Source organism: Lupinus angustifolius, chromosome LG03, assembly GCF_001865875.1.
Source record: "Lupinus angustifolius cultivar Tanjil chromosome LG03, LupAngTanjil_v1.0, whole genome shotgun sequence".
Lineage (NCBI taxonomy): Eukaryota > Viridiplantae > Streptophyta > Magnoliopsida > Fabales > Fabaceae > Lupinus > Lupinus angustifolius.
The window spans coordinates 26,946,869-27,017,351 of record NC_032011.1 but is presented as its reverse complement, the minus strand read 5'-3'; the positions used below and the strand labels follow the sequence as shown (position 1 = coordinate 27,017,351).

At 31.8% G+C, this 70,483-nt stretch overlaps 10 protein-coding genes across 23 annotated transcripts in view; 3 read left to right on the top strand and 7 right to left on the bottom strand.

Annotated features, from left to right (window-relative positions):
* LOC109344266 (WD and tetratricopeptide repeats protein 1) overlaps positions 1 to 4,607 on the bottom strand; it is a 10,420-nt gene extending 5,813 nt beyond the window's left edge. Inside the window, exons 1-8 of the mRNA XM_019582972.1 lie at positions 4,419 to 4,607; positions 4,216 to 4,284; positions 3,522 to 3,599; positions 2,608 to 2,742; positions 2,416 to 2,523; positions 2,136 to 2,264; positions 986 to 1,101; positions 788 to 905 (exon numbers count right to left, since the gene is read on the bottom strand). Of these exons, the coding sequence (XP_019438517.1) occupies positions 788 to 905; positions 986 to 1,101; positions 2,136 to 2,264; positions 2,416 to 2,523; positions 2,608 to 2,742; positions 3,522 to 3,599; positions 4,216 to 4,284; positions 4,419 to 4,490 (825 nt within the window). The 5' untranslated portion in view covers positions 4,491 to 4,607. The remainder of the gene's footprint in view (positions 1 to 787; positions 906 to 985; positions 1,102 to 2,135; positions 2,265 to 2,415; positions 2,524 to 2,607; positions 2,743 to 3,521; positions 3,600 to 4,215; positions 4,285 to 4,418) is intronic.
* On the bottom strand, positions 5,445 to 7,850 carry LOC109344264 (cyclin-D4-2-like). 3 transcript variants are annotated; one of them, XM_019582969.1, is made up of 6 exons: positions 7,416 to 7,850; positions 6,972 to 7,058; positions 6,789 to 6,884; positions 6,503 to 6,704; positions 6,272 to 6,396; positions 5,445 to 5,944 (listed from the first exon to the last, which is right to left on the bottom strand). In XM_019582969.1, the coding sequence occupies exons 1-6, from the start codon at positions 7,701 to 7,703 to the stop codon at positions 5,726 to 5,728; spliced, it is 1,017 nt and encodes a 338-aa protein (XP_019438514.1). In that variant the 5' UTR covers positions 7,704 to 7,850; the 3' UTR covers positions 5,445 to 5,725. The 3 variants fall into 3 exon arrangements, with proteins under 3 accessions (XP_019438514.1, XP_019438515.1, XP_019438516.1); XM_019582970.1 differs by having other exon boundaries at positions 6,272 to 6,366; XM_019582971.1 differs by lacking the exon at positions 6,972 to 7,058.
* Positions 10,660 to 13,222, bottom strand: LOC109344263 (14-3-3-like protein B). The gene is made up of 4 exons (XM_019582968.1): positions 12,652 to 13,222; positions 12,168 to 12,290; positions 11,027 to 11,143; positions 10,660 to 10,912 (listed from the first exon to the last, which is right to left on the bottom strand). Exons 1-4 carry the CDS (start codon positions 13,141 to 13,143, stop codon positions 10,892 to 10,894), a joined length of 753 nt encoding a protein of 250 aa, XP_019438513.1. The 5' UTR covers positions 13,144 to 13,222; the 3' UTR covers positions 10,660 to 10,891.
* Positions 16,616 to 19,175, bottom strand: LOC109344262 (14-3-3-like protein B). Its single transcript, XM_019582967.1, has 4 exons — positions 18,608 to 19,175; positions 18,124 to 18,246; positions 16,983 to 17,099; positions 16,616 to 16,868 (listed from the first exon to the last, which is right to left on the bottom strand). The coding sequence occupies exons 1-4, from the start codon at positions 19,097 to 19,099 to the stop codon at positions 16,848 to 16,850; spliced, it is 753 nt and encodes a 250-aa protein (XP_019438512.1). The 5' UTR covers positions 19,100 to 19,175; the 3' UTR covers positions 16,616 to 16,847.
* LOC109342640 (protein FAR1-RELATED SEQUENCE 11-like) lies at positions 22,860 to 24,255 on the bottom strand. Its single transcript, XM_019580585.1, has 3 exons — positions 23,591 to 24,255; positions 23,062 to 23,505; positions 22,860 to 22,979 (listed from the first exon to the last, which is right to left on the bottom strand). Exons 1-2 carry the CDS (start codon positions 24,143 to 24,145, stop codon positions 23,386 to 23,388), a joined length of 675 nt encoding a protein of 224 aa, XP_019436130.1. The 5' UTR covers positions 24,146 to 24,255; the 3' UTR covers positions 22,860 to 22,979; positions 23,062 to 23,385.
* Positions 25,309 to 28,350, top strand: LOC109344261 (pentatricopeptide repeat-containing protein At5g18475). Its single transcript, XM_019582966.1, has 2 exons — positions 25,309 to 25,418; positions 25,939 to 28,350. Exon 2 carries the CDS (start codon positions 25,965 to 25,967, stop codon positions 27,498 to 27,500), a length of 1,536 nt encoding a protein of 511 aa, XP_019438511.1. The 5' UTR covers positions 25,309 to 25,418; positions 25,939 to 25,964; the 3' UTR covers positions 27,501 to 28,350.
* LOC109344260 (rho GTPase-activating protein REN1-like) lies at positions 28,058 to 43,024 on the top strand. 6 transcript variants are annotated; one of them, XR_002107305.1, is made up of 25 exons: positions 31,004 to 31,113; positions 31,244 to 31,350; positions 31,612 to 31,698; positions 32,007 to 32,043; positions 33,134 to 33,210; positions 33,609 to 33,679; positions 33,800 to 33,878; positions 34,143 to 34,287; positions 34,744 to 34,863; positions 35,379 to 35,456; positions 35,821 to 35,876; positions 35,962 to 36,031; positions 36,289 to 36,373; positions 37,165 to 37,408; positions 37,948 to 38,154; positions 38,612 to 38,941; positions 39,316 to 39,365; positions 40,619 to 40,679; positions 40,769 to 40,852; positions 40,944 to 40,988; positions 41,113 to 41,282; positions 41,512 to 41,596; positions 41,750 to 41,860; positions 42,281 to 42,718; positions 42,797 to 43,024. XR_002107305.1 is itself a non-coding variant. In XM_019582961.1 (24 exons), the coding sequence occupies exons 2-24, from the start codon at positions 31,321 to 31,323 to the stop codon at positions 42,638 to 42,640; spliced, it is 2,682 nt and encodes an 893-aa protein (XP_019438506.1). In that variant the 5' UTR covers positions 28,058 to 28,162; positions 31,244 to 31,320; the 3' UTR covers positions 42,641 to 43,024. The 6 variants fall into 6 exon arrangements, 5 of the variants coding, with proteins under 5 accessions (XP_019438506.1, XP_019438507.1, XP_019438509.1 ...); XM_019582961.1 differs by lacking the exon at positions 31,004 to 31,113 and adding an exon at positions 28,058 to 28,162 and having other exon boundaries at positions 42,281 to 43,024; XM_019582962.1 differs by having other exon boundaries at positions 34,143 to 34,236; positions 42,281 to 43,024.
* On the bottom strand, positions 43,403 to 45,053 carry LOC109344258 (aspartyl protease AED3-like). The gene has a single exon (XM_019582954.1). The coding sequence runs from the start codon at positions 44,995 to 44,997 to the stop codon at positions 43,684 to 43,686; it is 1,314 nt and encodes a 437-aa protein (XP_019438499.1). The 5' UTR covers positions 44,998 to 45,053; the 3' UTR covers positions 43,403 to 43,683.
* On the bottom strand, positions 48,875 to 52,101 carry LOC109344259 (histone-lysine N-methyltransferase TRX1-like). Of its 5 annotated transcripts, none has more exons than XM_019582957.1 (8): positions 52,004 to 52,101; positions 51,487 to 51,749; positions 51,278 to 51,369; positions 51,142 to 51,184; positions 50,976 to 51,032; positions 50,781 to 50,829; positions 49,247 to 49,308; positions 48,875 to 49,164 (listed from the first exon to the last, which is right to left on the bottom strand). In XM_019582957.1, exons 2-8 carry the CDS (start codon positions 51,631 to 51,633, stop codon positions 49,033 to 49,035), a joined length of 582 nt encoding a protein of 193 aa, XP_019438502.1. In that variant the 5' UTR covers positions 51,634 to 51,749; positions 52,004 to 52,101; the 3' UTR covers positions 48,875 to 49,032. The 5 variants fall into 5 exon arrangements, with proteins under 5 accessions (XP_019438502.1, XP_019438504.1, XP_019438500.1 ...); XM_019582959.1 differs by having other exon boundaries at positions 48,875 to 49,137; XM_019582955.1 differs by having other exon boundaries at positions 48,883 to 49,164; positions 50,775 to 50,829.
* On the top strand, positions 68,291 to 69,645 carry LOC109344257. Of its 3 annotated transcripts, none has more exons than XM_019582951.1 (2): positions 68,291 to 69,138; positions 69,178 to 69,645. In XM_019582951.1, exons 1-2 carry the CDS (start codon positions 68,396 to 68,398, stop codon positions 69,425 to 69,427), a joined length of 993 nt encoding a protein of 330 aa, XP_019438496.1. In that variant the 5' UTR covers positions 68,291 to 68,395; the 3' UTR covers positions 69,428 to 69,645. The 3 variants fall into 3 exon arrangements, with proteins under 3 accessions (XP_019438496.1, XP_019438497.1, XP_019438495.1); XM_019582952.1 differs by having other exon boundaries at positions 68,291 to 69,194; positions 69,237 to 69,645; XM_019582950.1 differs by having other exon boundaries at positions 68,291 to 69,645.

Below are 70,483 nucleotides of genomic sequence, written 5' to 3'. Positions count from 1 at the left end.
TGCACCTATTGTGCATTCCCTGCACCCCACATTCAAGTTCAACCCTGGAAAGTTGTTAGCAGGTGGTTACTGACAGTACGCACTGCCAGCTGTTATATAACTTCTTAACAGTGTTGTATAAATATAAAACAGACTAAGAACAAACTCAGATTATTCAATAAACAATTCAGTTTCAGATTTTTTCCTCCTTTTCGCACTTCATTCTCTCTCTTCTCTTACGTCCAGCATTGTGTAGTCTCTTTACTCAGCATCATATAATATTGAGACTCTATGAATGCTAGAGTTCCTTTTCAAAAACCAAAAAACAATCAAAGCCTTTTCCCAGTAGGTGGAGTCGGCTGCAGAAACCAAATCTTATAATAGGTTTAAATCCTTTACAAAAAACTACCTATAGAAATTCAACAACAAAATCACTACTCTGTCCATGGCTGCCACTTCCACAGTTACAATGGCATCATCTATAAACAAAAACAGAAAGATATGAAATTTTGCATACAAAAAAAAGAAAAAGCTTTTATCAGAGACGAGAAAGAAAGTAGTGCAAGAGGAAAGGACTATATACCCCTCCAAACAAAAAACATATAATACCGGAGCAAAGTTTATTATAGTTGCCAACATATCCAAATTCTCTTAATTGTTTCGTGTCCCTTTCCCCATCAAAGAATTACTTTTACCAAAAAAAGAGAGAAGACTTGTAATATTCCCAACATTAAACAGATGACCAAAATGTTGGAATATAAACACTGCAAAAACAGATAATGGGAAATAAGTAAAGCAGAGGACTGACACAATCAGAAAGATGCATTGGACAGAAATAATTAACACAAGGAGGTGGTGACATTCTTTTCCGACAGGAGCTTAGAGGTGGTAGCATCCTCCTATCATATAAACGTGCAAAGGCATCACTGCAAGAAATAGAGTATCTAACGTTAGTTTGAAATATAAAATGAATTAAATAACATATAGTGTCACCAAAAATAGTTACCTCCCACCAACAAGGAGCAAATGTGGTCTAGTTGTACTGATATCACAAGATTTTAGAGCAAGGACTTGTTTAGGAGGATCAGCAAGTGACCTCTTAGCTCCACTCCGTAGGTCAAGCTGATATCAAGCATTAAGCATAAAAATCAATGAATTTAAAATACCAAGGATTTCAGCTTTAGAAAACAATGTCACAGTTTGTTAGATATATAAAATCATTCATGTGCCTTCACTCAGTAGCTTAAGCTTTTATGAAGTTGATTCCTGACATAGTTCATACTTCATAGTTTTCCTGACTAACTTTCAGTCAAAAATTACAAGAACTACATTATGGAAAGATTGTTGACATCCTAACTATCTCCTGTATCAAAGGCATTTACTTTCCACAATATCAAGACAGGGCAACAGTATAGCATCATGAGATCTAAAACACAACCCATAATCTCAAGCATAAAGTTGTTTACGAAGTTCTCGGTGTTGATTTCCCTTGACATGCCTTAGTCATATATGTTTCCCATGTGCACTTACAGTTTTAGGATGAATGTGAGCAATAATAGTTAATAACGGATAATAGTTATAAAATTTAGGAGAAAATATTGGTAGAGCAAAAACACATTGGATACTGATCACCGCTAGATGAATAAGCAGATAAAAAATTGACCTTTTCATTGCCTACATCCAAGAGGAGAATAAAAATTAAGAATATGCATAATAGATAAAGGAAAATATTTTTATAAACGGTATAAGATTTTATCACATAATTGCATCCAACGATATATTAAAGCAGGTTCGAGTATATTCCTCCAGACTTTCATACTAACTTCAGAAAGGATTATATTTGACATATGACAAGAACTCACCAACCAAGGCAAGTTTCTTCTTCAATAGAATAGAGAAGGGTTAACTAATCAATTTAACATGCTTCATAATACAAGATGCCGCTACAGCTCTAATATAGAAGATAAACCAATATTCATCAAAACCAACTAAAGTTTTTTTCATCTTTATACACATGCATAGGTTAGGACTTGTCCACATGGCAGAGAAGTTTCATTTGAATTAAAGGCAGTATTGCAGAGGCTTATTGGTCTTAGCTGCTTCACCGAGGATGGGCTGATAAGTAAGAATGACTACAACTGAATTAAACCACTTACTAGAACATTTCGACACTCTTGGTGTGAAGATCCCGCTGGAGGACAAGATGTACCTTCTCGGAAATCATGCTGTCTCAGGGTCCCATCTTCACTAGCACTCCATACCACATTGGGGTTTCCATTTTCAACCTGCAAAAAAGGAACACAGAAGACAAGAAAAGTTACAGGATGCAGATTAACTATGATACTCACATAAATTATTTTCTATTATTCTCCCAATTGATGTAACATGATTGAAGTTATGCTAATTTAAGATTATCTAAGACCTCATACAACTTACAGCCAATTTCTTTACTCTTCTAGTATGGCATTGGTAAAGAGCTGATGGAACAACGGCATTATTGCCTGGTCCTCTCCCACTTAAGCAAGACAAATTAAATAACCGGACCTTCAAAAAATAAAAATGTACAACATTTTTAGAGTTAAAATCACATAAGCTGCAAAAATTATTCAATGGATCATAGCATATTACTTCAGCATCTCCAGCTCCAGAGACCACAAGCTCATCAGAAGTTTCTGGTACAAACTTAGTACAGAATATGTTTGCAGAATGTCCGGTATCAATTGAATGCAAGAGTTTTCGGTCAGAATAGCTCCAAATATTGATCTGCAGAAATTCATTCAAACAATTTGATGCCTTACGCTTCTAGAGAAGCCAGTAGAAGCTAATAAAAAACAGAAAAGCAATAATAACTTGCTGTATCGGTCTATTTGCAGCCTTCTAAGACTGAACTAATTAATTAAACTAGTCCTCAATTAATAATTTCAAAATATAAATTATAAATTTTATCAGGCAAAACAAAATCCGACCAATCGAAAAAAGTTCTCAGTTGTTTGATCCTTCTCCATTTATCTCTCAATTTCGTTAGAAAAACAGTCACAACAAAAAAAAACATGCCCAGTTAAACTTCAGGGATACATACGTCATCTTCAAAATGTCGACACAATAGTTAGACCACTTCATGATTGAAGGAAAGGGTACGAAAAAAGTTATTGTTTTCAGCTTAGGCATTACTCATGTCAAGTACAATATATTCGAGTCTCCTGCACAATATCAGTATTTGACACCAGTGCGGCGTATATTTAAAACTGCCAGTGCTTCCTTCGTTTTACATCATTCTGTTTTACATCTTAACTCCATTTAGTATATGTTATGTTATGTTAGACCCGACCGTGACCGGAGAGTTCCATTGTTAACAGGGCATGGGAAGTATGGAGAGACAAGTGAGACACCACGTCCTGAACCAAAACCTTAAAGCAATAATTCCATGGGCCTTTTCCACTTCTAAAATTTTTCACTCATCTCCTCATATCCAATGTGAGACTTCACACTTAAATAAACTCAACATGTTACAAAGTACAGATGACTAAAAAAAATGATCATACCCGTGTGTCATCTGATCCAGATATCAATAATGAACCTTTGGAATTCCAAGCCACAGCATTAACACAACCAAGATGCCCCTGTCAAAATCATGAGCAAAACAGTATTGACAAAAAGGCAAACAGATTGAGTACCCATTGGATCTTTAGACAGGGGATGCACAACAAATAAAGCAAACAGGTAGAACCACTAAAACATAATATATATTGTAAACTGAAATCTATGGGTCCGGGTCGGGAATACTGTCATTTTTTAAGAAACTGGTTACTGATGACTACTGCCTACCTCTTTCAAGAAGATAACTCTAATCTAATCTAATCTAATTAATACACATATAATACAATATTCAAAAGGTTTTCATGGAGTATAGTCACCACAGAGAACCATGACATCAAAATGTTTCTACCTTCTCTGAAAAACTGCAGGATCTATAACAAAAAAAATCCATACTTCATACAATTTCATTTCAGCATTTTGAAGAAATTTAAGCCTCGGCGCAACAATAAGGTTGTTGCACCAAGAAGTCACGAGTTCAATTCCCGGAAACAGACTCCCACTTGTGAATAAACCTGTGTATATCTACCCTCCCTAACGGTTCAGACCACACTATGTGAGAATCTCGTACAATCGGAGCGCTTTTTAACATTGTCCCATGATACTGATACACATGTAATAATTAATAGTAATCTTACCAACCTCTAACTCTCGCTCTTGAGAAAGCCTCCGAACCAACGAGGAGTGTGTCTGCAAACTATGATTAACATCCTAAACAAAAAACACAAACATTTTAAAACACATAAGCGAAATTTGGTGCACATTATTCTTATCGATCGATCATATAAATTAACATCAAAACAGATTCAAAATCGGAAAAAGAAGAAGGAGAAGATGAAAAATACATAGCGAGTGTGAAGGTAACGGGACTGAAGAAAACTATGTATGTTTCCATCGTGAAAGGGAATGAAATCCATTGAAGAAGAATCAGAGAGAGAGAGAGAGAGAGTTGTAATTGATCGTTGTTATCAATTATGCAGCTGAAGGCGGTTGCACTTATACTCCTCTCAGCAAAGCCTTACCTTATGTTTCTCCAATTTTCTAACAAAAATCATATTTCTAGTAGAAAAATATAATAATATATTTATATGAGTTATCTCTTTCGACCACTGAAACTATGACACGTGTCATATTTTATTATTTTTTATAAAAATATTTTTAAAACTAAACAAAATAGTACATATGTCGTACTATTAATAGGCAGGAGGAGATAAATTATTTTCTGATATAATAAAATATTTTCTGATATAATAAAATATTTTATTCTCAAAATATAAACAACTATGAATTTCTTGTAAATGAAAATTTTCAAATATCACTTCAAGTAAACTATTATACAACAAGACCTTCTAGGCTAAATAGACTAGACTAATTAAAGGATAAGTATTTAATTCTTATGAATAATATTGGGCAGGAATAGACAATTATGTATTATGAAAGAGAGAAATTAATTTCTTATCTATAAGATAATCCTTGATAGTAGAAAATTTATTTATACTATTCAAGTAGTGGAAGATCATCACTTCCAACAATCTTTTGTAGCATTGACACAATATTTTAGTATAAAAAATATATGTACATCTATAATATAAGAATTTTTTATATTGTCATTGTATTATCTATTATTTATTTTCAATAATTATTAACTATCAAATAAAAGTAAAAGAAATGAGTAGTAGAAAATCCATGGAAAGTGAAAAATGGATCAAAGATTGATATTACAACAAATTAAATTTAAAATTGACCAAAGATCATGAGAGAATGGCATAACATCATAAACTAAATTTAGTTTAAGTTATTAACTCTTACATATAAAATGATCTAAATGATTGATTAGAAGTGTATACAACTTTAGAATGACATTGAAGGAAAAAAAAGATTAACACTACTTAAATAACTAATGAAATAAAGATAATGACATAATAGATAATCTTATACAAAATAGTTCCCTGAAATGTACCTTATGAACAATTGAACAAAATTAAAAACTCCCATAGTAACACTTTAATCCCTACTTGCTAATAGGCCTAAAATATTTAACAGCTGCTGATCTCTATTTATTTTGATTTGACCCATCTTATAATCTTATAATTTATGTATCAAAATAATGTTTCTTCCTAACTATTTTCTTCCATGAAAAAATATACAATAGCTATGATCCATATGTGTTGTTTAGCTTCCTCCTTTTAGTATCAGAGCTATTATGTGAAGAATTTGCACATGAATCAGCATTTGTGTAATCACTTGAAGTATCTAATACCCCTATTGAACTTTGGGACATACAAGGTACAATAGCACTTGAATAATCCTTGTAGATGCCATTGTTTAGTGATAGTTCATGGACCATTTTAACACACTTCAAGACTCTCTCCTGCCAAAACACAAACAAAGAAATGACATACAATAGCACATCGACCAAAAGATAACATATAGGACAAATCGACAATTGTTATATGTGTTATATTTTCATTATATTTATATGGAAATGATAAAGAATGACTTTATAATGGAGTATTGTGGCATCCTTCGATCTATGTAGCAGACCAGACCTAGTACGTCTGATAAAGGCGTGGTTGTTGTTGTTATATTGTAAAGTTACGCCACAAGCAACTAAAGAATAGCACGGAGTATTTGTCCTTAAAAGAAATCAACTTGATATATTAACTGTTTTCTTATCGAATGAACAACAATATTTTACCTCTTCAGCCTGCGGAATCAGAACAAAGATTGCTTTCCTAGCGTCAATAGTTTTGGTTTCCCCGACAACAGATATAGCCACAGCTGCTGCGATCTCTGATGGTTTGAATTCCAAGAAGTCGATCCCTGCATTGAATTAACAATACCAACCATATTAACTAATCTAATTCAACCTATTCGTAATCATTTGAGCAATACAATTAAGATTTAAGAGATGTGAACCGAGACGTACCTCTTGCAGTGCTGAGTATAAGTTGGGTAGATTGCAAAATTGAAGATCTTAATTGACTTTGATCATCATTGATCTTGTAAAGGAAAAGATCAATGAATGAAAAGGGAGTAATTGATTGCATTCTCCAATTCAATGTGCTCAGCACAAGAAGCTCCATTCTTTGTATGGCTTTAGCTTCGAACACAAACTTGGATTCACCGAACTACGGGAAAGTCAAAAATCAGCAAATGCACAATATATTCATGTTATCGAACAAGTACCAAGAATTGAAGAGAAGTTTTTCTACCTGCAAATCAACAATCATTGGAACATCACATTCATCAATTTTAGCAGCCAGAGACAAGCATGCCACAGCCAGCAATTGCATTGCCCAATCTCTTCCCTTATGCAGGCACAAAAACTAGATCAAAACCAGTTGATGACAAAATAACACAAAATGTTCTTTTTTTCCTCTTCGTTATTGACTTACCGGTAATTGATACGCAGAAAGGAATCGATCCAAGTAATTTATTGATAGATATACACAAAGAGGTCCAAAACCAAACTGTGCTCGTACCTATACCATACATAGCGAAGGATAATCAGATAAATATGAAGCAACCCTTAATTTATTGTAAATCCAATATATGAGAGCAAAACTGAAATTTAAGTCTAATTTTGAACATCTTAAAATGCATGCAAAAAAGAACACCATTCAATTCATTCAACTTCAGACTATAAGGAAATTTCGAGCATCTCAAATTTACCAATGAAATAATCATCTAATAATGAATAAAGTTTGAAGTTTTACATTGAATTCATTAATTACTACAAACACCCATGGTTCCTATTTCATTTCACACCAACAGAAGAGGAAAAAAACAGATTTTTGATTCAGTAAGGAAGCAAAACCAAAAGAAAGTGTTGAACCCACCATTTCAATCCAATCAACAGCCTCTTTTCTTGCACCAAAATCCAAATCCCCATTGTACATTCTATTCAAGTAAACAACACCAGGCCAGTGCTGGCATTCCTTTTCAACCATTGTCGCAAAACACTCATCATCCTGCAATGGCAACATATTTGACTCACCAAAGTGATGTTTTTTATGGTTCCTAAGATGCTGACATGTGTCCTCGTACACAGAAGAGTTTTCATCGAAAACACTGTCTCTGTCTTCTGAACAGAGAAGGCTTGAAACACAGTCAAAACTGGGTGCCATAGTAAAAAACTTATAACCCAAAATGGAAAAAATGATACCCAGATAGAGAAAACAATCACTGATGCTAAAAATGGAGTCTTTTTGAGATTATAGATGATGGGGTTTTTTATGGTATGATTTAAGTGATAATATGTGGATGAATAAGAACAAGAAGCACAATAGAGGGAGTAAAATCAGTTCTTTGTTTCTATCTATGTCCTTGTTTCTTGCTCTGTTTGTTTCTCTCTTTTTTGTTAGGGTAAGAGGTGTATATATAGAATACAAAGGGGTGCATGAAGTGTTGTGTATCTTTGTTCAATAATCCAAGAGATGGGTCATTAGCCATTACTAATTTACCATTTTGTGTGAGAGATCGATTCAAAGAAAAGATATATCTACAAGTATTAATAATTCAGAAAAAATGTGTATTCAGGGATAGTTGTACATATATTATTATTATATTATCTACCGATTTATATTTAATTATCATTGATTTTTCAAAGTGTAATATATATGAATGATGAATAAGATGTGTGTTTTTTGTTCTTTTGTATGTTTGACCCGAAAAACTATTTTAGTAGTGTTAAAATATTTGACATAAAAAAGTAAAAATGAGTAAAAATAATAATAAATGTTGCATAAAAAAGTAATGTGCATTTAAAAACTAAAATGGGTTTAATACCTAAGAATTTTTAGTTTATTAATATATCATTTATCATTATCAACAAGGCGTTGATTTAGTGGTATAAGACCCCGCTAGATTCTCAAGATTGGATATGGCAAAACGGGTCGCCCGGCCAGTTTAGCTCGTACCCGCAAATGTCCGCATTAATTTAAGCGGGTCGGGCATGCCCGTATTGGCTTAATGGACAAAATTCATTGTCATGTCCGTTTTAAAACGGGCTTGCGTGTGGCCCACGGGCATTGTTGAATAATTAAAAAAAATTAAAAAAAAATCATATAATAAATAAAATAAAGTAGTTAAGATAAAAAATTAACAAAAATTTTGATATTTTATATGAATTTGTTCAAATAATATTATATTACAATTTTTTAAGGATTAAAAATCACATTACATAATAATTTATTTGAAATTTTCTTAATTTTTCCTTAAATATTGTTTGTGGGCCTCGCGGAAAAACGGGTAGGGCGAAACGGGCAAATGGACAAAATTTGCATGCCATGTCCGCAAAAAAATGCAGGCTATGTGGGCTCGCCCACAGACAATGCCCATTTTGTCATCTCTACTCAAGACGATAAAAAAGTTAATGGTTCGATTTCTGAGAACAACACTTGTTAAGAGGGGATAGCCACAAACCTCAAAATGAATTAATGATTTATACATTTGGCAGTACCAAAAGAATATCACTTGTCATTCATATATATTTTAATTCTTAATGACTTTTAAATAAAATTAATTACAAATAATATATATATTAGTAATGAATGGTGTATCAATTATGTAACAATATTTGCAAAAAGAATATTTAAATATTAAACTCTTACAAAAATATCATGAAAATCTTATATTTTATGTAAACATGTTTTTATTTTAAGTAAGAATTTAAGATGGCCACCAATTTCTCCACTTTGTACTGTGTAAAACTATAAATATTAATATGTCAGCGCATTGCTTTTTACCAAAATAAATTCCTTCAATTTCGTTAAATGTAATAAATCACAATTACCGATTTCCAATTTTTAAAACGTTTCTCAAACCCAAAAGTAACATTACAATGTAGTTTCAAATTGTACAGAGCGTTGCAACTATTTGGTCAATGAGATACATACGTTCTTCTAATATCCTTTATTAACTTTCCTAACACATCCTTAGCTAGAGAGCATGTACCCTAACTAAACGAGGAGAAATCAGCTACATTAAAATTGTCGGGAGGTCCATTTGTTATCCAAAAACTAGAGCACTCTAAAGTTTTTCAAAGAAGGGTTATCGTGATGTAGGTATGCTTTTGGCATGGAACAAATGAAGTTAAATGGATTCTTTATCGACTTACTTATATCAAATAAAAAATGAAACTTCATACTCCTTAAAGTTCATACTATAGAACGAAAAGATAATTTGTTTAGGTCCCTATAGATACTCATTAGGCTTCATTTTTATGAGTTAGGATACTCTCCATTAATGGAGAGGTAAGTGATCACTTTTATACTTACATGTAAGGGTAAAAATGTTATTTCATTATATCTTAAGGATAAAAATGTTAAGTCATATTACCTTTTTACTCATGTTTTAGGTATACTTGTCTCTCCATTAATGGAGATGATCCTAACTCCATTTTTATACCCCATATCTTTCTTCTAACCAATTGGTGAGTGAAATTAATAAGAAATATAAAGAAGGAAATGAAAAGAATTTCCAAATTATCAAACGAGTATAATTTACTAGCATTTTGGGTCTCTTTGATGCTTTGAAATTATATCAATCAGACCCATGTTCAAATGCTGGTACCAACAAAAAAACAACCAACAAAACTAAAATGAGTATAATTTTACTCATTTGGATTTGCTGACAAAAGTTGAAACATGGTGTGAAATTTGCATGTTTGAGAAACCTTCCGGCCGCACGCACGAGCACAACAGTGAACGGTAAAGTTATTGTTTAGTATATTATTGCTATCACTAGAGGAGTAAAGTGCAGCATCAGCATGTATAGGACTGCTTCTTTATTAACTCATGTAAGTATATCATATACTCACTACTTCAACACAGATCTTTTGACAGATTGAGAAGGGAAATATCTTTCAATTAGTAGAACAAAAAAATATTGGTACCTTCAACATTGGGCCAAATTGTATTGAAAAGCCAGTCCTACAAATCTAGTGTTTTTTTGGACACTTTCAGAAATTGGTGTTTGATATGTAACAAACAAATTAGATATTTATATTGGAAAAAGTTATATATATATGTCAGCATCATGCACTATCATCACAATTGATATATGAATGATGCTACTTCCATGTGAGAATAATAATGCACCAAATATAATTGATTGGATCTCACATTATACAAAATCCATTCCAAATCACATAACACAATAAAAAACTTGGTTTGGTCTTCTTCTGTTCACAAAACATTATAATCACAGATTGTCAATAATCTTATATAAACTAGGGCAATTCTTAATCAGCACAAAGAAATGACATTCAAAGCCCACCTCCTTCAGAGGAAGAATATGACCCCTCAAATCAATATCAAGGCTCATCTAGTTGGTCCTGCAGGGAATCAAATATAGCTTAACTTAGCATTAGGAAATAGAGATTGATCAAACTGTTTTTACAGAAGAATATTCTATAATGGGTGTGGGGTTCGGTTATAGTAATATTTACCTGAACATCAGAAGTCCAAAGAGTGAGGTTGTCTCTCAAAAGTTGCATTATGAGAGTGCTGTCTTTGTAGGATTCTTCTCCCAGGGTGTCCAGCTCAGCAATTGCTTCCTCAAAAGCCTTTAAAAATTGGAAAGACTAAGGTTCAGTAAATTTTTAGGATCAATAAGACTATGCTCCTACGGCAGTACTCGGTAAAATAGAAGCCAAGCATGAATGGAACACAAGAAAACATGGAATCATGTGACTTATATGAGGGTTGCAGCAAGATATGACTGGTTTTAATTTATAGACAAATTGAAGTATACTTCTTTTGTGGGGGGAATTTTTAATTTTTGAGTTAAAGTTTCGGGAGTTTGGTACAGGGAAAGCATAATAACATCATTGTAAATAAATAGTAACATTTTATTTCTAAAAAATAGTTCTGTTGAAACAAAGCGAAAGTATTTTTGTTAACTTGCTTCTGTATGCAACTTCCCCTTTTGTCAATAGTCCAATTGAAGTGAAAAAATTACCAAGCTTCATGTTAAAAATACTCGGTACTAGTACAAATTCATTCAATGTAGTACCATAATTCACACTGAACACAATCACTTTCAGAAACTATAAGTTCCCTCAGAATAACCTTAGCCTCACCTGTGAAACTGCAAACAACCCGAATGTGAAAGTCAAACTTCTATGTTATTGTAATTCATTGGCCCAACTATCATGGGTACACACACATAAGTAAGAACTACTATCCATGTTAACCTTATTTCTGTTTGTGGTCAGAGTGGAATAAAAGTTATGTTACACTGGATCCTTAAAACTTCACAATATTTGGAGAAAACAGATTCTAAAGCAAACCAAACTAGAGAAATTAACAAAATTCCTAGTTTTCAACAATCTTCTCCTTAGGTACAGGACCATATACCCAACTCAAACAGAACCAGGGCCTCTTACTTTTATAAGATTCCAATAAATCATTCTCGGCGCAAGTACAAATCATGCCATTACAATAAATCAGATTTGAAATTCATATATCAATAAATCATGCAATTCTGGACAGATTATAGCAGAACAAAACTTGACAAACTTCTACAGCTCAAATCAAATAACACAAGCCAGATTATCTCTCCAATTGAAATTCATAAACCATGCATACCTGTTTAGCCATCCCACATGCCTTATCAGACTGGTTGAGAATTTCATAGTAGAACACAGAGAAGTTCAGAGCCAAACCCAATCTAATTGGATGTGTGGGTGGAAGATTAACTTGAGCAATATCCTATGGGAAAAAAATTAAAAACAACCCAAAATCAGAACATTAAAATTTTGTCTAATTTCTTAACTAATTTAATATTTTTTACAAGACATGACTTATGTTCAGGTAACATTTTTTTGAATAAGCAGCATATCAAAATAATTAGATTTGTTGATTATTTTGAGAAGCAGGTCTTCTCAAGTAAAAATTGATTTTTTTTATATATTTAAATTTAACCAAATCCATCTAACTTCTATAAACATCAATTAAAAGTAAATCACATTTTCAAAATCAATTTTTTCCAAGGCTAAACAAACAGAACTTAAATCCCAATCTAAACAAGTAAAAAATTGAAAATTTAAAGCAATTATGAGTAAAAGAGAACCTGTGCAGCCTTATAAGAAAAAAAGGTTTCTTCAGCAGCAGATTTTTTCTCATGCCCAATCTTAAACTCAGCTAAATAACGATGATAATCACCCTTCATCTTCAAATAAAACACTTGCGACTCACTCAAAGTCGCAGAAGGAATAAGATTATCATCAAGAAGCTTAAGAATACTATCACAAACATTAGAAAGCTCATTCTCCACCTTAGATCTATAATCCTTAACAAGCACAACATGTTCATCGTTCTTGCGACCCTCTTCCTTCATTTCAATTGAAGATACGATGCGCCACGCGGCACGGAGGGAACCGATAACGTTCTTGTACGCGACGGAGAGAAGGTTGCGTTCTTCAACGGTGAGTTCGGAGGTGGAAGAGGTTACGAGCTTCTGCATGAATTGAACCATCTCTTCGTAGCGTTCGGCTTGTTCGGCGAGTTTTGCGAGGTAAACGTATTGGTCGTTGGTTAGGTTTTCTGAGATTGAAGAAACCATTTTTTGATTTTGGGGATTGGGATTGTCAAAGACGAGAAGAGAGACTGAAAGAGAGACTGCGTGTTTTTATGGTGGGTGAGGTTTATTAGTGATACCTATGTCGGGTATGATACGTATCTGATACGTCGATACGTATTTTTTTCTTTCCAAAATACAGGATACGATACGTTCAGGGGATACGCGTATAAAATAATAAAAATACATAAAATATATGATAAAATTATAAGTGCAAATCAAAATATATAAAGTAAAAAATATAATGGAAATTTAAATCGTTGCCCTCCATAATAAATCTATCTTATCATATTTTAATGAATGAAAACAAACAATCACATGGCAGCATATGTGATTGTATAAAAAAATATATTTAAGTTATAATTTAATTTTTAAGAAATTTTTTGATAAATCATAAAGTCATATTACATATAATAATACTAAATGTGTAACAGCATATATGCGCCCCTTTATTCGGTTATACTAATGTATGAGAATATAGTTTATTAGGAAATTTAAATAGTTTTTCAATTAAAAATGGTAATATATGATTATAATTCAAAGATGCATATAGAACTAATTGGTTTCATGATGTAAGATCTCATTGTACTTCATCTCAAGGTTGTTGAAGATTCGACTCTTGGAAGCAGCAGTTGTTGAAGATTCGATTCTTAGAAGCAGCAGTTGTTGGAAGAATCAATTAGTTCCTTACGTAAAAATGTGAAAAATACTATTGGCAGCACTAGAAATTATACATTGAGATTTGTTTATTTATTTAAATTTGGTCGTATATTTGTAATATGTAATTTTCACTTTCATTTTGTTTTTAACATATTAAAAAAAACTATATAATCCTAAGTATTCATTAATACATTAGTCACAACTCTCTCTTTAAATTATTAAACATTGTAATAAAAACAAGAAATAATATAAGTATTCTAAACAAAAAAAAAAAGTATTCTAATTTTTCGAAATGAAATATATGAAATTCATTTGAATTTTTAAATTTTAGAGACTTATTTGAAGTATTTTGAAGGTATATAATAATTAACCTTTTATAATGATTTTTGAGGGAACTTTATAAATAATTTCTGTATTTGTATTTACAATTATAAAAATTTCAAAAAAGAAAGATAAATCTATTTTAACTTTTAAACAGTTTAGAGATTTATTTGAATTATTTTTAAGTTGAATAATTAAACCTTTTATAATAAGTTTTTTGGGAGATTTATAAGTTGAGTGAGGTGTAGAATAATATTTTTGGAGTATATAATAATATGTGAAAATATAAATAAAGGTATGTAATGTGTAGGATTGAGCTGTATTTGTGACCATCCATGAGTTGGACAGATAGGACTTTTATGACCTTCTCATCTTCATCACAATTAGTGACAAATTGAGGATTAGTTGAAATTAGAAATGAGCCAACTATTCTAAACCACATGTTGTTGTGTAACTTGTCCCACGTGTCACCTTCATAAGTGATGCCCTTTGTCATTTCGTAACTTACATGCTATAATGTTATCGAAAAAAACTTGTACGAAGACATATTTATATAGAAATAACACATTAAAATCATCACTTAATTAAAATTTAGCATTAAATTATAATACTAAAAAACATAAATGCATTTATCTAATTGTTATGTCTCCACATAACCAGCAAAGGGAGATGACTCCTTAACGTGTTACATTTAACATTGTTACTGGTGTATCTATTCAAATATATATAGAGTAATGATATCTTTTTGTCAAAAGTATTATTAATTTTCTAATTTTTTTCTGAGAACAACACTTGTTAAGAGGGGATAGCCACAAACCTCAAAATGAATTAATGATTTATACATTTGGCAGTACCAAAAGAATATCACTTGTCATTCATATATATTTTAATTCTTAATGACTTTTAAATAAAATTAATTACAAATAATATATATATTAGTAATGAATGGTGTATCAATTATGTAACAATATTTGCAAAAAGAATATTTAAATATTAAACTCTTACAAAAATATCATGAAAATCTTATATTTTATGTAAACATGTTTTTATTTTAAGTAAGAATTTAAGATGGCCACCAATTTCTCCACTTTGTACTGTGTAAAACTATAAATATTAATATGTCAGCGCATTGCTTTTTACCAAAATAAATTCCTTCAATTTCGTTAAATGTAATAAATCACAATTACCGATTTCCAATTTTTAAAACGTTTCTCAAACCCAAAAGTAACATTACAATGTAGTTTCAAATTGTACAGAGCGTTGCAACTATTTGGTCAATGAGATACATACGTTCTTCTAATATCCTTTATTAACTTTCCTAACACATCCTTAGCTAGAGAGCATGTACCCTAACTAAACGAGGAGAAATCAGCTACATTAAAATTGTCGGGAGGTCCATTTGTTATCCAAAAACTAGAGCACTCTAAAGTTTTTCAAAGAAGGGTTATCGTGATGTAGGTATGCTTTTGGCATGGAACAAATGAAGTTAAATGGATTCTTTATCGACTTACTTATATCAAATAAAAAATGAAACTTCATACTCCTTAAAGTTCATACTATAGAACGAAAAGATAATTTGTTTAGGTCCCTATAGATACTCATTAGGCTTCATTTTTATGAGTTAGGATACTCTCCATTAATGGAGAGGTAAGTGATCACTTTTATACTTACATGTAAGGGTAAAAATGTTATTTCATTATATCTTAAGGATAAAAATGTTAAGTCATATTACCTTTTTACTCATGTTTTAGGTATACTTGTCTCTCCATTAATGGAGATGATCCTAACTCCATTTTTATACCCCATATCTTTCTTCTAACCAATTGGTGAGTGAAATTAATAAGAAATATAAAGAAGGAAATGAAAAGAATTTCCAAATTATCAAACGAGTATAATTTACTAGCATTTTGGGTCTCTTTGATGCTTTGAAATTATATCAATCAGACCCATGTTCAAATGCTGGTACCAACAAAAAAACAACCAACAAAACTAAAATGAGTATAATTTTACTCATTTGGATTTGCTGACAAAAGTTGAAACATGGTGTGAAATTTGCATGTTTGAGAAACCTTCCGGCCGCACGCACGAGCACAACAGTGAACGGTAAAGTTATTGTTTAGTATATTATTGCTATCACTAGAGGAGTAAAGTGCAGCATCAGCATGTATAGGACTGCTTCTTTATTAACTCATGTAAGTATATCATATACTCACTACTTCAACACAGATCTTTTGACAGATTGAGAAGGGAAATATCTTTCAATTAGTAGAACAAAAAAATATTGGTACCTTCAACATTGGGCCAAATTGTATTGAAAAGCCAGTCCTACAAATCTAGTGTTTTTTTGGACACTTTCAGAAATTGGTGTTTGATATGTAACAAACAAATTAGATATTTATATTGGAAAAAGTTATATATATATGTCAGCATCATGCACTATCATCACAATTGATATATGAATGATGCTACTTCCATGTGAGAATAATAATGCACCAAATATAATTGATTGGATCTCACATTATACAAAATCCATTCCAAATCACATAACACAATAAAAAACTTGGTTTGGTCTTCTTCTGTTCACAAAACATTATAATCACAGATTGTCAATAATCTTATATAAACTAGGGCAATTCTTAATCAGCACAAAGAAATGACATTCAAAGCCCACCTCCTTCAGAGGAAGAATATGACCCCTCAAATCAATATCAAGGCTCATCTAGTTGGTCCTGCAGGGAATCAAATATAGCTTAACTTAGCATTAGGAAATAGAGATTGATCAAACTGTTTTTACAGAAGAATATTCTATAATGGGTGTGGGGTTCGGTTATAGTAATATTTACCTGAACATCAGAAGTCCAAAGAGTGAGGTTGTCTCTCAAAAGTTGCATTATGAGAGTGCTGTCTTTGTAGGATTCTTCTCCCAGGGTGTCCAGCTCAGCAATTGCTTCCTCAAAAGCCTTTAAAAATTGGAAAGACTAAGGTTCAGTAAATTTTTAGGATCAATAAGACTATGCTCCTACGGCAGTACTCGGTAAAATAGAAGCCAAGCATGAATGGAACACAAGAAAACATGGAATCATGTGACTTATATGAGGGTTGCAGCAAGATATGACTGGTTTTAATTTATAGACAAATTGAAGTATACTTCTTTTGTGGGGGGAATTTTTAATTTTTGAGTTAAAGTTTCGGGAGTTTGGTACAGGGAAAGCATAATAACATCATTGTAAATAAATAGTAACATTTTATTTCTAAAAAATAGTTCTGTTGAAACAAAGCGAAAGTATTTTTGTTAACTTGCTTCTGTATGCAACTTCCCCTTTTGTCAATAGTCCAATTGAAGTGAAAAAATTACCAAGCTTCATGTTAAAAATACTCGGTACTAGTACAAATTCATTCAATGTAGTACCATAATTCACACTGAACACAATCACTTTCAGAAACTATAAGTTCCCTCAGAATAACCTTAGCCTCACCTGTGAAACTGCAAACAACCCGAATGTGAAAGTCAAACTTCTATGTTATTGTAATTCATTGGCCCAACTATCATGGGTACACACACATAAGTAAGAACTACTATCCATGTTAACCTTATTTCTGTTTGTGGTCAGAGTGGAATAAAAGTTATGTTACACTGGATCCTTAAAACTTCACAATATTTGGAGAAAACAGATTCTAAAGCAAACCAAACTAGAGAAATTAACAAAATTCCTAGTTTTCAACAATCTTCTCCTTAGGTACAGGACCATATACCCAACTCAAACAGAACCAGGGCCTCTTACTTTTATAAGATTCCAATAAATCATTCTCGGCGCAAGTACAAATCATGCCATTACAATAAATCAGATTTGAAATTCATATATCAATAAATCATGCAATTCTGGACAGATTATAGCAGAACAAAACTTGACAAACTTCTACAGCTCAAATCAAATAACACAAGCCAGATTATCTCTCCAATTGAAATTCATAAACCATGCATACCTGTTTAGCCATCCCACATGCCTTATCAGACTGGTTGAGAATTTCATAGTAGAACACAGAGAAGTTCAGAGCCAAACCCAATCTAATTGGATGTGTGGGTGGAAGATTAACTTGAGCAATATCCTATGGGAAAAAAATTAAAAACAACCCAAAATCAGAACATTAAAATTTTGTCTAATTTCTTAACTAATTTAATATTTTTTACAAGACATGACTTATGTTCAGGTAACATTTTTTTGAATAAGCAGCATATCAAAATAATTAGATTTGTTGATTATTTTGAGAAGCAGGTCTTCTCAAGTAAAAATTGATTTTTTTTATATATTTAAATTTAACCAAATCCATCTAACTTCTATAAACATCAATTAAAAGTAAATCACATTTTCAAAATCAATTTTTTCCAAGGCTAAACAAACAGAACTTAAATCCCAATCTAAACAAGTAAAAAATTGAAAATTTAAAGCAATTATGAGTAAAAGAGAACCTGTGCAGCCTTATAAGAAAAAAAGGTTTCTTCAGCAGCAGATTTTTTCTCATGCCCAATCTTAAACTCAGCTAAATAACGATGATAATCACCCTTCATCTTCAAATAAAACACTTGCGACTCACTCAAAGTCGCAGAAGGAATAAGATTATCATCAAGAAGCTTAAGAATACTATCACAAACATTAGAAAGCTCATTCTCCACCTTAGATCTATAATCCTTAACAAGCACAACATGTTCATCGTTCTTGCGACCCTCTTCCTTCATTTCAATTGAAGATACGATGCGCCACGCGGCACGGAGGGAACCGATAACGTTCTTGTACGCGACGGAGAGAAGGTTGCGTTCTTCAACGGTGAGTTCGGAGGTGGAAGAGGTTACGAGCTTCTGCATGAATTGAACCATCTCTTCGTAGCGTTCGGCTTGTTCGGCGAGTTTTGCGAGGTAAACGTATTGGTCGTTGGTTAGGTTTTCTGAGATTGAAGAAACCATTTTTTGATTTTGGGGATTGGGATTGTCAAAGACGAGAAGAGAGACTGAAAGAGAGACTGCGTGTTTTTATGGTGGGTGAGGTTTATTAGTGATACCTATGTCGGGTATGATACGTATCTGATACGTCGATACGTATTTTTTTCTTTCCAAAATACAGGATACGATACGTTCAGGGGATACGCGTATAAAATAATAAAAATACATAAAATATATGATAAAATTATAAGTGCAAATCAAAATATATAAAGTAAAAAATATAATGGAAATTTAAATCGTTGCCCTCCATAATAAATCTATCTTATCATATTTTAATGAATGAAAACAAACAATCACATGGCAGCATATGTGATTGTATAAAAAAATATATTTAAGTTATAATTTAATTTTTAAGAAATTTTTTGATAAATCATAAAGTCATATTACATATAATAATACTAAATGTGTAACAGCATATATGCGCCCCTTTATTCGGTTATACTAATGTATGAGAATATAGTTTATTAGGAAATTTAAATAGTTTTTCAATTAAAAATGGTAATATATGATTATAATTCAAAGATGCATATAGAACTAATTGGTTTCATGATGTAAGATCTCATTGTACTTCATCTCAAGGTTGTTGAAGATTCGACTCTTGGAAGCAGCAGTTGTTGAAGATTCGATTCTTAGAAGCAGCAGTTGTTGGAAGAATCAATTAGTTCCTTACGTAAAAATGTGAAAAATACTATTGGCAGCACTAGAAATTATACATTGAGATTTGTTTATTTATTTAAATTTGGTCGTATATTTGTAATATGTAATTTTCACTTTCATTTTGTTTTTAACATATTAAAAAAAACTATATAATCCTAAGTATTCATTAATACATTAGTCACAACTCTCTCTTTAAATTATTAAACATTGTAATAAAAACAAGAAATAATATAAGTATTCTAAACAAAAAAAAAAAGTATTCTAATTTTTCGAAATGAAATATATGAAATTCATTTGAATTTTTAAATTTTAGAGACTTATTTGAAGTATTTTGAAGGTATATAATAATTAACCTTTTATAATGATTTTTGAGGGAACTTTATAAATAATTTCTGTATTTGTATTTACAATTATAAAAATTTCAAAAAAGAAAGATAAATCTATTTTAACTTTTAAACAGTTTAGAGATTTATTTGAATTATTTTTAAGTTGAATAATTAAACCTTTTATAATAAGTTTTTTGGGAGATTTATAAGTTGAGTGAGGTGTAGAATAATATTTTTGGAGTATATAATAATATGTGAAAATATAAATAAAGGTATGTAATGTGTAGGATTGAGCTGTATTTGTGACCATCCATGAGTTGGACAGATAGGACTTTTATGACCTTCTCATCTTCATCACAATTAGTGACAAATTGAGGATTAGTTGAAATTAGAAATGAGCCAACTATTCTAAACCACATGTTGTTGTGTAACTTGTCCCACGTGTCACCTTCATAAGTGATGCCCTTTGTCATTTCGTAACTTACATGCTATAATGTTATCGAAAAAAACTTGTACGAAGACATATTTATATAGAAATAACACATTAAAATCATCACTTAATTAAAATTTAGCATTAAATTATAATACTAAAAAACATAAATGCATTTATCTAATTGTTATGTCTCCACATAACCAGCAAAGGGAGATGACTCCTTAACGTGTTACATTTAACATTGTTACTGGTGTATCTATTCAAATATATATAGAGTAATGATATCTTTTTGTCAAAAGTATTATTAATTTTCTAATTTTTTTATCATATATAAATGATTAATAATATATATACATATATCATTTTATATGTCAAATTATATATTCATAATAATAAACAATATTAAGAATACTTTATCTAAAATGAGCAATTATTGTATTTAATCAGGTCAAGGTTCGGGTTTAAAGGCTGACTAGGTCGATATTTAGGGTCAAATTAGCTAGCTTCGAGTGAGAGTTTAAAAAAATGACACGACCAACATCTAAGACCAGATAAAGATAGGCCTTAACATGTCCCAACCTGGCTCATGCTCATCCCTAATGGTTACTGGCTAACCATAACCAGTGAATGGATTAAAAGACGTGAAATAAATTTTAAAATATAATTTTCATATATTACAAGTTAAAATTAAGGAAAATGATATATCTTTTTACTTACAAGAAGATGACATATGTTATAAGGATATATTTTATTTATTAATGATGTGTTTATAAGTACAGGGGTTTGTTAACATGATCTCACCTCAATTTATGAAGGAACATGTTAGCAATGTATACCCTAATATTGTGACAAAAATATCTTTATTTCTCAATTAAAAAGAACACACATGTCAAGGTTATTTTAGTAAACAACAATTATTAAAATTAAAAAAATAATAAAATCATTATTTTCTCACCCTCAAACCCTCCAAACCTATCTCATTAAGCAATTTCTTCCTAATGCACTCACAAATATCTTATTGTATCTTTATCTCAATTTCTTTAATATTTTTTCTTCTTCAATCTCCTTCATCTTCATCAATTTCTTAATCTCATGTCCTCCTAGAAAAGAAACATTTCTCTCTGAACACAAACACTTCCATCCATCGCGAAATAGAGTCGTCACCGCAGTTTCTCTTTTGGCTCTGCTGTGAAACGGAATGTCGTCGCCGCTGCCCCAGAACCACCGTCGCACCAGACATGTAGATTCGTCGTTGTTTTCAACCACACATATCGTCATACTTGTGCAACAAACTTTAATTTGACATTGTTGCTCATTGTTAGTTATTATGAAGCCTTATAGATAACCAAATATACTTGTGCAACTTCATAATATAAGTTCTTATTGTAACATTGTTGTTCATTGTTATTTATTATAAAGCCAAGAAATTATTGACAATAAACTCTAATTTGACAAAAAATGCATCAACTAATTTTTCAAAAAACTAAATTTTCAAACTATTGATCTCATGTATCTCAATGTAGACACAAATTAGTAAAATATATTCATGACTACTGCACCTTTGGCTTTATTGTGGAGAAAGTAGATTGGAAATCTATAGTATGAGTCTCTTATGTAATATTGGTGAGCATATCTATTGAAAGGCTTGACCATAGTGAATGATATTGAATTTTTGACATTACACCCCTGATTGGAGATCATGATATGCCTTGTATAATTATATTTCTCACTTGTAAACCAAGAAAGTGTCACTCATAATATATGATTCAAGTGTTGGTCACCAAATTGAAGACCAAAGAACCAACAAAAACATAGCAATGGAGTAGTAATTGCTACTGCAAATTTTGCAGAAATAACATTGGAAATATTATGTAGCAAATAAATAACCCTCTCTAACTCTTTAGTAGCTACTTCAACTCGATCTTTTGTCTTCAAAGTTTCAACTTCTAGGTATTGTACTAGAGACCTAAACTCAATGGAGAAGTTATCATTGCAATTTATTATGTGACTAGATTATGAGATTAATGAACTTTCTCTTCTCCATCGAGAAGGAAGGTATTTTTGTGGATGGCAAAAAAATCATTCTTCATCAACACCCAAATAGTATGTCTACACAATATCCCAGAAAACTCAAATTCTTTACAAGAACAATTAATTGATTCTTGTTCATATATCAATCTTACCAGACGACCTCCATCAAGCTTGGTATGATGTCGCACCACATAAGACTCATTGTCAATTTTAGTTGCTGAATATATTTTGAAGACAACTCAATCTCATGTTGAAGCAACTGAAAAACATGTGGTGTGAGTATAGTTACAGCATGTTCCTCAATGGGGAAACTAGTTATAATATGAGGATTATGATACTTTTGACGCATTCTTGCTTCTTCTCCAGCTTGATTTCTAATATTGACAGCAACTCCAACCTAAAGAAAAACATTTTGATTATGAAAATTCTTTAAGTAAAAACTAATATACATAGAACATGGAACAAAAGTAAGTTCATACTTGGTTTACAAAGTCCACCAAACTCGTTTTGACATCCAATAATTTTTTAATATATGAATTTATAGATTCTGAACGTCCAGTTGTTGTCATTCCAGCAAAAAAGTTATCCTTCAAATAAGCCAAAGCCCAAAATTGACGATGAGAATACAACGAGTCAATATGTTGATCCTTATTTAGGTCAAGATTGTCAACCATTGTTTTCCATTGTCATTCAAAGTCACTTGCACATTCTAAATTGTATAGCCTATAAAACTCAGATTTGAAGTCATCATATTTTGGACTCAAAGAGAAAGAAAACCATGTTGGGAACTTTGACACAATAGGTCATATGCAAAATGCATGCTTTGTGTTTGGCAATTCCATTGAAACAACTTCTTTAAGTGCATGGTCTTGATCAGTGAGAATTGTTTGTGGATATTTTCCTTTGACAAAGTACAAAAAACACTGAAAAATGTCACAAAATATAAAAATGATTAAACTATCAAAGTTAAAACATGTCACAAAACAACTTCAAATAATAAGAATTTACCTTTAAGGCCCACGTGAACGAAGGTATCTTCTCATTTCGCAATAGAACACAACCAAAGAAAATTGAATTTCCATGATTATCAACTCCGACCCATAGTCCAAAGGGCATATCATAATGGTTAATTTGATATGTAGTATCAAAGACAACCACATCTCCAAAAGCTTCATATGCTCGAATAGAATCACCAAATACCCAAATAATGTGTTCCAATTTATTACTTTCATCTATTGTAAAATCATATTGGAATGCATCATCTTTATCTTTTAGACTTTTGCATAATTTTAGAACCTCTGAAGTATTATTATCTTTACCAACATTACTATGAGATTGAAGAAAATTTCTAATATCTTTTTCTAAAAATGGTAGATGGCCCGCCTCTATCCTCTTCTCTAATTCAAGCACCCACATTGTAATACTTATTGAACATCCAACTTTTGATAGTAGTAATATGCGACTTTGATCATTGATAGGTATGTCACGATAAGCAGGAAGAAAACGAACTTCTTTGTTGTCCAATAATGCATGGTTATGAGAATTACTAAAATAAGTGACCATTCAACGTTCCTCGAAGCCAATTGTTCTTTTAGTAATAATCAACTTTGCACTACATTTACATCTTGAACTTTTTTGTCTCCTTTGTCTTTCTACTTCAACAACTTTTTGTTGTTTAGTAGTACCAGCACGCTGTCAAATAATTTCTCTTTTGTAAATATCCTCAATATTATTCTTGATGTGTTTGTAGGTGTGACCTCGTCTAATCGAAAAACCAAAATTCTTTGCAAATAAAGAGTAAAAATTGTGAGCAATTTCATCAGAATTGAAAATTGCCCTTTAAAAGGAACTGACTCATTATTGTTTTCAACTAGTTCATTTTGTAGCTCTTGAGTTTCATCTTCTCCACTTACCGAATCAGAATCTCTGAGAAGTTCCATAGGCCAACCATCACTTTCTTCTGATGTCATTATATTATGAAAAAGTTCACAATGAAATTAGATTGAGGGTTTGAGAGAGATTGGGGGTTTGGGTGTAGTAACAAATCCTAGATTCCTCAAAAAGCAGCAGTGATTTTGGTTGTATACTGTGACGATATGTGTGGTTGAAAACAACGACGAATCTATATGTCTGGTGCGATGATGGTTCTGGGGCAGTGGTGGTGACACTCCGTTTCGTAGTAGCAGCGAAAGAGAAACAGCGGTGACGACTCTATTTCGCGGTGGATGGAAGTGCTTGTGTTCAGAGAGAAATGTTTCTTTTCTAAGAGGACATGAGATCAAGAAATGGATGAAGATGAAGGAGATTGAAGAAAAAAATATTGAATAAATTGAGATAAAGATGCAATGAGATATCTGTGAGTGCATTAGGAAGAAATTGCCTAATGAGATAGGTTTGGAGGGTTTGGGGGTGAGAAAATAATGATTTTGTTACTTTTTTAATTTTAATAATTGTTGTTTACTAAAATAACATTGACATGTGTCTTCTGTTTAATTGAGCAATAAGAATGAATATTTTTGTCACAATATTAGGTACACATTGTTAATATGTTCCTTCATAATAATAATACACTCGAGAGAAAATTTAAGGGTAGAAATATTTGTAATTGATTTGTTGGGCCAGGTTGAAAAGAGCAAGGCATGAAGCCCATTTGAAACGGTGCGTGTTTTCAACTTCTGCTTGCTCTTGGAAGTGGGTGGATAATTTGGAAGGAACTTCATATTTTCTATCACTCTTTTGAAATCTCATAATAAATATTTCTTGATCTTTGCAAATTGCAATCATAGCCACTTCTACATTCAAAACTCTTCTGCAACAACCTTAATCATAAACCCTGGTATTTTAATTCAATAAACTTGTTCCTATCCTTTTCCTTTTTGTTGTCATAATCATACCGCATATGAATAATTGTTAGGTTTTTTGGGAAGTTATGTTTGTTCTCTCTTTTACTTATTTTCTTCTACTTCATGTTTCTCATAGATGAATACATCACATTGTTAATCCATATCATATCATATAAATTCAGACAAGTTTTACGGTTGTCGACGGCGTAAGCATGTTTATCATGGAATATGTATGTATATAGATAGATGTTACATTGTAGTTCATGATTTGTTTGGATGATTCAATCATGTATGTGTCCTTATTTGCAACATTATCTCATTTTCCTATTTAATTTATACCCCCTGCTTGTATTTTTGTTTTCATTTTTATTTATTACTGTTAGCATTTGAAATTCTTACTTCATATGCTTAAGCTGATGGTACCTTGGTTAGTTTCTCATCTCTGTTTGTGACTTTGTTCCGATTAATTGCTCCGAGATAGTTACTAATTGTTATGTTACTTTGAAATGACAGGAATCTGTATACAATCACTCGATTTCATGAAAGTTTCAGCAACTTGCTTTAGCAGGCACAACTATGTGCCTTCCTCTCGGTCGTTGTCTTCATTGCCATGGATATCTCCACTTAAGTTAAAAAAAGCTGCAGAACCTAAACCAGATCCTCCCCCTGAAGCACCTATCGAAACTTGGAAGAAGCGCAATTTTCTCTCTCATGAGACTGCTATCAACTTGATCAAACGAGAGAAAGATCCACAACATGCCTTGAAAATATTTAACATGGTATCAGAACAAAAGGGTTTCAATCACAATAATGCTACATATGCAACAATTCTCGAAAAGCTTGCTCAGTCAAAGAAGTTCCAAGCCGTTGATCGAGTGCTACATCAAATGACCTATGAAGCTTGCAAGTTTCATGAGGGTATATTTGTTAACCTCATGAAGCATTTTTCGAAATCCTCTATGTATGAAAAAGTGCTTCAAACATTTTTCTCCATTAAGCCAATAGTTCGTGAAAAACCATCTCCGAAAGCCATCAGCACTTGTCTCAATCTCCTGGTTGATTCTAATCAGGTTGATTTGGTACGACAGTTGCTCTTGCATGCCAAAAGGAGTCTAACGCATAAGCCAAACGTCTGCGTATTTAATATTTTAGTGAAGTACCACTGCAAAAATGGAGACCTTGACTCTGCCTTTGAAGTTGTAGAAGAAATGAGGAACTCAAAGTTTTCCTACCCTAATTTAATTACATACTCAACCCTGATGGATGGCCTCTGTCAAAATGGAAGACTCAAAGAAGCTTTTGAAATTTTTGAGGAAATGGTCTCAAAGGATAGGATTGTTCCTGATCCAATGACTTACAATGTTTTGATCAATGGATTTTGCTGCGGAGGTAAACCTGATCGTGCTAGAAATGTGATTGAGTTTATGAAAAATAATGGATGCCGTCCTAATGTAATTAATTACTCCGCCCTTGTAAATGGTTTATGTAAAGTGGGGAAACTGCAAGATGCTAAAGAAGTTTTTGCTGAGATGAGGAGCTCTGGTTTGAAGCCTGATACAGTTTGCTACACTTCTTTGATCAATTATGTCTGTAGGAATGGGAAAATTGATGAAGCTATAGAGTTGCTTAAAGAAATGAAGGAAAATGAATGCCAGCCTGATACCGTTACATTTAATGTGATACTTGGAGGTTTGTGCAGAGAAGGTAGATTTGAGGAGGCTCTAGATATGGTTGAGAATCTTCCACATGAGGGTGTCTATTTGAACAAAGGCAGTTACAGGATAGTGCTAAATTCCTTAACCCAAAATTGTGACTTGAACAAGGCAAAGAAATTATTAGGACTAATGCTAGGTAGGGGATTTCTACCCCATTATGCTACCTCAAATGAATTATTGGTTTCTCTTTGTAAGGCTGGAATGGCTGATGATGCTGCAATGGCTCTATTTGGCTTGGTGGAGATGGGATTCCAGCCAGGACCTGATTCTTGGGAACTTCTGATTGAGTTAATTTGCAGAGAAAGGAAGTTACTGTATGTTTTTGAGCTACTTGATGAGTTAGTGATCACAAATTCTTGATATTTACCTCTCGAATGAGGTAGTGGAGTTTCAGAAGCAATTGTAGCTTAGAATCCTTCACCCAAGGGAATGTGATTGATGAAAGACAATATGGCACATCCTGTCAACAATTTTAAGCGAAAATTCCATGTATCAGTTTTAAGCTAGGACTCCCATTCCAACCTTGTGAAGCTAGTTCTGACTTCTGAACTCTCAACCCTTCAAAGGGGATATATTATTAACATCATTAGCAGCTGTCCATACTAAAAGTAAAAACAGTGGTGCCAATGCAAAGGGCTTATTAGGTATATTCAAGTCTGAAGTCTCATTGGATATGAGTGGATGACTAAAAGAGTTTATAGGTGGAAAAGACCTATGAAATCATTGCCTTAAGGATTTGGTTCAAGACTTAGTGGCTCTGCACTCTTCCGAAGACCAGTAAGTATGGGACTCCCAAACTCCCAAACGCGGACGGTTCAATGTGATTGTTTAATCTTATGTTCGGAAGAGAAAGCTAAAGCCATACAAAACATTGTTGAAATGTGATAAATTGATTCCTGTACACGCACTCCCTAAAGAAGAGAAGCACTTTGCCTCAACTTGCTGCTTATACTTTTATAGGGTCATTGTGGCATATAAGAAGCTGACTCCTTTCTGAACAGAATTGATATGTCACCCTGAAGGTAATCAGCTCTAAAGTATAGTTAATTTAGGCAACATAAATGCTGTTTGTAGAGATCTGAAGTTGTTAGTTATGACTCAAATTTATGTTCCCTGGGATTCACTGTAGGATTACTCAAAACCTGAAAACTACAAAACAGAAGTGTTCTCTCATATCTCATTTTTTACCCATGTCTTGATTTCAGCTTTCTCAATATCTACAGAATTACTAATTGATCTCAGTTATATTCCCATCTTTCAATATTAAAGTTCACTTGGTGAAAGAATAACCATTCTGGCTATAGTGGATTTTCTTTGGTGAAATATAATAGATGAGTAGGATGAAGTTTCATTAACTGAAGTTAAAACTATACAATTGGGAGACTCGCATAAATGCTTGTAGTTTAAATATCATACTTGAACTCATATTTTACCTAATAACTTGAGTTAGGATCCTCACCGAAAAGACAAATATACACAAAACAAGAGAAAAAATTTAATAGAATTTCACATTTTTATCGTTAAGATATAATGGGATGTCATTTTTATTACTATATGTAAATACAAATGTGATCATTTGTATCTCTTTTATTGGAGTGGATTCTTTCCCTGATAACTCTTTTATGCCGTTCAAAACAGTTGAATAAGGGCAGACACATGTTATAGAAGTTTATATTCCTAATTTATGGACATGTATTTGCTAGAGACAATAATTAAGAAGGGGACAATAGAATAAATAATGTTCTGAATATTTGGACGACACTAGATTCAAATAGCAATAACAGCCATACATTATGGACGATTCATAAACTACAATTGCATGACATCTAATATATTGTGCACTAAATAATTGCAAAATGTCATATTTATAGTACCACTAACCTAATACCACTTTCTAGCGTCATTATACCTTCAATTGCTATTGTGTGTTAGATTGGAGAGGAAAGCAGAGAGATATTTTTCACCTGAGATAAATCCGGGTTGTTCCGAACTCGTCCTGGACACAAATCCAAACTGAGCATCCCTCGCTCACCTGCTAAGGGTGAGTCAAACTCACTGCAAGTGTCATAAATGTCTCTGACTCATCATTAATGTATTTGACTCACCATTAATACACATATGACCCTATCATTAATGTGTCGTTGACTCGCGTTCAATGTGAGCTGACATTTCACCTACCATGCTGCTTGCAAATTCCATCTGCCCCCGACAGATTGACAATTGTAGACCTGTAGGGTGGTTAAGGACGGCCCAACATACCCCCATTGTATTCACCATGTACTACCTAATGGTCAGACGCACATCAGCCGCTTTGAACTCTATAAATAGAAGACCTTCATATAGGAAGTGCATTTAATTATCATTTTCTCATTTATTATTTGCATTCATTACTCTTGTTCTAACTTATATCTTATTTACTCTCATTCTCTCTAGAAACCACATACTAACTTAATCATCGTCGGAGAACTCTTTCACATACCTCCCCCAATAAGTCCGGACAGTATTCTGACCAAGACTCATGATCACTCGTACTCAACCGGACACTTGATATCAGCCATACCCAATCAACATAAAAGAACAATAGGCACATATAAGAGAACTTAACATTATATCTTAATCCAAACTATTCCAATACAACATCTATTATTCTATCAATAATTAATTGTGTTTAAAGATAAAAACAAGTCAAAGTTGTTTGTTTTAGTTGAAAAAAATAATGAAAAGACTTTTCCTTTACAACACGAAATTCATAACATGTAACATTGCCAACATTTAATATTTCAGATGAAAATGGATTTTCCATTGTCGGAGGATCCAGTACCACACAAGACTGTGACACGTGGATTTAAAAAAAATTGATGATTCAATTTTTAAAATATTTTTAAACAAAAACTTATTTTTACTATTGCAAAATGGACCCCGAAAACAGAGCTCCATTGCCCGCGTTTTCCTTTTCAGTAACGTGCATGAATATTTTTACTATTGCAAAATCACGTAGTGTTATTCTAATTCACCAACTTTAAGAATTAGACCCTTAATTTTTAATAGAGGAGAACAAGTTGAGATCATATGAGTGGTCAAAAGTAATTAAAAAGCTTATAAGTTTATACCATACCCTACATGATTAGCCAACAGAGTTCATATATATATATTAATCATTCAAATTAAACAACAATTACAATTAATTACTTTCACTTTATTTTTCTATTATCCTCTCACCCAAATCATTCTTTACATGAGATATGCTAAGAACATAAGGTGTCTATATATACATACTTAAACATGATATCTAATCATGACCTCGAATCCACAAAATAATATATGATAATAATGACAAAAATAAAGTCACTCCATATCATTGATTAAAAATGTTTAATTATTTTTCCCCACCCAATACAACAAAAATTTAATATCTATGTATTGTTAGTATAAAATTTTTACACTATCAACTCATCATTCAACGTTCATGTGTATTACTTTTATTTGATGATCTATAATAATTAATATATAAATAATATATAGTTTGTCGAAGTCATTTTCATTTTTTCCTCGCGGTACTTGTTCGCTATCAGTCTCTCGCTAGTATTTAGCCTTAGAAGGAATTTACATTGAGGCTGCAATATAAAAAACAAAATATGTTAGTATACATATTAAATCCTTACCATAAATGAGAAAGAATAAGACATATGCAAATATTGCAAAGCAAAACATAAGCTATGGATGATAGTATTATGAAATGAGCGTTTTTTAAGGTTGATGTGTACAACATGTGCAGATTAGGAAGACCCGTTCCTTATTCCCCCAAACATTTCTCACATTCCATTTCGAGATGAGAGAGAATCTCAATTCAGACAAACAAAAAAACAAAGTTACTGTCTTTTTCCACTTTCACGCTTTCCCATTTATCTCTTACCTTTTTTTCATCCTTCCCTCTCTATACACCTTTGTTTTGTTTCATTGATTTCTGTATCAGGTATATGGCACAATGTAGATTCAAATAAAAAGTTGTCCTTTTTCTTTCACCCTTTATTGTTTTATTTATTTTCTGATTATGGGTATAATCTTTGAAGCTGCATTGCCATTTTGGTTTAATGTTGATGCAGGGATTGGTCAATTGCATGTGGTGAACTCTGCTGGATAATCATATTAGATATAGTTCTGTGATTTTGGGATCACAGATATGACCAACACAGTTGCAGATTTGTCTCAGGTGACACACTCTTTTTGTTTAATTAATTTCAATTTCAATCATTTTTAATGTATAAATTCCTTGGATATAATAGTATGTGGCATGCATATTTTTGTCTATGATGATTTCTGAATCAATTAAGAACAAGGTGTTAAATTGCAGCATGCAACTGTAATTGTCGCCAAAATGTTGTGATTCTGATAGTGTTCGCAACCGCAATTTAGAACCTTGATTAAGAATGTGGAGTTGTTGCTAATGTAAGTTTATGTGTTTGTTTTGTAGGGAAATGGTGGTGCTTCTCTTCCCCCTCCTAACTCTCAGCCTGGGCCACCAGAACATCAGGTTTCTCATGTTGGCAGTGGCAATACGGTAATTCTCATCACCAATTCACCATGGCCAATTTTTTCACGTGTTGAGCTTTCGCGCAATCGTAAATTTATTTTTTTGGTGATCATTCTCAAGATTTTTATTTTATCACAGTTTGATCATATCTTAATTGAGCTTACACAGATGATGAAAGACATGTGAGAATTGAAAATGTTTTAGTCACTTCTAAATTTAGCTGAATTGAAGTTAACACAACTTTTCATATCTTTATTATGTTGTTTTTCCAATAGAAATTACTCCTTGCCCTTCTATTACCTCAGTTTAAATTCCTGTAATTTCATATCTCGCAGATTTTCAAGAGTGGGCCACTTTTCATATCTTCCAAAGGTGTGCTTTACTCACTCTAGTTTATGTATTTTCTTCTAAGCAACTATACGTTAGTGTAATTTGTAGTGCAATGAGTACATGCACATTTAGTGCCTTTTACTTCTTGTACAAATGGTAATCCTAAATGATTAAAAAGGCCAAGAGAGAAAATTGCTTTGATAGAATGATAGCTTTATTTCCCCTATACAGAATAAACCACTATCCTTTCCCATGTATTTTACTCCTACACAAGCCTCTTCTCTATTACGAAATCCAACAAACACATTGTCACACCCCGATTTTCGGCTATGCGACTTTTTCGGAGTCGCCACTGCGCAACTCACATCTTATAAAATTTATAAAATAAGCTACACCCTTATATCTAATAGAAACATCAACTAAGCTACACCACTTAAAATAAGCTACACCCTTAAAATAAGCTACACCACTTTTTCGGTAGTTCATGCTAATAGAAACATCAACTAATGGATGTTTTGTGGTCAATGCCATTAATACATTTATTCAGCCTTATATCTTGAGAAAAGGGGAACAATGAATTTGTTGTAAGGTAATTAAATCATTTCAATGTCCAACCATTTGAATTGGAAGTTCAGCCACACCCTTTTAAATTTTAATGCATTCTACACATTTTCTCAACATTATGGTTGGATATGGATAGGACATTTGACCACAAAACATTCATGAGTTAATGTGCTCAATGATTTTCAGTAGGCCTGATAAAATTTTGGATTTAGTCATAACACTTTACAACGCGAGGAGTTTTACGTCAATTTCCGTAGTAAGAGAAGATATGGACAGTAAATGCAAAAGACAGGGGAAGGTTTAGTAATTTATATTAAAAAGCTAAAAATAAAGTAAGAATCGAAGAGAACTTTGTAATGCCTAATCTTTGAAGTATATTTAGAAAATATAGTTCAGATCTGAACCAATATTAGATAAATAGTATTTGAGTAAATAAATATGCTACAGTGTAAGTATTGGACTCTTCTATCTTTGCCAATTCTACTTCTGGTCCTCCAAATTTAACTGCACAGTGCACTTTTACTATATATTAGACTCAATAATGTAGTACACATTTCTTGATGTGCAGGAATCGGATGGACATCGTGGAAGAAAAGGTGGTTTATTCTAACACAAACTTCACTTGTTTTCTTCAGAAGTGATCCAGTAAGTATTTTTGTTTCAGTGTCTGTTTTTATTCTACAGAGTTTTCCTTTATTGTGTAAGCGTTTAACATGCATTTGCATGTGATGGCACAAATACTAACTGGTAAGAACTGGAAGTAGTAGTAAACAGAATATTCATTATTTATTTGTAAGGCTTGAATTCACAGTTTTTCTGTAAGAGCTTTTGTTATCTGAAGATGGATTATGAACCATTATACATTGCACAAAATAGATTCTTTAAATCCGTATTTCACCATAACATTAGTCTAGAAATATCAGAATAATAGAAACCTTATCAACACTCATATACACACATGCAACTCTAAAATTTCCACCTGATTGTTATACTGTGTGAACTTGTTAGGATTCATCTTTATCATTCCATTTTCTTCTTTTCAGAGTGCTATCCCTCAGAAGGGAAATGAAGTGAATTTGACCCTTGGTGGCATTGACCTCAACAATTCAGGCAGGTTGGCTTGTTTTCCGCAACTACACATTATTAATTCTCTGTTTATATCCATAATGTCATGATTTTACATGATTTGTGAAGTTCCATGACTTCCTACTACTTACGTCGTCAAATTTTGTAGTGTTGTGGTCAAAGCAGATAAGAAACTTTTGACTGTACAATTTCCTGATGCTCATGATGGAAGAGCTTTCACACTTAAGGTGCTGTAGTTTTCTTCTTTTTCAGATTTTTTCCTTAAAAAATTTAGTGTCTTTGTTCTTTTGAATTGTATTTCAAGACAAATTATTAATACAATGTTCTGATTGTTGTTGCTTGATCCTTTTTCTCCTCCCAAGATTATGTTCTCCATCTAATGATATATACGCTCATTGGTTCAACACATATGGAGATAAATGTAGAGAAAGAATGAAGAATATGGAAATTCTTTATCTACTGCTAATGTTTTTCATTTGTTGATGCTGTAGGCTGAAACTACGGAGGATTTATATGAGTGGAAGACTGCACTCGAGAATGCTCTGGCAAAAGCACCCAGTGCTGCCAATGCGACAGAGCAAAATGGTATCTTCAGGAACGAACAGAATGATTCAATTGATATTTCTATGGACCAGTGTATGCTCTTGTTATAATTGTGCTTTAAATATGTCATTTGACCTCATAGTTCGCACTTTGTGGTGCATACACCATGAATGTTATCCATGATCCCGATACAGTTTTTCATGATGACTTAATTATCAGCATGTAAATGTTTGGTCAAACAGATATTGTAGGATAGTATATTTTCTGATTTGATCTCTGCTATGGAGTTTAAATATCCATTTATATAATGGCACTTGACTGTGGCCGTAGTTCTAAAACTTTTAACATTTGATTGATTGTATTTTCTGTACATTTGGCTTGTTTCTGCTGTATGTTATGCCTTGTCTTTTTCTCTTTTCGCATAATTCATGGTGATATTTGCATAGTACCTCAAATGTGAGCTTTTACTACAGGATGCTTCTGCTTATTGCTGTAAAAGTCTGTAAGTTGTCTGATTTCCTTTGTACGATTTTGTGCAATTCTTTACAGTGAAGGATAGAGAACCAATGAAATCTACAGTCATCGGCCGACCAATTTTACTTGCTCTGGAGGACGTTGATGGAACTCCATCGTTCTTGGAGAAAGCCCTGCAGTTCTTAGAACAGCATGGTATGTTTTCTATTTTCTTTGCAGCGAAAAATGCTTTTGCCATTGCATTCAAGCGTGTGTATGTGTGTGTATTTTTGAAATGTGACTACTATTTAGTGCATGTCTAAACTCTTCTATTAAAGTGGTTTTTCTTATGCATCTGATAATTTTATAAATAAATGCATGGTTCATCATTAAAGGCATTTAATCCGGAGTGCAATGCTGATAGAAGCCTTTTAACCCAAACCTTTGTTCTTTATTTTGTATAAAAGCTTTCCCTCATCTGGCTTATTTATTGCATTAGTATTTCTTATTAATAAAGAAAAGAAAAGTCTTAGAGTAATACGAACCTCATCCGTAAAAATATGGAAAGAAGTTTAAGGCCGAGGAAGGGAGGGAGTATGAGAGGGAGCAAGCTGTGGATATACTAATTTCTTTGAACCAATACTTACTCTTAATGACCCTTCTGGTATTGCTTACACATCATATATATTGTCACTGTGTTTTATATGAATCCAATCAATATTATAAAACAGGATCCAACGTAGAAGGGATTTTGAGACAAGCAGCTGATGTTGATGATGTTGAACGTCGGGTTCGGGAATATGAACAAGGTTTGTGGTTTTGTTCTTGACTAGTACTTGAATTGTATGTTGCTGTTGAATTCATCTTCCTCTTTCTCCTATTTTAATTGTGTGCTGAAGAACATTCTCAACTTCTCATATGTATAGCCATTAAGAAGTTTCACAACATTTCAGGGTTTGCCACACAAATATTGTGAAAAACATGTGTGCTGTTATGTATCAAACAAAATTCTTTATCAAATATAAAAGTTAGTAATATTTGATTATGTGGAATTTCCTTAAATCTCTGCATGAGAATTTGATATCCTATATCAAATAGAATAATATCGGTGAAGAATGTTAAGTTTTCTAGGGTTGCAAGTCACTATTACTTATTAAGTCCATATGTTAGCAGGAAAAGTTGAGTTTTCTCCAGACGAGGATGCACATGTTATCGGTGATTGTGTTAAGGTATCTCCATGGTAAACTCAAATGCTGATTGCTTTATGCAGTGTTGGCTATACATTGTGATAATTGTTTTATTATAATTTTTCAGCATGTACTTCGGCTATTGCCATCTTCTCCGGTCCCTGCTTCTTGTTGCAATGCACTGTTGGAAGCTGTCCGTAAGTATTATCTTAGTTTTTCTATCCATCCTACTACCTACAGCTACATTGATCTTTGTTTTTTTCCTCATTATGAGGAAATGCAATGTGTGAATACTTTGTTGATCAAACTCCTAACATCCTGGTTATTATCTTTAACTATTAAGTATTAATGGATAATAGAAGAAATTCTTGATTTTTATTATTATTTTCAACTTGTATGAATTTCTCTTGAAGCCTAATTTTCTTTCATTGTTCAAAATTGGCTCAACAATTAGGAACTGAGCGAGGTAGTAGGGTTTCTGCCATGCGTACAGCAATAAATGACACTTTCCCTGAGCCAAATCGCCGCTTATTGCAAAGGTATTTGATTAATTTTGTTCCTTTCCCCATTTCTTTCCTTTTGGGATAAATTATTCGTTGCTATCTCAGTATCTTGGTTATCTTATTTTCTGAACTTAAGGGTTTAAGATTACACCTTTTCTTTTTATTCAATTTCCTAATTTAGCTAATGCATATAAGTTAGTTGATTTGGGACAGTCTTTTGTGTTTAGAAACCTACTACATTATATGTGTTACTTTGAGGCAAAAATGTTTCTAAATTTGTGTCAATACGATATGCTCACATTTAGGATCTACTTATTGAGAGGCTATGTTGAATTCATGGATTATGGTTAAGAACCTGTTGAACCAAAAAGAGTATAATCCAATTGAATGGACCTTTTAAATGTTGGATTGTTGTCCCTAATGCTCCAAAACCGAGCTAGTAAACTATGAACTTACTAAGAAGTTATACATTGAAGTTATTAAAGATCCAGAATATGATATTTTTTCTAGTATGCTCGCTAAATAACTAATGAAAGAGGAATGTTAAGGCTTAATGAGATTTAAACATCTATATTTGATGAACCTTCTCTTTATGAACGAACCAGCGACAGTAATTGAGCTCATATGGGGCATACTTTTCAGCCTCGTTGGGAATGTCTCTTTCATGTGCGTATGAGATACTGACTATATTCTATGGTACATGGATACACAATTGGCTAAATGATACAGATCATTTTTTTGTTTGCTATTTTTCTTTTGTGCCATATCTTAACATTATTTAGATCATGTTTTTTGTGATGTAAATTATTGATCTTCCTCCTGGACAGAATACTCTTGATGATGCAAGTTATTGCTTCCCGTAAAGCTTTAAATAGAATGAGCTCCTCAGCTGTAGCAGCTTGCATGGCACCATTACTTCTTCGCCCCCTTCTAGCTGGAGATTGTGAGATTGAAAATGATTTTGATGTCGGTGGTGATGGTTCAGTACAACTTTTACAAGCAGCTGCAGCAGCAAACCATGCTCAAGCAATTTGTATAACTTTACTAGAAGAATATAACAGCATATTCGGGGTAATTATATTTTGAGATTGCTGTCTGTATGGCTTCCATTTATAACATATAAATCTATGTTGCATGCATCTCTTTATTTTTGCAAGTATTTTGTTCTGAATTTGACATCTTTTGATGAACTAGCTATGTTCCTTATATCGGTTTAGAATAGCAGATTATAGTTTCGATTCCGAATATATCTTGCCCATTGGATCTCTAACCCAAAGTCCCTTGTCAAATGAAAAGTCACTTGCAAGAGGGTCAAAATCACTGTAGTTTTTTTTACTCATGAAAGCTTGAACTTCCTAAGCAGAGGAGAGAGGACTATATGCCTCTATCTGATTAAAATGCATGCTCCATTTTCTGATCATTAATTTTTAATTCTCTATACTTCCGTCTTTTTTATAGAGCTTATTGGTAACTATTTATCCAAGTAGCTGACTCACTCTACCCAAAAGGATAGTGCTTGATTGTAGTTATTTATCATTGTCTCTTCATATACTTAATTTTTTTTCGTTCTTTTTTATGTACATGGTTCCTAAGTTTGAGTGTCTTAACAGGAGGGTTCTGAATCCCCTGATATATACACCGACACAGAAGAGAGTGGATCTGAGAGCGAGGGGGCTACAGATGATGATTTGTCCTATGATGATGATGAGGATTATGACGATGAAGAAGATGGATCAGTACACGAGTCTGATTTAGAAGATGATATTGTTAGTGAATCCTATAGCGAGACTGGAGAGTCTCAGGCCAATGATGATAAGGTTAAGCCTTATTTTCTTTTTTCATTACAATTTGAAGCAATTATAGTAAGATTTTAACTAAGAATATTAATTTCATTGGATTGAAAATATATTTATATGGAAATTTATAACTTATCAAGTCATTTACAAAACCTAAGTCGAATTGGATCAAGGATGGAAAGAAGTGTTCAAGCATAGGAAATACCAGTTGGCCATAACTTTTTGCCAATGTTCATTCAAGGAAATGTTTAATCAGACTATCAGAGTCAAGGTTGTCAACAAGTTTTCACACATGATATAGATGCATCAAAATAAAAATAAAACAGTAGTTCGAACAACCTTAGTTCCTAGAAGAAGAAATGTGTAGTCTCATCAAGTTGAACACGGTGGATTAATTATCTTGCCTTAAATATTGCAGTCTTTTCTTCTTTCAGTGTTCACTTCTTATATTGTACACCAATTTTTTTGTAATGTACAGGACCATGATGGTTCTGGTCCAAGTTCAAAATCCTCGGGTGCGAGTGAAGAATTTAAAGTCATTCAACCATCAAAATCACTTAAAGGCTCACGATCTCAGCATCAAGATATCAAAAGCATTGAAAATCTCACAAATCTAACTAAGAATGCTTGTGCAGATCAGTCCAATGAGCCTGCTGATATTGTTGGAGGTGTTTCCACTGACCATGTTACAATGGATAATTCAGATTTTACTAGCCCTCCTTCACATATAAAAAAATCTATGACCATGTCCAACGGTGGTGCTCCAAGTCCAACACCTCGGCGCCGCACCATGTTGGGGCGTACTTCTGTGAGTAAATCTGTTCAAAATTAGTTATGTTATTTTTTAACTTGCCAATTATGTCATTGTCACTTGCCTCAATTGGTTAAATCTTTCTATGTCGAAATTAAATTTTATTTTCATTTAGTTTCTTACTTCTAGAGGGCGTGTCTTTGCATAAAGGTAAGGTTGTTTACCTTGTGACCATACACAAGTTCAAATCCTAGAAACAAATTCTCCACTTTCAGGAGTAAAGCTGAGCACATATACACGGCTAAACCCCACCAAGTGGGAGCCTCGTGAATTGGGTTGCCCTTAATTTCTTACTTTTCTTTGAGGCTAGTTACAATTGACTTTATACTAATAGGTTCAAGGTTTGAACTCTTCCTTTGTATTCTATCCAGGCAAGGAAGAATCTTTCCATGGAATCCATTGATTTTCCTATTGACGACGAGTAAGTAATTGACAACAACCAATTGTGTCTAATTCTCTTACAAGTCTCTTGTGATATTTTTGTGGCTCCTACTTTATCTTATTTGTTGCCATTTGCATTGTGCTTCTTGATGGTCTTATCTAGGCCTGGCAAAATTGTCCATGACCATGGGTCCATTCACAATAAAATCTATCCAATTCATCCATCGATATACTGAATTGGATAGGACTATCTTGCTTAATGGGTGGATCTGATCCATCTGTTAAATACAATGGATGAGTTTTTATAAAAACATTTTATAGTCACATTTTTGCTGGAAACCTCATGCAATCGGCCGCCCGTTTATTTTTGTTCTCTCAAACTCATCACCTCCGAATGTCATGAACCCTAACCCCCACGTCTGAGAACCTCAACTTCAAAATTTCATGAATCACATGATCAAAGCTTGTAAACCGTGTCATTCTTGCACGCTTTTGAATCTATTGACAAGCTAGAATTTGGATTCAAACTAGCTAATTGAGCAAGTGTGGTGATCCATTTTCTACAGCATCTACTCACACGGGTTGGATATGTTTCTTGACTATGATTTGTCACTCTTCAACGACAGAACTCTTCCATGGAAATAGAGTCTTAAAAAAATAAGTTAAATCTAGCTGTGAGAACATGACATGAATACAAATCTTTCTTTGCTTTATCCTTGAAACTGTTACGTCGAAAATCGTTTTCATAATTTTCTGGTCAGTAAAGGCTGCTGTTTGCTTACACACACAAAAAATGCTACTGTTTGATCATTTAAATTTAGTTCAGTTTGTATGAGGAGAAATGAAGCATATAGTTAAATTAAAGTACTATTTCATTTATAACACTATCTTTTCTCAACTTACTACTAATCCTAATATGTACCAGTAGTGTGACTTTGTAGTCAAAATTTATTGTCAACATTGGCTCCAATCTACCTTTGAATTTACTTTTTTTAAGAACTAGGAAAAATTAACCAGGGAGATAATCTCCCTTCATTTGGCTACATTGTGTCTTCATCTGCACCCAAACCCTTTCGGACAGAGTGACTTGATCCATCATTTTTGGAAGTTTCTAATCACATTTCCATAAATTCGGAGAAAGCATATCTTAATGTTAATGGTTACAAATGTCAATTAGATGTTTCTGCGTATATGTTATTTGATTCGGAGCATTTACTTACGAGTGTGCATGGCTGTTAATTTTTTGACTCTCATCTGTTTTTTATGTCTACTAATTTATGTTTCTGACAATAGAGATGAAATTGAAAGGCTTGAAGTAACTAGGACAGAATTACAAACTCAAATTGCACAGGAGGTGTGTTCTAGATTTCATTTATGGATAACCTTTTTTATGTGTTCTAGAATTCTTCGAAACCAATTGACTACTTCTATTTCCTGTTGTAGGTGGAGGCAAATGTAAAGCTGCAAACTCATATTGATAGAAGAAAGAAAGAGTTGCAAGAACGCCGTCTGGCTCTTGAACAAGATGTATGTTCATTATGAGAGAATTTTTCCACTTCCCACACCCCTTCTCCAATATATGAATTGACATTCTTTTTTCTAAAATTTCTTTTCACAGGTGGCTAGGCTACAAGAACAGTTGCACAAGGAGAAGAAGTCTCAGGTAGTTCCCGATGCTGGACTCAAATTTCGTCCAGGAGGCTTGTTTGATTTATCCAATGTTGATTAAAATGCTGGTCAATGTGTTTTGATCATGCAACTAATTGGTAATTTAAGTTTTTCTACAGACCAAATCAGACCTTGAGGAATTAGCTTTGGTAGAAGTAGATCTCACTGATTTGGAGCGTAAGGTTGAAGAACTCGGGATCCGTCTCAATGCACAACTTGAGCATAATTCTGGATCTACTTTGGATTCCTATAATCAATCGGAACAGATATCAAATGATGAAAGAAAATGGTATGTTTATTTTTTACCTATAAGCTTGTGATTTCTTTTATTTTTACAATCTCAACCTCCTAATTGCTTGAGTTTTCATGAAAAAAAATTATGTTCATAATATCTCTTCCCACATCATTGTTGAAGGCCTTTTGGCACTTCAAAATAGATTGCCAGGAAAGACGGCTGCTTTTTTCGGTATTTTTTTGCACTTGACTGATTTTTTCGCCATGGGGAATCTGTTTGACAGGAAAAGTAAGCCAGATACTGACCGGAAAAATAAGCCACATACTGAAGTTGCTGCCACATCACAATCTGACAGGTCAATAAGTAAGGTAAATCTAACATGTCATTTAAAGATTCGCTCCTTAGTCTTTCCAACAAGCACAACTGTCAATCTTTAAGAGCAAATTTACTGTTGACATTGATCATAGTACTTTGTAATTTATCGTCCCGTAAACCATGGGTATTCGGTAATGCTGCTACAGGACACTAATCTTGGTGGAGCAGAAAATGATAGTGAGAGAAAGTCAGAGTCAATACCATTTTCAAACAAACAGCCACCAACTAGTTCCAAGAAATCTGGTTCAAAGGGTGAGGTAGGTTTCATATACTGTGAGTCTAGATAGAAATCAGCATTTTCTTTAAGTTGTATAATTAGAACTAAATCAACGAATACCGAATAGAAGTTGTCCATTTGCAAATCAATAACAAAAATCTCACCTCTTGCTGGCTCCTATTCTGTTAAATTAATTATAGCTATCTAGCATCTCATGAAAAAGATAGTCTCAAATGCTTTTTATCCATGTTACTGTTATCCTTGTTGCATCATTGTCACTTATATAACATTGCTCAATAGTTCTATGAAGAAATGAAATTAGTTCATGGAAGGTAGTTAACTACTTGTTAGCCTTATGACTAATTTATGTTCTGTTTTCCACTGCGCTAACTACACATTGCAAAATTTACAGGACTAGTCAGACTAGATAGACTTATTTATTTAAATGCTTTCACAACAGGGAGCAAATTCCACTCCTTCTGCATTGACAAAACTGACATCCAGGCTGAACTTTTTGAAGGTGCGCCAAAGTTCGGATAAGGGCCGCGACCGAGATTCAAATTACTCTGTACAAAACCTGGAAAAAGGAAAAGGACCTGAAACCCAGTATGTGTCAAACCCAGAAAAGGGCAGAGGCTTAGAGAGTTCCCACTCAGGCAAATGTAAATCATCAAATCAAACTTCAGAGAAATTGAGGAAATCAGATAGCCAGCCAGGCTACCACTCAGAAGGGTGGAATCCAAATCAATATCCGAAACAATTGGAAAGAGGAAGATCAGAAGGCCATCATCAACCTTATAATGTCGATAAAGGACGATGATCACGAGGCCGATTTTTTATTACACAACAAATTCTAGAATGATATATGTGAGGCCATTGCAACCAGTTAGAATTTCTCTTGTCCAAGTCTGCCATTGCTTATGTCTTCAACAATGTTTTGTCTGGTTTAATGAAATACAATACTTCTTTGTTAAGGTTGGCACTAGATACATATTCAAAGGAGACAAAAGCAATCCATTTACCCCAAAAAGCAGGATGTGCAATGCATAGGTTGTTAGTTCAAGGATCTCCATGACATGAGTTCAACCTTTTGAAATCCAACATTGCTGATATTTTTACTAGCTCAGTAAACAACACCATGGTTTTGCAAATACATTATCATAGTTGTAACTACAATAATGTTGAGTTGTTTGGCATAACCACATAATAGACATTTTTATTGATGTGGGTATGCATTTTATTTCCATCATAGAATTTGGCTATAACATTAAATATTGAAAATGAGGCCTCTTCAAAAAGAAAGAAAAAAAGAGGCATACATCAATTGCTTTAGTGACCTTAGGTTATGGCTGGCCCTGCTCACACATATAATATATTTCTGTCATTTGTTTAATGTAGCATGTTTGACCATTTAAATGTTTGTGATTACTCGGTACTCTCATGGGTACCTACCACAAGTAATCACCACTAGACCAATGTTTTGTTGATATTTTTTTAACAGTTCCTGTTTAAACTAGTTAAACGGTGGATTTAGTTAAAGCATGTACTTGATTTTCATGCATAAAGAATAAAATAAGCTGCATCATAAAACAGTATACACACAGAAACAAGATTCCAATGGGACCATTGGGCTAATTTTTCAGACTTTAATAACACTAAACAATAAACAACACCCCTGCTCTTTGATTAATTTAATCAACTATCATTACAACAATTTGTCCTCCTTTTGTGATAACCATCACATTAAAGACAACATATTTCACACCCAATAACCTTCCAAATATGGCTTATTTATTACCACAACCACACCCAAAATGAAAGATTAAAAAAACAGAGCAAAAACTACTTAGCCAAATGTAGCAGCTAGTTACAAAGCTCACGGGCTATACCAACCTTATTTTTAACTGTATCAAACAAAATCCTAAGGTTCTGTTGTTGCAAGTTGGCAATCACGTTCAACACTGAGTTCACATTATTTGGTGCTGCAGCCATTGCAAGACAAGCCAATGACCCAGAACTACTATGTATCAAGCTATTCTCAGATGGTAGCTTTAGATCCAACCCTTCAAAATGCAGTGCAACCGGTGGTGCAAGGGTCTCGAAAGTTTTCACAAAACATGTGTCAAATGCTCCCAGGCTTGAGAATGGGCCTGATACCTGCTTCCTAAATTCATCTCTTACTGCATTATAAACAGGCTCAACGAACCGGGTTATTACTGTGCCCGAATCAATCACGGTTCCTGATCCAGTGGTTGGGTCAAATGTGAGATACTGCTTAGGTACGGGTACGAGTACATGGCCCACGCTGATACCAGTGAGGTTCACGTAGTATAGTGAAGGCCGATGTGGGCTATGTAGAAGTGGTGTTGTTTTGATGCTCTTGGGCTGGCCCACGGGCCCAAGTTTGAGTGACCCGGAGAAATAGTATGATTTGAAGCTAGGAAGACAATAGGAGAATACACCAGAATAGTGTGTGCCAGATTGTGAGAGCAACGATAGAGGCCCACGACCCAAGCCCAAAAGCCCTTGAGCTGGAACGGATCCACCAGAGATGGCGTTGATGCATCCGAATGAATAGTTGGGAATGACATCAGTGGCTAATCTTAATGAATCTTGGACAAGTACGGCAGAGAACGAGGAACCTGCATATGATTGGTTGAAGAAGCATGTGCCAGAACCTCCAGCCGGGCAGGAAAGCCCACGGACCTGGCCGCATTGTGGGACGGAGCAATCCAATGGGTCGTAGCTAGTGGAGGAATTGGGTGAAAAGGTCGTGGCGGAGCAGCCCAAGCAACCCAAGCATGGGACGAAGGCCTCATCAGTGCTAGTGTCCAAGACCATGAAGAATAGCTGGCCCGGGGTTCCAATTTTGACCCGAACAATGTAATTACCAATATCGAAGGCCTGGCCCGAAGCAATTGGGGTTGAGACAATGTTCTTTTGGCCCACCAGGGTGGACAAGTACCTGACTCGGGCTAGGTCTTTGGATGCCATGTTAATGAGGGTGTTGGCCCATGAGTCAGCCTTGGGTGGATTGAAGGGAGAACATTTGCCGTAGATGGGAATGACATCGAGATTTGAGTCATCGGATTGAGAGGCACAAGGGTCAAGGGAAGTGGTAGTAGTGAGGGAAAGTAAAGAGAGAAGTATAAAGGGAGTGATGAACTTAATGTTCATGGTTGATGGGATAGAAGGGAAGGAAATAGCTACTATGTGTGGTTTATAGAAGTGCATGCATGGCTAGTGAGAGGCCTTTAATTTATATGCAAGAGCCAGGGATGAAAATACTTGTTAATTTGCATAAATATCCTTACACTATTTTTTTTAAGAGGGTTTTTTTTATGCTAGAGTTGCATGATTCAAATATCCAACTAAGATATTCACATGCTATGCTTTGTCTACTTATTATCCTAGTATAGGAGGGATTAGTGTGTGAATTTGTTCCTAATGAGTTTAATATATGCATGAATTTATATTAAATTTTGATGTTGTTTCATTACTTAAGTATACTATTCCTCATATTTAATAATTATACATATTAATATATCCTCTCATGATTGATATATCTTTTCATAATCTTGACCATTGATTTAACAATCAATATTGAGTACACTTTGTAATTTAATTAGATAAGTGATAGAATCTTTATTATAGTATTTGTGCTAATGTTCATTAGAAAAGGAATAGGGTAGTATATGATAGTTGGTTATTTATAATTAATTAAATTAATATGGTATTAGTATTTCTAGAATATTTTTGTCATGTGAGATGATAACACTCGTGTGATTATTATCCTATTAAGTTTTCTTCATTCTCTTTATATAGTGTATTGTCATCTACAAATGAATGAATAAAATATGAACATTATTTTTCAGTTTTATCTCTTTCGTAGAATAATTATAGCTTTATTCATTAATAGAATGAATTTGTTCCCCATCAATAAGCTATATTTAGCATGTCTATTTTTATTTTGCATGTGGTTAATGACACTATATAATTATACTTGCATCGAGAACAATGCCCCATGAAGTGTTGAATTTGGGTTGCAAAATATAAATCATTAATTTTTGCAATATGAGAATTTTTGCATGGAAGGGTGATATGTCTTGTGAAATTTTGCCTTATATATTATCTCGTGTAAATAATAATGAAGTAAAAATAGTAACAATAATAAAAATTTAAATTTTTTAATTAATATGACATATTTTTATTGACGTAAAATAAGATCTGAACACAGATTAAATATGTGATGACGGAAGTGGACAAACTTGAGGTTAACTACAGATATACTAAATGTTACACAATTATAGTTGTTTCAGAAGCACACACACTCAGCTCACAAATATCTCAGGTAGATTATTAAAATTATTGGACCTTTGTCCTTTGTGAAATATATTATTGTACCTTTTTGTTTGGGGTATTTTTTATATGTGAAAAGCATTGGTTGGATTGGATGGACAATAACTAATTAGATTGAGTTAAGCTCTCGTGATATCAGTTTTGTGCTTTGTGGGGATTCTAGATTGACAGAACTCGATTATTTTGTCGGTCACGGGCATTCTAACACTTTTTGGTCCAAAACTCATGCATCCATGGACCCTTTTCTATTTTCTACATTACTTTTTTATCGACAAATATTAACATGATAATATATATAGTAAGTGAAACTCGAACTTATAACTTCTTTATCACTTTATTTCTCTAACTCTTTATCCTAACCACATAATCACCTTATGATTATTCCCTTCTATTTCTGCATGGCTACTAGCTCGTGTTGATCAACATGCAAATCAAGCAATAAGATTAAATTATAATATCTAATAGAATATAAATAATGGTACTTTTATGTAAGAAATACAAAGAAGAAAAAACCCAAGTTGGTGAATAGTTTTAGTTCTAGTTGGTCCTATATTTATATCACCTATACTTTCTTTTTTTACTTTCCATCAATAAGCTAGAACGAGAATCACGTAAAGCCAATAGAAACTTCAACATTTAGTTCGCACAATTATTCTTGTAGTGCCCCACTAGGGCAAAGCCAACACATATTCACGAGGAGCATAGTTCAGTATATATTATCAAATACGTAGTCATGGACTATTAATGATCGAATACTTTATGTCTTAATAATCTTCATACTGTATATATTGCAATGTGATGTGGTCAATGTAATGACTATGTAGTATATAGTTATTACAAATCTTGTTCTTTTTCTTTTGTATTGATTGTAAGTCACTTCTATGGGATGCATATTCTCTATCCTAAACCATATCTATAGATTATGTCTCAGTCTAATCAGTTTTGAACAAGTAATATAAAAATTTAGTATTTTGTGTTTAAATTTTTCTATTTATTTATGAATTAATTTTTTAATTGGTGGGGACATAGAATTGAGACGGGTTTTTGGGACAAGTAATCCCTATTTGCCTCTATGATACAAATTTGTATTGATTATAAGTGATATTTGCATTGACAGTACATAATTATATTTGCGACATTATGTAGCAGTGTGAGAACAAAAATTTGATTTCTCACATATATCCTTGCACCAGAGATAATCCTGTCAGAGCCTGGAATATCCACAGGTATGTGAGGCTAACTTCCCCAAAGGTATGAGAAATTTGGGAAGCTCAACAAGCCTATTCATTTTCCTGAAGAATATCCCAAACAAGTGGTTCAAGATTGATGGCACAGTGTGATATGTTCCCTCTATTTCCATTTTGTTTGCAAACCTTGATTCTTGAGCATATCTGTTTCTTTTCTTAATTCTTAAAAGTATATTTTTCTTGGTTTATGCTTGTACCCATGATCCTTTCTATAAGCTTGTAAAGTAAGTGCATATAACAAATATTTATCACAAATAGAAATAAAAACTGAAGTACATACTCATAAGCTTTACCAATTTTTTTATATCTGTGATTTTATACCAAGGAAATTATTAGCCAAATATGAACTTCCATCCTTTCTGAAAAAGCTGTCACGTTATTAACTTCACAAACTTTGTAATTTCCTTTTAACATAAAAACAGTCCTATTTTCCAATAAAAAAAAAGTTGGTCAAATGGTGTAAAATCACACTAAATCTTAAGCATCATATAAATTCTGTTATCTATTTTTTTTTTACCATTTTCCTTAAATATAAATTATCTCAACTTTGTTCATAATGCATTCATTCGTAATTATATTCAATATTCTCATGAGTTTAAAATCTATACACGTACAGTGTAAAGTTTTTTACACTGTCAGTACATCATCCACCGTTGATTTGTACTACTTTTGTTTAAAAGTCAATAGTAGCTGACATATGAATAGTGAGAATTTACTAACAATGTAAAAACATTTACCATGTCAGTATATACCCTATTAAATCCTTCTCATATGTCACCTTGAGTTTCTTCCTAATTCACACACTCATTTGTTCTCTTAACATTTTATTACTCAATATCTAGACTCAACATTACAGATCTTATGGTTGTACATAAAACATTTATCTTAAACTTGATTAACATATTTCTATCACATACAACATACAATGCACTCTACATTTCATCCACACCGCTAAACACTATGATTTATATCTCTCTAAATTTCACTAACATATTGTATGATTGACTTAAAATACATAAATCTAGTTACTTGATCTATGATCTTTATCTCAATAGTCATCTCTCCTTAAACTTACACTCTTATTTCCACTTATATGAAAAAACTCATATTCTTCTAAAGTTTTTATGTTCATTTCTAGCTTCTCATAATGTGGTAGAGTAATGTGTACATAGTGCACTATTAAGGCAAAACTAAAACTAAACCATACAAATGGTCTGAGTGTTGTCCTAAAGAAGATGCAGGCGTTCTTATTCTCACCTATGACCACACCACTCTACCACATTTTCACCTATTAAGCCATGTTTTCACCTACTTTTTGTCTTACTCTAAGGGATAGATTGTTTACCACCATTCCTAACCCTCTAATTTGTAAAATAGTCGAAGAATCAAATCCATTTACCTTAAGACTTGAACTAAATGCTGTTTACTAATTACCATCAGCATTAGTAAATGAAGATTAACCGGTGTATGCTGAAATAAGATGCCTCTAAAGTACAGGTTAAACATTTCTGTGCAAGCTATTAGACAAAAGAAACAAGTGATGTTAAGAGAATGTATTTAAGCACACGCTTCTCCGAGCCTCCAAATAATTCCTCTATCCCCATAATCACAAATTTTGAATAGAATTGTGACCATCTTTGTGGAATGGTGACCCAGGTGGAGCAATGAGACCAAGGCTTGCCATCACTCTTACCCTCCGTGCACTCAACTCCTGCGACTTCCCTAATGCAGCTGTTTCCTAAGTATAAATGGTAAGCTAATACACCTGACAACAAAAGAACTATCCGACACATGAAATAAAGAAGATTCCATATACTTACAGGACTTTCACTATCCAGATCATCATCATCTTTCTGGCAGGATTTTCTCTTGCTTGGTGTTCCTGTCGAAAGTATGATTTGAGAGAAAGTGTTAGGTTATACATATGTTCCCATGTTGATGGATGGATTTACAATGAGTAATCTAAAATCTTTGGCAGATAATTCTAATATGGACATAAATACAGTTGACTATATAATCTAACATAAATGTTAATATTACAACACTCAAAATTGGCTTCTTGGCTCCTCCTCTAAAGTCAGAGTTCACTTTAGACTCTCAACTATTAATGAGAAAATCAACAGTTGAGATTATGATAAAATTAAATACATGCACGGGCATAACAATTAACAAACTGTGATTTTTTTTAGAACCCGGTCTCTTGATTCTCTCATCAATGGTTGAGATGGTCCCTCACTTTAGAAAAGCTACAACGTTTTAATACTACCCCTCAAGCTGAAGCTACTATGTTCTTAGCTTGTTACACTTACAAATAAACAAAGCCAAACAATTGTAAACAAAGCCAAATATAGGCAAACAGACCCAAAATCTAAACAAACCATGAAAATATAAGGCCAAATATCCCCAATACAAAATAACAGCAAACATGGTGAACACCCGTACAGAGACAGACGGGAACATTAAAGAGCAGACAGAAATGAAATGAAGAAGGGTAACTTTTCCTCTCTGACAATAGGATTAAAGTTAATCAACATAGTGTTGCTTTGGATTCTTCTGTTGCTTGGTATTGAGGGGAAGATTTACACAATATACAATGTTTTTCCATTATCAATTGGAAGAAGCACAACACATCAGCCTTAGTTTTGCTTAAGCCATAAACATTGTGAATATTTGCTTTGCCCCCCATTAAATGTGCCAAACTAATGGCAGTAAATTTTCTATAGTTCCACTTACACTTTGAAGTGAAGTTAGTAATATCTTGAATCATGTCTGTTGAATGTCAAGAATATGAATGCCTTTTCAAAATATAGAAACTAATTTTAAAATGAATGTTCTAGGATGTGGAGGGCATTACATAAAAGAATTGGAATAAGATGTGTGATACGCTAACTTTTCATAAAAACGAGCTCCGGAAGCAAGGATTGACACAATGCAAAGCAAAAGACAAACTAGAGAGGAAATGAGGGATGGAAATAACAAAAAATGATGAACAATAATGTGAAAGAAAAGCAGATACACCTTGAGTGTCCTTTCAGCATGAACTCCACCACAATGGACAGTAAACTTACAAAACAAATCTTTCAGACACTAGCTAGATGAACCATAAATGTCAATGTCAACTAAATATGTAAATCAGTCTGTTAGACTCAGTAATCTAGTTAAAATATTCAAATGATGATGAAAGTCTAAAAGGTAAGAAGCAAGCAAAATAAAAAAGTTTAGTATAGTTGTGGAATCTCATTTTCACTTTGTGTCTTAAAGAAAACCAGGGGTTTGCTATTATAACCATTTTATACCATTTCTATTTTGTAGTGCAAAACCATGAGCATTACAAGGAAATTGGCTAACCTTTACCCTTAGATGATGATCCCTTTGATTTAGAGGATTTATTGCTAGGAAGATCCTATATCCATAAAAAAAATCACGGTAGACATGATTATTTCAATGTGTTGAAGAAATTTTTCTACCTAATAAAGGTGGAAAGGCTGAAGGACATGCTTATAAGTATAACCACATTATTAGTACTCCAAATAAAGAAGGTATGATTACCTTTTCAAGAGATTGCAGAAGTATATCTCTATAAGAACCATTATTACTCTTGAGTATCTGAAAGCTCAAATAATTGTCATTATAAGCACGGTGGAAATCATGCCAAAGCCATTGGATTTACAAAAGCAGCAGAAAGCCGGTAATTATCAAATGGTTACCAACTTACCGTCTCAAACTCTGACCGAGATTGAATAGGATCTACATACGAGCTGCAGAAGGAAACAAAACATGTAATTATAATTGCAAGCTAATAGGTAAGTTGAAGACAACATGAGAGAAAATAAATGGGAAAAGGTATTGACTATTTATAGCTTCCATATAGCCTAACAAGGACATCCCCAACTGATCTTTTTCTAGGTTTCATGCTCTTATCAACACTCTTGGCATCAACAACCTGCAACATAGCCAATCAATTCAAAAGCGAATTAATTATCAATAGTTAACATTAAACCAAAAATCTAGCCTTTCAAGAAGATCATATAAAATCGGCAAGTACGAAAATTCAAAAAACCTGTGCAGGCCACCATGATCCATGACGAAGCTTGATCCATATCACATCTCCGAAGGCGATTGAATCAGTTTTAACTTGCTCTCCCCCTCCTTCACTAACCTTACTCTTCCCACTCTCACTCTTAGAAGGAGTACCCCTAGTTTTCATAGTGTGGAATCACCAGCAAAATAACCCCAAAGGTCCCGATTTGTTCCTCTCACAAACAAAACAACTATGTTGTTCTCAAATCAAACCCAAACAACTTGTTCCTCTCACTTCTTCACCTGGGAAATCAAGAAAACAAATGTAAACAAACACATTTATGGCATTCATTATTCATGAGGTTGCTGGCTATATATATATATATATATATGGGATTCATTCCTCCTACATTTTGCTCAAAATACACAAATCTAGATCATTGAATATGATAAATTGTTGAGTTTATTATACTATAGGTAATGAATCTACATCAAAACTTTGTCTAGATTCATGAACTTGTGTCCTTTAAACAAGAACAAGAGAGAGAGAGACGTACCTTGTAAGAGAGTGGGATTGAACAGTGTTGTCCTCTCTTCTGTCTCCACTACTCATTCTGGGGAATCCAACGATCACATTGCGTTCCAAATAAATACTAATATAATGATTATTAAATAAAGGTGTAATCTGTTTACCGAATAAATATGTTTTTAAAAAGATTTTTTTTGGTTTAAAGAAAGATTTTAAGAATCTAAATATTTTTTTATTAAATATTTTAGAAATTATTTGTTGTCTTTGATTGTTTAGAAATGGTGGATAACATGAATTATTTTAAAACAACATTTTATTAACTAGTAAGTAATTAAAGATATAAATTGGGGATTGTTTTAAATGATATATACTTGATTATTTTAAGGGTTGGTTTGTGTCTATAAGTTTGATAATGAAGGGAAATAGAAAGTTTATAAGTCATCCCATAAATGTATTTTATGATTCTCAAATCCTCTATTTTTTCATTTCTCTCCAAAATTTAACTCGTCAAAGAAAATGTTGGATATGAGTTTGATATATGAAAAAAAATTCACTTATATTAATTAAAAAACAAATTCACTTATATTAATTAAAAACAAATTCACTTATATCCCATAAATTTGTTATTTAATGTTTGTTGAGTGAGAGACTCATATTAATTAAAAAACAAAATTTTAATCATAATGGTAATATTGTATCATATGATATGTGACAAACATTATAATATTTATAGTCCAACATGAAATTCACCTTATACAAAATGTAAGAGGATATTTAAGTCATTTAACATTTGATATTTTAATGGATTTAATATATACACTTAAAGTTTACATATTTTTATATTATCAACTAGCAGTATATTCGTACATTTATACATGCGTTGCGTTTTTTGAAATTAACTTTCTAAGCACAATTGTTTATATATCTTTCAAAATTTAATATTCTTCATTGTTCAACCTAACTAAGTTTAAACATGAACAATATCATAATGTTGGATAGCTTGATTTTATGATTTGAAAGACCAAAATTGTTTAATATGTTGAATGTTTGACTCTCAATAGAATCTAAACTATTGTATTCTTTTTCATCATTTATAGTTTTACATACATACATATATTAGTATGAATAAAAAATATATTTGATTAATAATTTCAATAGTTGATATAAGTATTGCCCTTATTTGTAAAAACTCTTCATTTCATTCTTTTAGTAATCTTGTAGATTTGGATAAGTACTTCGAAGGAATGAACTCTATCTTTTTTAGAAGCCCCACCAAATAAGGAATGAATGAGCTAGAAGTATTTCACAACAAAGAAACAACACATCATTTTGTTCATAATTCTTCCACCACAATATTCTTTCAACTTATGTCTCTACAACTGCTCAACTCGCACTTATCTTCACCAAAGTTTTTGGGAAAACCCAAGGTTTGAATCCTTCTTGGGCAAGTTGGGCATTCTGAATGTCCATGCTCTCACTTGAGATGGGGTAATACGATAATAACAAACCAAATCCATGTAAACATATTTGTTTATATTGATTAGGTTGTTTTTATGCTAAAATCAAATCTGAATATGATATATAAACAGATTTGTGTAGTTTTTAGGAACAATTTTTTTGTATATAAACAATGCAGTATTGTGGAATAAAACATCTGAATCAATTTCTTTATATTCTTTTAGTTATCTTGTAGATTTGGATAAGTACTTTAAACTATGGCGTCAATTGGGTTATCAAAATTAACAATTGTATATGTCATTATGTAGGAAATGAAGTAGTTATGATAATTGTAAAGAAAAATAAATAATATAACTCTAACTAATGTCAATAGTTTATTGTTATATTTTTAAATTATACCGTTGTGGTGATTATATGTCAATAAAGTACATGTCTTTATCTATATAATTTTTGCACAATATGTTCACTTGATATGTAATGAATAATAGATGACATATACAATATTTTAAATTGTATATGTTATAATGTAATGTATAACATATATAGTGCATAACATATATTGACAACACTTTAATCTTATGATATAACTTGTAGCATGTATTGTTGTTTCTTTATCACAAAAAAAAATATAACTTTATCAATAATATGGTATTATGGTACATTACTCTTACAATAGTTTTAAGTGACAATATTGAAAAGCTTCATCCAAATATACATTAAATAGGTTGAGTTACTTTTGAAAATGTACTTTAAGGCTGGGACAACATTTAATAATAGATTATATTTATTTGCGATACAATGAATTCCATAACATATGATTTATTGAACATAATACATAATTACTTTATAAAACAAGAATATAACACAATTCATTATCACAAAATATATTCATAATGAACATCGCTCCCAATTTATATCTATAATAATGTGTATCAGTAAAATATATCCTTAATAATTAGCCTATTTACTGCTGTAGCATGCATTGATTGTTTTTTTATCACAAAAAATAGAACTTTATTAATGTGTGTTCAATTTGTCCATGAAAGTAGAAAGTCGTGTGCAAGTAAATGTTAAATGGCATTTATGGAGCTTTTATTAAAAAAATAAACATATCAATACTATTTACCTTTGAAAATTTTATCAATAGTCATAGCTATAATTTCTTTTTATCTATTACATGCATATGTTTAAAGGAGTTGCACAGTACGCTATAGTTTATTGTCAATTAAAAGTATTTGTCTATTTGAAAGAAATAATAATTATATTTAGAAAGAAATAATAATTATATTTTGGTGAACATTTTCAATATGTTGTTTTCAATAAAATTTAAAATGATTTATTATCACAAAATATATTCATGATGAGCATTGTCACAAATTTATACCGGTAACGAATATTGGCATAAATTAAGCAATCAGAAATAAATCAAAAAAATATTATGTTATGATTGCAAAATAAAAATAACATTAGTAGGGATAAACTTCTAATTATATTCCTTTATATAAATGTAACTCCTTTATCTATACTAATATATAAAGCAAATACATGTTATAACCGCCAAATAACCGTCAAAATGGTATAATTTCTTATTCCCTATTTTACCCTTTCATAATTTCTTATTTCTAAAATTTAATTTACATTTAGAGGGTCTTAAATGTATATTACTCCCATTTGTAACTTCCAAGGCATATATTTAGTTTTACACTTAAGAAAGAATGTTGATGAAAAGAATGGATTGCAGTTTTAAAGAAGTTTAGGTGAGAAAGTGGATAGAACACAGAGAAAGTGGTAACAATAAAACAAATCACCTCATTCTCTTTATAACTTCTACTACATCTATGTTCTTATTCAATTCTTCCTCATCCACTTTTCCAACCAATTTTTTTCCACATGAAATGAGAAATGTTAGGTATGCAGCGAATTTATTCCAATTATGTGATTATACTTTGCTTACCTTCTGTTAAGTTATATGTGTATATACTGTTCTCATTTTTTCTTATTCGTTTACATTTTGTTTGATGAAATGCCAAAGTGAGTTATATTATCAAATACATTTGTTAAATTGTTTAAAATACCAACTTTGACAAAGACTTAGAATCTCCTTGAGAGATGGTGGGTTTATTCCTTAAATTTTTTTGCAAAAGTTTTATGCCTACTTAAAACAAAGTTAAGTACAGTATTGTTGTGTTTTGCTCCATTGTATATAATTTTTTTTGTTGAAAAAACTCCGATACATTTGTTTTATGATTTTAAGTATATTTGTGTTAATAATTTCTATATGCAGTTGTTTCTCTTTGTGGGGCACTAATGTGAATTGCATCCATAATATCAATGAGATTGTTATTTCAATTAGGAAGCGGTGGAGTGGAAGTAAGGTAAGCCACAAATTATCTCTCATGACTCAAAATAGGATGCATATTCCATGCTTTAATCTAGAAAAAAATTCTTCTTTGAGTTCTTTATACATGCTATCTTTATATTGTTGTTATATTGAGTTTTGTCTATAAAATAATTATGTTTTATCTTTAATGTATGAAACTCATATAATGCATACATTTTTTTCCTAATAAAAGTGATGAGGAAGAAGAAAGGCCCATTTTGATAAGTACAAAATTGGTTGATCACTCTATAAAACAATCATGTATTACTCCTTTATCAATTAGTATTAGTATCACAATAATTTATACATAGGTTTTCAGGGATATTAGTATCTAAACAGAACATTAATATTTGCTATTAATATTTGCTATTACAGTCATGTCAAGGATAAGTCAGTCCACAACTCTTGCTAAATGTAATTGGAAAGATCATTTATCTCCTGAGGGCTTCAAGTACTGTTATAATAGCGTGACTGATGTAAGTTGGGTTAGAAGTTATTGAGTAAAAGTTACATTTCCTTTTTTTATTTTTTTATTTTACTATTGGAACTAACATTATTTGGAATGAACCTATAGTGGGAGAAACCTGAAGAGTTGACACTATATGAACAACAAAGACTACCCGAACCGTCATAAACTTAGTCACAACCTTCAATTTTATCTGCTTAACAAGTTCTAAAAATGAAACTGATATAACCTCAAAGTCACTTCCAATGACATAATCTCCACTAGCAACAAATGCAGCAACCTTCTATGTCTTATTCGGTAAGAATCTCTATTATCCTTCATTCTCTTAGTGAAAGATGATTTTTATTTTATGTAGCTGACTTTTCTTTTTGTAATTCAATATTTGTTTAAGTGACATATTTTGACTTGGTGCAAGTTCTTTAGAGAAGTCTAATTGGAATATGGAAGTGCTTATGTTGTATATATTATCTTTATTTAAAATAAACTTTTTACTTTATTACATTAATGAATGACTAACATACTTAGTATATGTTTCTATATTGGGTAAATATAATATATAGACTACATGTTATAAACAATAGGAAAACGGATTGACAGGCACGCACGCTAGTCATAATAAAATCAATTCTCAAATATGTTACTCATTTAAATAACTTCCTCTTTCTTTTTGTGTGATTTGAATAAATTCGTGAGTAAAAAATAACTCATTTCATTAATAATATGATTGAATTTCTACTATTTAAGTTTTAAAAATAATTAAATAATATTCATTGAGAATGTTTTAAGATATATTTAAATAATTAATATTAAAAATGATTATTTTGAAATAAATTCATTGTCTATCATTTTTTAAGCGAGACAGAATATCAACAAATTTCCATATTAATTGTAATATCATAGTTGATTCTATTAATAATAACAATGGATTCCTACTATTTAAGTTTTAAAAATGATTAAATCATATTAATTGAGAATATTTTAATATCTACTATTTAAATGCATAATTACTACTTATTCTATTTAGTGTTTTAAAATTTAAAAATGATGAGATAATATTAATTAACAATGTTTTAATAAGATTGAATTTTTATTATTTAAGTTTTAAAAATAATTAAATAATATTAATTGAGAACATTTTAAGATCTATTTAAATAATTAATATTAAAATATTTATTTAAAAATATCAACATATTTCCTTATTAATTATAATATCATATCTCATTCTATTAATAATAAGAATTAATTCCTACTATTTAAGTTTTTAAAAACGATTAAATGATACATCATTATTAATCTCTAGAGATAAACAAATTAGACAAAATTAATAACAAAGTAAGAGCACTGAAGCTTTCCATTTGATGAAATCGAACACACATAATATGAAAATTAAACAATTTGAAACTTCCAAACAAATATAGAAGAAACTCATAAGAATTACAAAATGGCTTACGAGGATACCCGATGATGGAAATGGTTTCAACACTGAAACCCCTATCTGTTTGAAAAATACATATTTTGAATCAGATCTAGAACTTTAGTATGTGTAAATAAAACCTGATGACAGTTGTGAGAATCCAAATATGTTCAAAATTATATGAATTTATTTTTCTTTTAAGGCTTTTATCTCTTTGTTTGATGAAAAATGAAATAAAATTATATCTGCCAGTAAAGATCTCGTTGTGTCGATTCATGAATGATGAAGTCTAAAAAAATGAATAATGAAATGAGTATAAAATCGTACCCTGTTTGAAAATGGAAGCAAATATATATATTTAGTAAAGATGAAAAGAAAATGTAGGAGAAGTAGTTTGTGACTTTCAAATGACGAGAAGATTAAGAAGTAAATTGAAATAAGAATATATAAGAAGATTAAGAAGTAAATTGAAATGAAATAATAATAGAGAAATGAAAGATTAATTTGATGAAAGAAGTTCTCGTTGGATCGATTCATGAATGATGAAGTCTACGAAAAATGAATAATGAAAAAATGAAATGAGTATAAAATCATACTTCATTTGATGATGAAAGAGAATAAATCTCTTTAATAAAGATGAAAAAAAAATGTGAGTTTCAAAAGAAGAGAATATGAGAAGATTAAGAAGTAAATTGAAAGAAGAATAGACAAGAAGATTAAGAAATAAATTGAAATGAAATAAGAATAGAGAGATAAAAGATTAATGATGAAATAGCATATTCTTTGAACGCTTGTCACATATAATTCATATTAAGATAGCAGAAGAGTAATACAATGTGTGAGAGTTCATTGTAAGAATATATGGTTGTTTTGGCGAGGAAAAAGTTAAGGAAAGACTTACATGTGTCTATAATAACATGACACAGATCTTTTTTTATTATATAGTTAATAGATGTGATGCCATGACAACCTCTAGGGGTTGCCTTTGATTGTAGGATCATTTTAGCTTGAAATTAAGAGCTTTATAAATCAGAATTCAGTTTTGGTATTGATATAGATTTTTAGGCCAATTTTAGGATAGATTTCTGGGGAAAATGGCAAAGATATGAAGATAGAAACGTCACAAGCTTAAGAGTTTGATAAGTCAATGATATTTATCATAAGGAAGGATCATTGATAATAATTTAGATGCCACACCGATAGGGTGATGAGACTTAGAATCCCACAAGAATAAGGATCTTGATAAGTTCCAATTAAGGAACTTTAGCTCAAATTTAGAAATCCAATCCATTTTTTCTTAAAAACACACTTAACTTTTATTAATGATGAATCAAATATGAATATGTACTTTTTATTTAATAATGAATACTCCAAAGTCTTGCCAAATTTTGTGAATAAAACTAGGCAAAGACTTGTTAGTGTTAAAAAAAAAAATTACCCTAAAGTGAGGGTAGAGGCTGCTTTGGAACCAAAATATTCCCACTTTCCTCGTCTTCAATTTCCTTTTTACACACAATTTCCTTTTTACACACAATTTCCTTTTTCTCCTCCTCAATTTTTTCTTCAAAGTATTTTGATCCTCAATCACTTGTGCAGGAGATAAGGGGCATAACACCATCTTTCGGTTTTGATGAAAAAATGTATTTGTTTAAGAATCCATCATGAATGATTCTCTTATCCATTTGTCATGGACGGTCCAAACGTATATGAATGGTCTCCATGTGAACCACATCACAAAGAACTACATCTTCGTATTTCCTTATTGAAAAGGGAACCGCCACTTACTGGTTCACAATAATCTTCTCAATCTCACTTAACCATTGTAGTTGGAAAGGAGTGGGATGTGGCTTAGTCGCAAGGTTTAGTTTTGAAACTAACCTTAAACTAACCATGTTGGTACAACCACCATCAATACTTAATAAGCAGACATTTCCTTGGACCAAACACCTAGAATGGAAGATGTTTGTCCTTTGGTTGGCCTCATTGGTCATGACTTGGATGTCAAGCTAAAACTAATTCTGATGACCACTTGATGACAACCTCAAGGGGGTTGCCTTAGAATTAGGATTATTTTAGCTTGAAGTCTTGAGCTTTTTAAGTTGTAATTTGGTTTTGGTGAATTATGGGGAATTTGGGGTTGTTTTGGTGAGGAAAATGGAAAAGATTAGAAGGGGGAAGTGCCACAAGCAAGAATACTTGATAAGTTAGTGTTATTCGCCACAAGCTAGGAAGCTTGATAAGAATTCATCAATGGTGGCTACAGCCAACAATGGAGGTTTTTAGGAGAATTCTCTCAACTAAAATAAACACAAGGTTTTCTCAAAATTAAACTTGTTTTATTAATGAATAAATCAAAGCTATAAATAGGCAATTTGTCTTAGCAGAAATAAATTAAAGATAAGCCTAAAGATAAAATCATAATTATCTTTGAATACTAAAAGAAAATATCCTATTTAATCAAATCTGAAATGCAAATGAAAATCCTAACTAATCCTAAGATAATGTGAAGATAATGAAATTTAAAATCCTAATTTATCAAGTAGATAAGATCTAATCCAATCTGATTGGTTTCTTGAGCCTTGAGTCTTGAACTGAACTTGCTTGATCCTTGGGTGCTTGGCCGAGGGCCTTGAGTTGGATTAGCCATGAGCCCTCTTGAGATCTTTGGTTCACATTGGGTTGCACCCTTTAGAGTCATAGCCGAGACCTTTGTCTTGGTATGGTTGATTTGTTGAAAAGATAATGTTTGGCTAAGTTGTTGGTGAAAACAAATCTATCTTTATTTGAATTCTTGATTATAGTTGTCCAACCTCTTAACTTTATCTCATTTGATTTAATCAATTTATTCATTGTCTTATCTCCTTATTGAATTGAGATTATCCTTAGAGATAGAGTCATAGTCGAACCCTCTTGTCCATCCTAGCTTGAATCGTGCCATGTCTTGTCCTTGGCCTTGTTCAAGAGTTGTAGTCGTGAGCCAATTATGCACTTAGTCATGCTACCTTGTGCTAGTCGTGCCTAGATGAATCATTTAGCCTAGGTGAGCTACTTGGCCACTAATAGACCAAGATACAAATAAAATAAGTCAAACTATGTTATGAATTCTTTGCAAGAACATGACTTCCAAGAGGTTCTCCTAGTCGGATGATTTGTCTTCCAAAAATCATAGGTTGCCTCATTGGTTTACATCAAGATGCATCATTCATTATTCATAAATACTGAATTCTATCTTAACCAATAAAGCTATTTACGTCCTTTAATATTTTATATTTTAGGTTGACATAATAAAGATCTATTAAGCATGTAGATATTTGATCTCCAAATATTTGGGGTAAAAAAAATATTATTACATGAGATTCCACATCTTACCAAACATCAAAAATAGTAGAGATAATAATAAAATATAGACATAATTTTCATATACTTATAATACAATTTATCAATAAAAACAAAATGTATATAAGAGTTTAGGAATGAAAAGGAGGTATACATAGTAATTAGTATGTCTCGTTATGCATGGCATCAAGGAATGATAGGATGAATTGAGGTTGAGTTTATACTTATACTACCTAAATCCAAAATTTCATACTCGAACCCAAGCATAATAAAGCTAAAAATGGACTACAATAGTTGCCCATATTAGGTTTTGGGTAACCAAAACTCGTAAGAAACTCGTGCGAAACATGTTCATTATCATTTAAATAGACTATATATATATATATATAATACTTATATAACTTGACATTTATTATATAAGTCAAGTTTTGGTTTGGTTCGAGGTGGGTACACATCTGTTGTCGCACACTTTGTGTCACTCCATGTCTCATGTGCATACGATTGGTCAAAAAAAATATTTAAGTTAAAATTTAATTATTAAATATTTTTCTAACCAATCATAAGTCATGGTACATGGAATAGTACAAAGTGTGAGACAACATATGTGCTCCCGTTCGAGGTTGGGTATTACCTATACGAACCTAAACCCATTATTTCAAATAGGAAAAAGTCCGAACTCAATCAAAGTGGGTTTACCTTGTTAAATTTAAATTGGATTCAGATAGGTACCTACAAATTTAGGTTAGGTTGTTATCCCAAAATATATCTTTCAAATTGAGGGTATGCAATGATATGTGAATTGTAACTTGCTGAGAAGGAATAAAAATACATCAAATGATGGAAATTGTAACAAGTATCAGATAAATAAAATTAAAAATGAAACTAAATATTTATGTGAATGTTCTATTCCAACTTTCATGAACTACTGTGACTTTCAAAACAACTATCACAATTGTTTCTAACATCAACCCAAAGATATCATCAACCTTGTTATGAACACTTAATTCTAATCCATATCAAAAGGAGAAAGAAAATTAATAAATTAAAAAAAAGTTGATTATTAAATTTTGATTTACGACTGAGATACAACTTTTATGAAGAAAATAGAACAATACCAATAATTAGTATTTTTGATGTTAGACGCATTTTAATTTATGAATATTATCTCGTTTTAAAATCAAATCAAAATAAGAATAGATTAATATAAATATCACATAAAGGTGCAAGACATAGAAGAAAATATCATCAAAGTCAATTCTTATTTTTTAACCATCAATGTTTTCCTCATAATTTTCTCCACTATTAGCCAAATTATGATCATCATACAGCCTCTGGATTCGCGCACATAGCTTATAGCTCAATAGGACTTTATTTCTGTCGAATGAGATTTCTTTGTCTTTTTTATCATTCATGTGTTGTTTTATCATTAATTTTATAATAATAATAATAAATAATGATAATTGAATTTATATAATTAAATAAAATATAAATTTTAATAGTAATGTTGATGTAAAATAATTATTTTATATTTTATTACTAAAAAAATATTATTGTAGTGTCCGTTAATAAATAATAGTTTCTTTAGAGAATAAAAGATGTTTTATTTTCTTTAAATAATTATTTTATCGTAATCTTAAAATAAATCATAATGAAGATAAAGGAAATGTCGTAAAATTAGTTATTTTTCTCATATTATCCTGGTCATCATATATCACTTATATTCATCAAAACTTAATTAGCAACAAGTCAAATTTAGTAATAAATAGTAACCTTCTAGATATGATAAATAAGTATTATCAATCAAAATTATAATAAATGAAATTTTTTAATGGCTAATAACAATAAATAGCTTTTGTATTAATAAATAATGAATTCAAAATCAAATAAATAAAAAACTTTTGTTAGTGAATCTTGAAAAAATAAAAATTAATAATCAAGGGTGAAAAAATGATTTTGAGTATTCACTTATTGTCATCAATTTATATTTTGTATGGGTGCACTATATCGATTATGTTTCTAAAAATAATTAAAACATATCAAACCAATCAAAACATTTTCTATTGAGAAAGAAGTAAGTCTTAATTTCTTATTGCATATATGAATTTATAAGAGCAGAATAAAAACTTGTCAAACATAAAAATAATAAAATAATTTTAGTCATTTAAAAATAATAATTAATAAATAAATAAATATTTAAATAAGTTTAGGATGTGAATAAACTTGTACAATTAGCGAAATGTGTTGTTTTAATACTAGCAGACAAAGTCTCAATACATTTTTCTCGACCTGTGATTAACTTTTAATCTTAGAAATCTAGTTTAAAGACCACTGTATTACAAAGTCAAGTACAAAACATTTTTTTACATTTTGTCAGCAAAAAACATACTGACAATTCCATATCATTTGAAAGATAATGTTTTTTTTGGTCTTCCTCTGTATAAGTCGTGAAACACATGTTCCATCAAAATTAGGGTGTGACATCTGCTATACTAAATAAACCTTGAACAAAAACCATGGCCTAAAAATGAACCATCCCTATCAAGCCAACATGATTTGTGATCTAGGAGAGGATGGGTTTGGAGATATTAGTGGTACTAATGTTTAAAATGGTAATCTAGGGTTGAATCTCTCCAAAACAGTTTGTGCTTACACCACATTTTCTTTAATTCAGTCACATTTGCAATCATTTTCCATTGGAATTTAAATTTAGAATAATATGAATACTGCAATTAAATCACATCATGAGATAACTTATCTCCTTAAATTCATTCGTTGTTTGGCATGTGTCATAATCTTTTTTTACAATATAGTTTAAAATGAGAATTTCTAGATGGGAGAGAAATAAGACACATGTCAAATAATGAGTAGATTTAATGAGACAAATTATCTCGTGATTTAAGGAGATATTTTATTCTCTTAAAAAAATTCATTTAATTAAAATGATAACTTGTCATTGGATCGAAACAAAAATTAAGACAAAAATGATGACAAATGATCTCTATAACAGTTGGTGTAGTCGTGGGAGATATTTCAAAAATCAAATTGGTATTTTGATGAATATGTGTTAAATTTGATTTATACCCAATAAAATTTATATGGTCCACTAAGAATATATCATATGTGACAATTTAGATGTATTTTCCCATCAAAATATAAGACATACTTTTATACAATAAATCTTATCATTACACCATGTAAAATGATAAGCTACTTTTACTGGTGGGAATTTTGATCTAAATATTTAGAGAGGACAATAATATTTAATTATAATTTTATAACTAAAATTAATTCAATAGTAAAAAATATAAAAAATCATACATGATAAAGTTTTCAGCTATTTTCAATATAATTCACTATGTAGTATATAAGAAATTCATCTTCTCTTACTACGTAATTTTATATGCTTATCTTCATTGCTGAAAATGATATTTATATAGTACCTAAACTACAATAGCTAATATAAACTTAGATATGACTAATGACATATGGTTGGGAATTTTTCGAACTTAGAATGATTAACGATATCAAGAACAAAATTTTGAAATTGACATCTCAGACTAATCTTTTGTTGCTCATTGAAATTCAAATGATAATTTTTGGACAAAAAATACGTATTCTATAATTTCTTAAAATGATTATGAACTCAAATAAAATCATATTATTATAAACAACATCAACATCTATACATGCAAGAGAATTTGATCAATTATGTATAATTTTTAGAATAATTACACAAGTTGTACTATATTTATTTATTTATCAAACTATAAATTAAAGAAATATGTGAGTTCCAACGAGTATATCTATAAAAACATCATTTGAGTGTAGATAAATAGAGTACATATATTCCAAAAACATGTCATTCGATCTGTCACTTTTTATAATTTAAAATTTAATAATTAAGTATCAACTACACCAAGTGATACATGGAGAAACATATTTTGTGATACAATAAATATATTCAGGGGACAGCTGGCTTCACCTGTCCCTTAAATGTTCCACCCCAGACTTCGACTAATATAACTATGGAAGATGTATAATATAATTTACTTATTATTACATACTTACATGTTATTTATAGGTATTTTTCAATAAAAACATAAGGCGCATATCTTTCTAAAAAACTTGGTCACAGCCACAGGAGAAAGAATCATAACGTGTACCAAGTATCATAACTAAGGAAGGCACATCATATAATATAATGAGATATGTTTACCTTATATTTATGTGTAATTGTCTAAGAACATTAATTGTATAACTATAAATGTGTAATTTCTAGTGAAAATATTAAATGTATATCTTTCTAAAAAAACTTTCTATAATAGGTGATATCAAAAGTTTAACAATCATCATTACTAGAAAAGTGAATGTTAGACTTTCCATCTATTGCATACTTACAAGCTATATACTTATATTGTGATTATTGACTAATAATATGAATATAAAATGTGCAACTATATCAACTTTTAGGGATGTTATATTTTTCCAATATATCACAAAATCCATCACCAATTACATATTTAAAGTAATGATATATCATCTACCAAATCTTCTCACACTATAAGAAAATGAAATATTTCACTTATAAATTAGTCATTAATATATAAAATGCCATTTTGTGACACATGCTATTTTTCCTTATACTTTAGGATAATTTGTAGGATAGTATATCATTTTATGTTGAAAAAAAATGTACTTAAGTTAACAAATTGATAATAAAATATTTTTTAACCAATTACAATAAATATTATATGAAGTAATATATTTTTTGGGATAACAAATATGTAAAAATAAAGTACTCCACCAATAAAGGTATCCCACGTACATAAATTTACTTGCCTTGTTCAATAGGAGCACATAACATATATATAATAGCATTCTTATATCCTCCTACTAAATCTTCATACTAATCTTCTTACTCACACAAAAATGACACATGTCATTTATAGTCCAATCATTAATAATTAAAGTATCTTATTATGACATATGTTATCTTCTTGTGGGTAGAAGGATTAGTATGAGGATATATATAATGAGAACATAAAAGTATAGTTATGTAATAATTCCATTCCACAATAGGTAAGATCATAATGTGCACCAACAACCTTAACTAGGAAAGTTGGATCATAGAATATGCCAGCTATTACATACTTACCCACCATTAATTAACCATCTAATAAAACATAATACACAACAATTTACATTTATTTTCAGCTAGGAATGTAATATATGTAACTATAATAGTTGTTAGTTTTGTTATATTTTACTAAAAATTAAAATTACATTATAGAATCTTTCATCTATTACAAACTCCAGTGTTGTTTATGCGTGGTTGCAATAAAAATATCACAAACATATATATAATACTATATAAATATAAAATATGGCTAAGGGGTGTTTAATTAATTGAATAGATGTAATTTTTATATTTCAGTTTTACCCTTAGAATTATATAAATGCAAAATATGCCTAAAGAATATTTGGATAATTGAACTTGTATAATTTCATGTAATTCCGTTTAGTAACCATTATGATATAATTTTCATATTCTAATTTTATCCTTTTGTAACATCTGAATAATAACTACAATAAACTTCTACACGTTCTTTTATTTTTTTTCATCAATGTATCATTACTATTTTACATATTTTCCTACTTCTTTTTTCTTTATTCATCACCCTAAGAATAACAACATCGACCCACACAAAAAAACATCAAATGATACACATTAGAGATACGAGTTGAGAAATTTATAGAAACTATGTATATACATTTGATATAAGAAAAATAAAAATGCGGGTGAATAGACATCGAGAATCGATTGACATGCTAGTATATATAGTAACAAAACATAACTAAGGAGTGTTTATGTAATTGAACAGACATAATGTTTATGTGACAATTTTGCCATTACTATTATATAAATGAAAAATATGCCTAAAAGCTAACTAATAAGATAGAAAGAGGTGAGAAAGAGAAAGAAGAGAAATATAGTTGATTTTTATGATGTTGGTATAAGAGAAGAATGAGACAAAATGAATAGAAAAATATATTTTCTTCTCTTTGTCTTTTGTTGGTTGGGTACAAAATGAGAAGATAGATAATGTTATGGTTCAAATGACAAAAATGTCTATAAAGTAAAGAACATGGAAAGAAAATTAATGTTTTATTATTAATTAAAAATATATTTTATATTTTTAAATTATATATTTTATTATAATACTGATAAACTTTTTAAATTTATATATTTTTTATATTCGAAAGAGATTTATGTATATTACTATTATATTATCTAAAACCAATAAGTTGATAAAATAAAAAAATTGAAAGACATTTTTGATATTTCATCTAAAATTTTCATTTTCTCTCCAAAATTGGAGAAAAAGAATTTATGATGGGTCTCACCCACTTTTTCTTCTCTTCTCTTCCCAACCAAAGGGGAGAAAGATTCTATTTCTTTTCATTCTCTATGTACTTTAATTCATATCAAATAAAGAAATGTTTAGGTAATTAAACCTGTATAATTTCGTTCAATTTTATTTACTAACCACTATGACATAATTTTCATATTCCAATTTTGTCATTTTGTAATATCACAATAATACTTACCAGAAGCTACTACTATCACATACAATCTCCTACTTCTGTTTTCTTTCTTCATCATCCAAGAAAAATAACTTTGACCCACACGAAAAAACATTCATTGACACACTAATCATTATTAGAGACACAAGTTGAGAAATTTATAGAAACTTTGTGTATATACTTGATTTTAGAAAAATAAGAAGGCGAGCCAACACACACAAAGTGTCGGTCTATATGTTAGTAGTGTCGGTCTATATGTTAGTATATATAATATGAATTTACATATATTATCTAATCAAAATATAACAATTTTTCTGTATAACTAATGATATCTTCTCATCTTATATATAAGGAACTAATTTCTTTCAAAATATATGTCTATCTCTCCTAACAAATAATGCTTCCAAAAATTGAATATTTTGATTTATCTGAAAATTCACTAAGGTCTCATACCGTTAAACTAACACGACAATGTACATATATAAAATATAACAATTTACAGCTTACATATATTTTCCACAAAAACCATTTAAAGTATAACCATAACAATTAATATACATGTTATTATATTTTTATAAAAAAAATTACCACCAATCATTTGTTACCTATTTAGACCATTTGACTATTGTTGAAACCCTTCATATCTTCACTTCTCTTCCACTTTCAACTTCGGCCCTGCAAACTCAATTCCAAGCTTTCTTAATAAAAGCAATTACTCAAGGCCCATATAGAAAAATACAAAAAAAAGCTAAAGAAAAAAAAGCAGAAGCGAAAAAGAAAAATGCAGTTCCCAAACAGAGCAGAAGCAGAACGGTTACTAGGGATAGCGGAAAAGCTATTACAGAACCGCGATCTAACCGGTTCAAAAGATTTCGCAATTCTAGCTCAAGAAACCGAACCGCTTCTAGAAGGTTCTGACCAGATTCTCGCAATCGCCGATGTTCTCATCGCCGCGGAGAAACCGCTGAACAATAACCTCGATTGGTACTCCATTCTTCAAGTAGATCGAAGGTGCCAAGACATGGATCTGATGAAGAAGAATTATCGAAGGTTGGCTCTTCTACTTCACCCTGATAAGAACCCTTTCACTCTCGCTGAACACGCTTTTAAGCTTGTTTCTGATGCTTGGGTTCTTTTATCTGACCCGGTTCAGAAACCGCTCTATGATCAGAACATAGCTATTCCGGTTCAGCAACAAGATAAGTTACCGGTTCGGAGAGGTAACAGTTACGGTTACAGTAACAATAGCAGTAGTAATTTTTGGACTGCTTGTCCGTACTGTTATTACATGTATGAGTATCATAGGGGTTATGAGGGTTGTTGTTTGAGGTGTCAGAATTGTGAGAAGTCGTTTCACGGTGTCGCGGTTCCGTCGCTGCCACCACTTGTGCCCGGGCAGGAGGCTTATTATTGTAGTTGGGGGTTTTTTCCTATGGGGTTTGTGTTTGGGACTCCGGGTTCTGAAGCTAAGGGGGCTTTACCGTTACCAAATCTGAGCCCAGCTGAGGTTCCTAATTGGAACCAGCAGCCATGGTCGCAGCCGCAACAACAACAGTTGCAGCCGCAGCCGTGGTCACAGCCGCAACAACAACAACAGTTGCAGCCGCAGCCGTGGCCGCAGAATCAGCCACAGACTCAGCAAGAGCCGCAGCCGCGTTATGAACCAGTTGAACTTGTGGATGATAACAATGGTTGGAATTTTGCGGAGCCTGTGATGAGGGTCAGTGGTGGTGGTGGTGGTATTTCGAATGGCATTGGTTTGGGAATGGGATCAGGTGCGAAGAAGCGAGGGAGGCCGAGGAAAGTGGTTTGAGTTATGGGGAAATGGCTTTGTATGGATGATGAACAAAGAAACAAACAAGTCTGTAACCAAGTTGTAGGATTTTGTTTGTTACAGTTTAGTTGTTTAATTTTACTTAATTACTTGTTTGTAGTATAAATGAAGTTTAATTTTAGTTTAGAATATTTTTACAAGACCTTGATTATTGCTTTGCAATTGGATTTATGATAACGTAGAATTTTTTGTCTGCATTTTATATTTCCCTGTTGCATGCTTAAAAATGAACAAGATAGGGAGGATACATCGTTTTTTACATTGCCGAAATATGCTATTCATTCATGTCTGAATGCAAGTTTTTAATGGTAATGGAATATTTTCCTTCCCAAGCGCGTTCTGGAGGATAATGGATTGTATGGAATGATATGTTAAAAGGGAACATAGGAGACAATGCCCATTTATATCTTATGTATGCTTCAGCAATGTTCACTCTGACACTCTGATGAGTTGTTATGAAGTACCAATGGTATTTTTTGGTACAACAAAAATGGACATCAAATGTGGTCCCATTTGTTTTGATGATGTATGGTTGAGATGTGCATGTGAAATATGATGTTTAAAAGTACATGTTCAGGATATAGAAGTTTTTAATTTACATTGCAGATGCTTGAATTCTTGGTGTTAGAAATAGGCCTTTTGTTCAGCTAGTTGGTAGAACCTTTGTGGCATGCATCTGCCAAACACTATTATTTTGATTTGGTTCAAACTCACACCATCACCCTTACCATTCTGTCTTGTGTTTATCAGACATATTTTCAACGGCTTCAGGGCCAAGACACTAGAGGTGGCAACTCACTTAGTTTAAAATAATCCCACACATACACCAATACATATATCACTTTGTAATCGTGCAATCTTCACTATTTAATTATCTTTGTACATGATTCTACCCCTACCCTTCTTTTAATATGAGGATCTGTTATGTGATATTATGCAACAAACATTATTCTAATTAAACTGGTCTAACCTTTTTTTTCAATGTTGTCATTTGTCAAATCAAGCATTTCCCAAAGATGAACATAAGAACAGAAT

Coding starts and splice junctions, on each gene's coding strand:
- LOC109344260 (XM_019582961.1), top strand. CDS start 31,321: ATGACCAACACAGTTGCAGATTTGTCTCAG. Junction 31,351..31,611: donor CAGTTGCAGATTTGTCTCAG/GTGACACACTCT, acceptor TTTGTTTTGTAG/GGAAATGGTGGTGCTTCTCT. Junction 39,366..40,618: donor GATTTTCCTATTGACGACGA/GTAAGTAATTGA, acceptor TTCTGACAATAG/AGATGAAATTGAAAGGCTTG.
- LOC109342640 (XM_019580585.1), bottom strand. CDS start 24,145: ATGGTCACTTATTTTAGTAATTCTCATAACCATGCATTATTGGACAAC. Junction 23,506..23,590: donor CGTTCACGTGGGCCTTAAAG/GTAAATTCTTAT, acceptor GACATTTTTCAG/TGTTTTTTGTACTTTGTCAA.
- LOC109344257 (XM_019582950.1), top strand. CDS start 68,396: ATGCAGTTCCCAAACAGAGCAGAAGCAGAACGGTTACTAGGGATAGCG.
- LOC109344264 (XM_019582969.1), bottom strand. CDS start 7,703: ATGGCACCCAGTTTTGACTGTGTTTCAAGCCTTCTCTGTTCAGAAGAC. Junction 6,885..6,971: donor TTTCTGCGTATCAATTACCG/GTAAGTCAATAA, acceptor TGCCTGCATAAG/GGAAGAGATTGGGCAATGCA. Junction 5,945..6,271: donor TGATTCCGCAGGCTGAAGAG/GTAAAATATTGT, acceptor GTGTTTTGGCAG/GAGAGAGTCTTGAAGTGTGT.
- LOC109344258 (XM_019582954.1), bottom strand. CDS start 44,997: ATGAACATTAAGTTCATCACTCCCTTTATACTTCTCTCTTTACTTTCC.
- LOC109344261 (XM_019582966.1), top strand. CDS start 25,965: ATGAAAGTTTCAGCAACTTGCTTTAGCAGGCACAACTATGTGCCTTCC.
- LOC109344263 (XM_019582968.1), bottom strand. CDS start 13,143: ATGGTTTCTTCAATCTCAGAAAACCTAACCAACGACCAATACGTTTAC. Junction 11,144..12,167: donor CATGTGGGATGGCTAAACAG/GTATGCATGGTT, acceptor CAATTTTTAAAG/GCTTTTGAGGAAGCAATTGC. Junction 10,913..11,026: donor TTTGGACTTCTGATGTTCAG/GTAAATATTACT, acceptor GATTCCCTGCAG/GACCAACTAGATGAGCCTTG.
- LOC109344262 (XM_019582967.1), bottom strand. CDS start 19,099: ATGGTTTCTTCAATCTCAGAAAACCTAACCAACGACCAATACGTTTAC. Junction 18,247..18,607: donor TTTCTTATAAGGCTGCACAG/GTTCTCTTTTAC, acceptor TTTTTCCCATAG/GATATTGCTCAAGTTAATCT. Junction 16,869..16,982: donor TTTGGACTTCTGATGTTCAG/GTAAATATTACT, acceptor GATTCCCTGCAG/GACCAACTAGATGAGCCTTG.
- LOC109344259 (XM_019582955.1), bottom strand. CDS start 51,633: ATGAAAACTAGGGGTACTCCTTCTAAGAGTGAGAGTGGGAAGAGTAAG. Junction 51,185..51,277: donor CTATATGGAAGCTATAAATA/GTCAATACCTTT, acceptor TTCCTTCTGCAG/CTCGTATGTAGATCCTATTC. Junction 51,033..51,141: donor CTCGGTCAGAGTTTGAGACG/GTAAGTTGGTAA, acceptor TTGAGCTTTCAG/ATACTCAAGAGTAATAATGG.